Source organism: Acomys russatus, chromosome X, assembly GCF_903995435.1.
Source record: "Acomys russatus chromosome X, mAcoRus1.1, whole genome shotgun sequence".
Taxonomy (NCBI): domain Eukaryota; kingdom Metazoa; phylum Chordata; class Mammalia; order Rodentia; family Muridae; genus Acomys; species Acomys russatus.
This window is the reverse complement of record NC_067169.1, coordinates 7006835-7078923: the sequence shown is the minus strand read 5'-3', so window position 1 is coordinate 7078923 and position 72089 is coordinate 7006835. Positions and strand designations below refer to the sequence as shown.

The 72089-nt window shown below is 43.1% G+C and overlaps 1 protein-coding gene across 2 annotated transcripts; it reads left to right on the top strand.

Annotated features, from left to right (window-relative positions):
• Positions 1-43750: 43750 nt before the first annotated feature.
• Positions 43751-68283, top strand: Prkx (protein kinase cAMP-dependent X-linked catalytic subunit). Of its 2 annotated transcripts, XM_051141290.1 has the most exons (8): positions 43752-44154; positions 52220-52388; positions 58423-58686; positions 62755-62874; positions 64543-64638; positions 66901-66958; positions 67556-67633; positions 68116-68283. In XM_051141290.1, exons 1-8 carry the CDS (start codon positions 43986-43988, stop codon positions 68239-68241), a joined length of 1080 nt encoding a protein of 359 aa, XP_050997247.1. In that variant the 5' UTR covers positions 43752-43985; the 3' UTR covers positions 68242-68283. The 2 variants fall into 2 exon arrangements, with proteins under 2 accessions (XP_050997248.1, XP_050997247.1); XM_051141291.1 differs by lacking the exon at positions 64543-64638 and having other exon boundaries at positions 43751-44154.
• Positions 68284-72089: the final 3806 nt, after the last annotated feature.

The window sequence follows — 72089 nt, the reverse complement described above, 5'->3', positions numbered from 1 at the left end:
AAGAAAGGAGTAAGAGAGCAAGAGAGACAAGGTGGCTTTGTGCTTTTATATACTGGGTAGCTGGCCTTGCTAGTGTCAAGCAGGTAATGACTTCATAGGTTGTCAGGAAGATTAAGGCCAATATGTTAACCACCACCACTACCACCACCACCACCACCACCAACACCACATGACCAGCACCACCACCACCACCACCACCACCACCACATGACCACCACCACCACCACCACCACATGACCACCACCACCACATGACCACCACCACCACCACCACCACCACATGACCACCACCATCACCACCACCACCACCACCACCACATGACCACCACCACCACATGACCACCACCACCACATGACCACCACCATCACCACCACCACCACCACCACCACATGACCACCACCACCACCACCACCACCACATGACCACCACCACCACCACCACCACCACATGACCACCACCACCACCACCACCACCACCACCACCATCACATGACCACCACCACCACCACCACCACCACCACCACCACCACCACATGACCACCACCATCACCACCACCACCACCACCACCACATGACCACCACCACCACATGACCACCACCACCACATGACCACCACCATCACCACCACCACCACCACCACCACATGACCACCACCACCACCACCACCACCACATGACCACCACCACCACCACCACCACCACCACCACCACCACCACCACCACATGACCAGCACCACCAGAAGCAGCAGCAGCAGTAACAACAACACCTTCATCTCCACCTCCTCTGCCAAATTTTGTCTTTTCCTGGATGCTCAGTTGTCAACATGACAGCCGGCTCTTCTGGGAGAGGACACTCTAGAACATTTCCTTACAAGTAGAGGCTATGTTTACTCAGCTCGAACTGTTCATGGTCACTGTCCAGAAAATGTTGTTGGGGAAAGAATTAGGGACCGTGGTCTTCCGACTCTAGTTTCTATTTCCTTCCATTACTCAACACACATCTAGAGATGGAATAACACCAGTATCTTCTTTGCTAAACCAACCTATGTCAACACAATCTTCTGAGACTTCTTTCTGAGGGAGGGGACTGTGTGGGCTAATTTGACAGGGACTGAGTGAAAGACCTAAGAACTAAATAGAATGAGATGCTGAGTGAGGCCAGTGGCTCAAGTTAATCCCCTGATCCTAGGCCAGCTCTCCACTTCAGTTAGGTGGTGCTGTGGCCAAGGACAAGGAGAAAATGCCATGTAAGATCGAAGGCTTCTTATTATTACTTCTCTGTGGCTATGAAGGCATGTGCTGTTCTGACATTGGTGTTTATTGTATAGTTGAAAATGTGATTTAATAAAGAGAATAGTTTTAAAAATATGTCTCACACATAAAAAATAAAGAAAATAGTTGATAAATTGAAATACAACCTGAATGATAAAAACTGTTGGATAACAGCATATTAATTAGTTGACAGATTATTAATTTAAAAAGTCATTTTGTGTGGCTTTTTGTCACTGTCTTGCTAATGGCTTCTTGATTTTATGAGGAGCCTTCTAAAGTTCAGATGATGTTTAAAATGCCACAGAGAGAAAGAAGGGCCTCAACATTTGTATACAACAACTGTAAATTGCAACAATTAATGAGAAAACATGTTTGCTGGCGATCTTAGGAGGCAAAGTTCTATAGGCCAGGCTGGCTTCAAACTCACTGAGCACTACCTGTTTCTGTCTCCCTGAGTGCTGATACTCAAGGCATGTGCCATCAGGCCCAGCTCATTTTCCTATTTTATTTATTTATTTATTTGTTCATTTATTTATTTATTGGTTTGCTTTTTCGAGACAAGGTTTCTCTGTATAGCCTTGGCTGTCCTGGGCTTGCTTTGTAGACCAGGCTGGCCTCAAAATCACAGCGATCCACCTGTCTTTGCCTTCTGAGTGCTGGAAGTAAAGGCATGTGCCACCACTGCCCAGTGGGACAGCTTGTTCCTACTCAGGAGAAAGGGCTGATGGGTGGAGCTCCTGGTGAAGCTTCTCTGAGGGGGAGAAAACAGCAGCCCCCAGGCAACTTTGTATTTGGTGAAGGAGAGGTGTCTGTCATTTCAGGTAAGAGGCTGAAAGTTGTTAGAAAAAATTATCGGTACGATGGGAAAAACCGGTCCCAAGTTTTATCTAGGGTACACTCAAAAGGGTGAGTCCGTTGCTGAACTACCGTTCCTCTATGACTTGAATCCCGGTCCTCCTTCTTGCAAAGAAGACAGATAACTATTACACTCTAGAACCTCTGAGGGAAAGAGTCTGATAAGTAGCCTTTTCAGAGAGTGTAGCCAGTCTCAGAGCTGCCAAAGGAATGCCTGCGTTCAGCTTTAGCTCTGCCCATTCTGATAGGTGAGACGTTTTAAGGTGAATTTTGATCCTGGGCTCAGGAATTCCAGTAGCAGGGCCACCTTGTAGCCTGAGAGTCGGGACCACCTGAAACCGGGCTTGAGCCCAGGCTTGGGTCCCTCTAACATCCTGACTCCAAATTTCCCTCAGCAGCACAGGCCAGTGGGTGTTTACCCAATTTAGGCACAGCTGCATCTGGCGCCTTTCCTCAGCCATGCCTTGCTTTCCCACTCTCAGGGACTGGACTGACTTGTTCTATGGGAAGTCAGCAAAAAGTCACTGCCCGTGGCTCTTAGCTCTGGGTGTGGAGGACCAGAACGCTACTGCCAGTGCTGAGTACTCTGGCACTTCAGAGTGGGGCTTGGGGGAGGTGTCATGTGTATAATGGTATCTGTCTCGCCAGGACTGGAAAAGGTCTAAGGCTGCAGCGGTCTTACTCTCCTCACACGTTTCTGGACATTATTCCCTTCCCAGAGTCACCAAGAGGATACAATTCTCAGGGCATCCCTTCAGTCCCGTTTGTGTAGGGCCAGATGAGAAATGGTTGTGTACAGGTCAACTCTTCCTGGTTGTTACAGAGGAAATAGCATCAGGCACATCACATGACGCACCTGGCGCAAAATGAAAGGGCTTGTCCTATGTTTGTTAGGTTATGAAGAATTCTAATGGCGGCCATAGAGCTTTACACCCACTGCTCTGAGCCTCCTTCAAGGAAGGTAAGGTTTTCAGACTCTCCATCACCAAGGGTTCTCAGGTGGGTTTCTTGCTTTTGATTATCTCGTTTTACCTACTCTGAGGCTCCTGGGCGAATCGTTCTCACCATCTGAGGATTGCTTCCTACCCTCAAGCTTACACACCTACTAAATACCATCTGGGGGTGTCTTTAACTACTCTGGTGGACAAGACCACTCTCCTTTTTCCTGGCATCTTCCTCTGAGGATGGTAGGATAAGGGGGATACTGATTATCCTCAACACTGCTCCACAAAACGCTGCTTTTCTGATAATGATGAGGAAAGAAATGGGTTGGGGTGGGAGTGGAAAGAGCCGAAATGCGGAGGTGAGTGGAATTTTAATCTCACTGTGGCTAATCACCAGATGTGCACTCAGGCTAGTGAATTCAACAAGCTAACTCCCATCTCCTTTATAAACTATAAGGGTTAGACTAGACATCTCTACGTCCACTCTGTGTCTAAATATCAGGTTCATAGAAAAGTGAAGGCAGTTGTTATTTAGTTTTTGTTTGTGTCATTACCAACCTACTGAAAGCTTACTGGGAGTAATATCTCAGGGAGTTTGTTGTTGTTCTCTTTGCTTTATAAGACCAGATGTCCTACCTTTCACACCACCTTCAACCTGGCGGTGTAGCCAAGGATGACTTGAATCCTCCTGCCTCTACTTCCTGAGAGCTGGGATTAATGATTTTGTATTTGTGTGTGTATGCTGTGTGTGAAGATGTCAGCAGGGGTCAGAAGAGGGTGTCAGGTCCCATGGAGCTGGACTACTTGCAGTTGTGAGGTGCCTAATGTGGGTGCTGACAACAGAGCCCAAGTTCCTCTGTCATGCCTGTGCTGTGTGCTGTGGCCCTCACATGCTTGCATGTTCTCCTTCTCCCTACACCACACACACATGAAAGAAATTAATAAAAAGTCTGTCAGGTGTTTAGAAACTGTCTTCAAAATAATATCTTGTTGCGCAAGGAGTGCAGTCCTCTCCAGGCATAGGTCAGTGCACTAGACACTCCTGTGACTGCAAATGCAATCCCTTTTAGCTAAGTCCAGTGGAGATGTGTTCCAGGTAGGCCTAAGTTGGTACTTCTCTCAAATTTGGGTGTGCTGGTGGGGGTCTGTACAACACCCAATACAGCAGTGTAAGTTTTGTGAGTAATAGTTGGCATGCCACGTGTATATTTAGAAAAAACCACCTATCTTCTTTCTTCTCTCTTCTTTTTTTGTCTCTCTGTCTATGTTCCTCCATTCCATTTTCTTCATCTTCTTTCTCCTTCTCCTCCTCCTCCTCTTTTTCAGACAAGGTTTCTCTATGAAATTCTGGCTCTCCTGGAGCTAGATCAGGCTGATAGAGTAGACCAGCAAAGAAAATCCTCCATGCCACATAATAATAAAAACACTAGTTGTACATTATAAAGAAAAAGGTCAAAAGCAGGCGAAGGGAGAGAGGTCAAGTAACTTACAATGACAAACCTATCAGAATCAGACCCAACTTTTCAGCAGAAACCAAAAGAGCCAGAAGGGCCTGGGCAGTTGTCTTGCAAACCCTAAGAGACCACATATGCCAGTCCAAACTATACTCGGCAAAACCGTCAATAAGCATGAATGGAGAAAACAAGATATTCCACAACAAAAGAAATTCACACAGTATCTACATATGAATCCAGCCTTACAGAAGCAGCTAGAAGGAAAACTCCAACTCAAGGAGGCTAACTACGCCCAGGAAAACACAGAAAATAGGCAACTTCACCTTTGCAAAATAAAACTTAGACAGGCACACAAAACACATTGCTACAATCAAAGTCTAAATAGAAGACATAACAGTCATTGGTCATTAATCTGTCTCAACATCAATGGTCTCAACTCTCCAATAAAGAGACACACATTAACAGAATCATTGCATAACAGGATCAAAGAGTCTACTGCTTACAGGAAACACACCACAGCCACAAAGGTAGACATTTCCTGAGAATGAAGGGCTGGAAGAAGGTCTTCCAAGCAAATGGACACAAGGAGCAAGCTGGAGTAGACATCCTAACATCTAATAAAATAGACTTTCATCCTAAATTAATCAAAAGAATTAAGGAAGGGCGCTTCATACTCATCAAAGGAAAACTCAACCAAGATGACATCATAATTCTGAACGTCTATGACCCAAATACAAGGGCATCCACATTTATTTAAAAAAAAAAAAAAGCATTAATAAAGCCGAAACCACACATTGATCCCCATACATTAATAGTGGGAGACTTCACTTCCCAGGTCTCATCAAAGCATAGGTCAATGAAACAAAAGATGAACTGAGAAATAATGACACAAACAGATGTCTTGAATCAAATGGACCTAACAGATATCTACAGAATTTCCCACCCAAACACAAAAGATTATACCTTCTTATCAGCACCTCATGGAACATTCTCCAAAATTGACCATACAGTAGGTCATAAACCAAGCCTCAACAGATACAAGAAGATTGAAATAATATGTTGTATTGTCTCAGACCACCATGGACTAAAGCTGGACCTCAACAACAACAGAAACAAAAGCCTACACACACATAGAAACCTAACAACTCTATACTCAGTGACAGCAGAGGCAGGGATGAAATAAAGAAAGAAATTAGGGGCTTCCTATAATTCAATGAAAGTGATGGAACAACATACACAGACTTATGGGATACAATGAAAACAGTGCTAAGATGAAAGTTCATAGCACTAAGTGCTTTCATAACAAGATTGTAAACATCGCATACAAGCAACTTAGTGACACATCTGGTAGCTCTAGGGGAAAAAACAGAAATACCCGAGAGGAGTAGATGGCTGGAAATAATCAAACTCAGGGCTGAAGACAATAAATTAGAAACAAATAAACAATCCGAAGAATCAATGACACCAAGAGCTTGTTCTTTGAGACAATCAACAAGATTGACAAACACTTAGCCAAACTAACTAAAAAGCAGGTAGACACTATCCTAATCGACAAAATCCAAAATGAAAAGAGAAACGTGACAACTGACACAGAGGAAATAAAAAAACAAAAACTCATTAGGTTTTACTTCAAAAGCCTAATGCTACAAAATTTGAAATTCTAAACCAAAGTTGAATCAGGATCAAGTAAAGAAATTAAGTAGTCCTATGTACCCTGAAGAAGTAGAAGCAGCCATCAAAAGTCCCGAAACCAAAAGAAGCCCAGGACCAGATGGATTCAGCACAGAACTCTATCAGACCTCAAAGAAGAGCTAATATCAATTCTCTTCAAACTATTCCACAAAGTAGAAATAGAAGGAACATTACCAAACTCACTCCATGAAGCCACAGTCACCTTGATAGCTAAACCACACAAAGACCCAACAAAGAAAGGGAATTTCAGATCAATTTCTCTTATGAACATTGATGCAAAAAGACTAAATAAAATACTCACAAGCCAAATCCAAGAACACATCAAAAGTATCATCCACCATGACCAAGTAGGCTTCAGCCCAGGCATGCAGGGATGGTTCAACATACAGAAATCCATCAATGCAATCCACCAAATAAATAAAAGCAAAGAAAAAGAGCCACATGATCCTCTCCTTATATTTGGAAAAAGTATTTGACAAAACCAATACCAGTGCATGTTAAAGTCTTGGAGAGATCAGGGATACGAGTCACATACCTAAGCATAATAAAGGCTATATAAAGCAAGTTGATAGCCAACCTCAAAGTAAATGGAGAGATATTCAAGGAAATCCCACTAAAACCAGGAACTAGACAAAGCTACCCAATCTCTCCATATCTCTTCAAGATAGTTCTTGAAGTTCTAGCTAGAGCAATAAGAAAACAAATGGAGATCAAAGTGATACACGTCGGAAAGGAAGACATCGAACTATTGCTATTTACAGATGATAGGATAGTATACATACATATGTGACACCCAAAATTCCACGAGAGAACTCCTACAGCTGATAAACCTTCAGCAAAATGTCAGGATACAAGATTAATGCAAAAAAAAAAAATCAGTAGCCCTCTTGTACACAAAGAACAAATGGGCTGAAAAAGAAATCATCAAAACTATACCCTTTACAATAATCACAAATGATAGAAAGTATCTTGGTGTGTAACTATAACGAAGCAAGTGAAAGGCTTGCACGAAAAACTTCAAATCTCTGAAGAAAAAAGTTGAAGAAGATATCAGAAGATGAAAAGATCTCACATGCTCATGGATGAGGAGGATCAACAAAGCCAAAATGACCATATAACCAAAAACAATTGCTGTACCCAGATCAGGAGACCCCCCCAAAAAAGGCCACAGACTTGATACTGGTGAAATATACATGAGGACCTTTAACCGACTCAGAGCCGGGCTCTGACTGGACACCAACACAATGATATCCAGAAAGAGCCCTGATCTCTGGGCTGAGGGTAAATTTATAGGTTCCTATCCCTCCCAGCACCCCAAAGTGGAGGAGTTCCAACCTGGCAAGCATCTGTTGGTTGAATAACAAAGAGGTCTAATGTCTAAAGGTGAAAGGCAACAACAGAAAAAGGCTCCAAGAGCACCCATGCCTTAGCTTTCTTTGTCCAGGGAAGTGTCTGGCTTCTTAGTAACCTTATCTTTGGTGGGCAGGAAGGAATGTGGCTATAATACTGGGTCTCTTATTAGCTCTATTTCTGGTGGGAGTCCAGTCACTAGGCAATGCTATCTCTAGTGGGGGCTGCTCTTTTCAACTGGCCAGATTATCTCCTGTAGGCCGATTTCTTAAACTTTGCCCGAGGAACCCTGAAATCCAATTTTAGTTCTTCTGGCATCTCACAATGTACAGATTCAATGCAATCCTTATCTAAATACTACACAATTATTTATAGACCTTGAAAGAACAATTCTCAACTTCATATGGAAAAACCCAGAATAGCCCAAACAATCCTATACAATAAAAGATATTCTGAAGGAATCTCTATCCCAGATCTCAAGATGTATTATAGAGCACCACTAATAAAAACAGCATGGTACTGGGATAGAAATATGCTGGTTGATCAGTGGAATTGCATCAAAGACCCAGAAAGAAACCAAGACACCTATGTACCCTTGATTTTTTAACAAAGAAGCCAAAAGCACACAGTAGAAAAAAGATAGCGTCTTCAACAAATGGTGCTGATCTAACTGATGTCTACATGGAGAAAAATACAAATGGGTGCATATTTATCACAATGCATAAAACTAGCATCCAAGTGGATTGAAGATCTCAACTTAAAACCACACACACTAAATCTGTTAGAAGAAAAACTGGGGAAGAGCCTTGAACTCATTGGCACAGGAAACAACTTCCTGAACAGAACACCAGTAGCTCAAGCCCTAAGATCAACAGTTAATAAACATGACCTCAAGAGACTAAAAAGCTTCTGTAAGGCAAAGAACACTGTCAACAGAAAAAAGTGACAGCCTATAGACTGGGAAAAGATCATCACCAACCCTACATCTGACAGAGGGCTAATATACAAAATATATAAAGAACTCAAGAAATTAAACACCATGAGAGAAGCATGGGAGAATAGCAAAGTAGAAGGATCCAGAGGGTCCTAGAAACCTACAAGAAGAACATTATGATAGGCAGATTTGGGCCCAGGGGTCCTACTCAAAGTATGGCTCCAGCCAAGGACAATACAGGCCGTAAACTCCAAACCCCTACCCAGATCTAGCCAATGGACAGTGCATTCTCCACAGTTGAGTGGAGAGTGGGGTATGACTTTCACACACTCTGGTGCCTCATATTTGACCATGTCCCCTGGATGGGGAGACCTGGTAGCACTCAGAGGAAGGATAGCAGGCTACCAAGAAGAGACTTGATACCCTATGAGCATATACAGGGGGAGGAAGTCCCCCTCAGTCAGTCATAGGAGAGGGGAGTAAGGGGAAAATGGGAGGGAGGGAGGAATGGGAGGATACAAGGGATGGGATAACCATTGAGATGTAATAAGAATAAATTAATAAAAGAATAAAGAAATTAAACACCAACAAACCAAATTATCCAATTAAAAAAGGGCATACAGAGCTAAGCAGAACTCAAAACAGGAACATCAAATGGCCAAGAAACAGTAAAAGAAATGCTCAAGGTCCTTAGGTAGCAGGGAAATGCACATCAAATCAACTCTGAGATTCCATCTTACACCTACCAGAATGACTAAGATCAAAAACTCAAGCAACACCACGTGCTGTCAAGGATGTGGAGAAAGGGGTACCCTCCTCCATTGCTGGTGAGAGCGCAAACTTGTACAGCCACTTTGGAAATCATCTGGTGCTTTGCCAGAAACTGGAAATAGTGCTACCACAAGACCCAGCTATATCACTCCTGGTCATATACCCAAAAAAATGGTCCACCATTCACCAATGGCATTTGCTCGACTACATTCATAGCAGCGTTATTCATTATAGCCGGAACCTAGAAACAATCTAGATGTCCCTCCACCGAAAAATGGATAAGTAAATTGTTGTACATTTACACAGTGGAATACTACTCCACCATTCAAAACAAGGAAATCTTGAAAACTGCCAGCAAATGGATGGAATTAGAAATGATCATCCTGAGTGAGGTAACCCATACCCAGAAAGAAATGCATGGTATATACTTACTTATAAGTGGATATTATTAGCCCAATATAGATGTCCTCTCAGAGACTCCATCCAGCAGGGCATTGGGACAGATGCTGGACTCTAGGCAGAGCACTGAGAATCCTATGGAAGAATAGGGACATGGAAGTCTCCGAAGGGCTCAGGAGCCCCACAGGGTGATCTGGACCAAGGGGGACCTGCACAAACTGTTGCACCAACCAAGGGCAATGCATACATTAAACCTAGACCCCTGTTCAGATATAGCCAATGGACAGCTCATTCTCCATGGTTGTATGGGGAGCGGGGACTGCATCTGGCATGAACTGTGGTGCTCCCGGTTTGATCAAGTCCTCTTGGCAGGGAGACCATGTGGCACACGGAGGAAGGGGATGCAGGGTATTCAAATGAGACCTGATAAGCTGAGTTTAGATAGTGGGGGAGGAGAGCCCCCCTGTCAGGGGTGTAGGGCAAGGGAATATGTTGGAAGAGGGAAGGAGGGTTGGAATGGGAGGATACAAGTGACAGGATAGCAATTGGTATGTAATATGAATAAATTATAACAAATAAATAAAAATTAAGTGGGCATTGGTGGCTTATACATTTAATGCCAGCACTCAGGAGACAGAGGCAGGTGGATCTCTGTGAGATCAAGCCATCCTGGTGCACAGAGAGAGTTCAGGGACAAGCCAATGCTACACAGAGAAACACTGTCTTGAAAATCCAAAAAATATTTTTTTTTGGTTTTTTGAGATAGGGTTTCTCTGTGCAGCCTTGACTGTCCTGGACTCACCTTGTAGACCAGGCCGACCTCAAACTCACAGTCATCTGCCTACCTCTGCCTCCCAAGTGCTAGAATTGAAGGCGTGGGCCACCACACCTGGCTAAAATTCCAAAAAAAAAAAAAATTTATAATTGTATTTTATTTTCTAAAATATTTATCCACTTTACAGGCCAATTGTAGTCCCCTTCCTTGTTTCCTCCCAGTCCCACCTTCCCTCCATCCTCCACCCATCCCCTCCCCTAGTCCTCCAAGAAAGAGAGCCCTTCTCGCCTACCAACTGACCTCAGCCTATCCAGTCTCACCAGGACTGTCTGCTTCTCTCCTCTTTGGCATGGCAAGGCACTCCACCAGGGGTAAGTGGTCAAAGAGCAAGTGACAGAGTCCATGACAGGACAGCCCCTGCTTCCTTTAGTAGGTGACTCATATGGAGACTGAGCTGCCTATTGACTATATCTGAGTGGGTAGTGGCTAGGTCCTCTACATGCATGGTCCTTGTTTGCTGCATCAGTAACCACCTCCCGACTGGGGCCAGATTTGTTGGTTTTCTTTTGGAGCTCCTGTCCTCTCTGGGTACTTCTATCCCCCCACACATCCACAGGATCTCCTGTGCTCTGCCCAAACTTTGGCTTCGAGACTCAGCTTCTACTTTGATCCCATGCTGGGTGGAGTCTTTCAGAGGACAACTCTGGTAGGCTCCCATCCTATTCCCTCTCTTCAACACCTTCCAATGTCTAATCTATCTACCCTTCTGAATGAGAATTAAGCATCCTCCCTAGGGTCCTCCTTGCTATTTAGCTTCTTTAGGTCTGTTGATTGGAATATGTTTATCCTGTATTAGATAGCTAATATCTGATTATAAGTCAGTATATACAATACGTGTCCTTGTGGGTTTGGGTTACTTTGCTCAGCATGATCTTTTCCAGCTCCATACATTTGCCTGAAAATTTCATGATGCCCTTGTTCTTGATAGCTGAATAGCATTCCATTGTGTAAATGTACCACCGTTTCCTTATCCATTCATTCTTCAATTGACGCACATCTGGGTTGTTTCCAGTTTCAGACTGCTATATAAGAATTACGCTGCTGAGCCGGGCTTGGTGGCGCACGCCTTTAATCCCAGCACTCGGGAGGCAGAGGCAGGCGGATCGCTGTGAGTTCGAGGCCAGCCTGGTCTACAAAGTGAGTCCAGGATGGCCAAGGCTACACAGAGAAACCCTTTCTCGAAAAACAAAACAAAACAAACAAACAGAAAAAGAATTACGCTGCTATGAACATAGTTGAACAAATGTCCTTGTTGCATGGTGGAGCATCTTTTCAGTATATGCCCAGGAGTTATATAGCTGGGTCTTGAGGTAGAATTTTTCTCAATTTTCCATGAATGGCCAGATTTATTTCCAATGTGGTTGTACAAGTTTTCACTCCCACCAGCAATGGAAGAGTGTTCTCCTTCCTCTACATCCTCACCAGCATGCGCTGTCACCTGAGTTTTTGATCTTAGCCATTCTGATAGGTGTATGATGGAATCTCAGTGCTGTTTTGATTTGCATTCCCCTGATGGCTAATGATGTTGATTATTTCTTTAAGTGATTCTTGGCCATTCAGTATTCTTCCACTGAAATTTCTGTTTAGCCCTGTACCCCATTTTTAAGTGGATTATTTGCTTTTTTTGTGTTCAGTTTCTTAAATTCTTTATACATTTTGGATATTAGCCCTCTCTCAGATATATGTTTGGTGAAGATCTTTTCCTAGTCTATAGGCTGTGGTTTTGCTTTATTGAGGTTGTCCTTTAATTTACAGAAGATTTATGTTAAGGTCCTTGATCTACTTGGAATTGAATTTTGGGCAGGGTGATAAATATGCATCTATTGGCATTTTTCTACAAGTAGACAGCAAGTTAGACCAGAGCCATTTGATGAAGATGCTATCTTTTTTCTATTGTTTTCTTTTGGCTTCTTTGTCAAAAATCAAGGGTCCATAGGTGTCTTGGTTTCTTTCTGGCTTTTCCACTCCATTCCATTGATCAACCAGTCTGTTTCTAGGCCAGTCCCATGCTGTTTTTATTACTGTTGCTCTATAGTACAGCTTGAGATCAGCGATTGTTTTAGCTATTCTGGGTTTTTTTTCCATATGAGGCTGAGAATTGTTCTTCCACGGTCTGTAAAAAAATTGTGTTGGTATTTTGATGGGAACTGCATTGAATCTATAGATTGCTTTTGGTAAGATGTTCACTTTTAATATGTTAATCTTACCTATCCAGGAACATAGGAGATCTTTTCATCTTCTAACATGTTCTTCAATTTCTTTCTTCAGAGACTTGAAGTTTTTTCATTCAAGTCTTCCACTTGCTTGGCTAGAGTTACACCAAGATACTTTGTTTTTCTTGTGGCTATTGTGAAGCGTTTTGTTTCCCTAATTTCTTTCTCAGCCCATTTGTCTTTTGTATACAGGATGGCTACTGATGTTTTTTAAATTTAATTTTGTATCCAGCCACTTTATTGAAGGTATTTATCAGCCATAGGAGTTATATTTGAGGATTTTTGCAGTCACTTATGTATACTATCATATCATCAAAAAATAGTGATACTTTCATTTCTTCCTTTCTACTTTGTATCCCCTTGATCTCCTTTAGTAGTCTTATTGCTCTAGCTGGGCCTTCAAGTACTATATACAAAGATATGGAGAGAGTAGACAGCCTTGTCATGTTCCTGATTTCAGTGGGATTGCTTTAAGTCTCTCTCCATTTAGTTTGATGTTGTCTATATGCTTCCTGTATATTGTCTTTACCATGTTTAAGTATGTGCCCTGAAAACCTCATCTCTCCCAGACATCTAACAGGTAGGGGTGTTGGATTTTTCTCAAATGCTTTTTTAGCATCTAAGGGGATAATCATATGTGGTTTTTTTTAATATTCTTTCAGTTTATGATGCAAAGCGTTGATGGATTTCTATATATTGAACCACCCTGCATGCCTGGGCTGAAGCCTATTTGGTCATGGTGGATGATATTTTTGATGTGTTCTTGGATTTAGTTTGTGAGTATTTTATTGAGTAATTTTTCATTGATGTTCATAAACGAAATTGGTTTGAAATTCTCTTTCTTTGTTGGGTCTTTGTGTGGTTTAAGTACCAGGGTGACTGTGGCCTCATAGAATGAGTTTGGTAATGGTCCTTCTGTTTCTGTTTTGTGCAATAATTTGAAGTATATTGGTACTCGCTCCTCCTTGTAGGACTGGTAGAATTCTGCACTGACCGTGAGCTTTTTTGGTTGGGAGAATTTGATGACTGCTTCTATTTACTCAGGGGATATAAGACTATTTAAATTGGTTACCTGATCTTGATTCAATGCTGGTAAGTGGAATCTATTAAGAAAGCTGTCCATTTCATGTAGATTTTCAAGTTTTGTGGCATATAGGATTTTCAAGTGAGACCTAATGATTCTTTGAATTTCCTTAATATCTGTTGTTATGTCCCCCTTTTCATTTCTGATTTTGGCAATTTGGATAGTGTCTCTCTGACTTCTAGTTAGTTTGGCTAAGGGTTTACCTATCTAGTTGATTTTCTCAAAGAACCAGCTTTTGGTTTTGTTTATTCTGTGAATTGTTCTCTTTGTTTCTAATTTGTTGCTTTCAGCCCTGAGTTTGATTGTTCCAGTCATTTAACCCTCTTTGGTGTGTCTGAATCTTTCTTTCCCAGGGACTTCAGGTATTCCGTTAAGTTGCTTGTATGCGATGTCTCCAGAGACAGGATCTCTCTATGTGGCCATGACTGTCCTAGAACTGACTATGTGGACCAGTCTGGATTAGAACTCTGGGAGATATGCCTCTTTCAGGCTCCCAAGTACTGAGATTAAAGGCATGTGCTACCATGCCTGGATGGCAGTCCTCTTCTTACTACTTGAAATGCAATTACAGTGTAACTACCATTTAAGCTTGGGATAGACTCCTCTTTTTTTCCTGTGATGTTAGGATTTTGAGCCTGGGCCTTGGGCATACTAGGAAAAAGTTCTGCCCTCAATTACTCACCCAAGATCCTGGTAATCTTAACCAATGCAAGAAACTGAGAAATCAAAATGGAAGATAATAGGAAATTCATCATTTCCAGCTGAGATTGTAACAGGGCCCACAGTTTAGCATAGCTGACTCTACGATGGAAGTACCACCCAGGATATAAAACGCAACACATAAATGGTACCACCTGCCAGAACTAAAACAAAGGCCCATTCCATCAAAGTCCCTGGTTCTGCAAACTCTCTAAATGTACTAACCTTGCTTTTTGGCTTCTGTAATTCTGTGTCTGGCTAACTGTTCTTGTTGGCTAAGGTATACCAACCCAAAATATGACTTTTGAGTTTACAGGCTCACCCCAAGAAAGGCTCAGTGCTACAGTGGGATCCTGAGCACCCAGTGTAGTTGCTGGCCAGCCAATAAAGAATTTCTTGTTGCTTAAACCCATGTCCCAGCAGTCTTCTCTGGCAGACACCCCCACAATCAGGTGGAAATCCAAAACAACCAACTTAACCGCTTCATTAAACAAAGGAAGCATTTCTATGCAAGATGACCACTTGTAAATTATACCTGTATCCTGAGGACTAGAGAGATGGTTCAGCTCTTAAGAGCACTTACAGAAATAAGTTCCACTCATATCAGTAACAAAAGTTATCAAGTGATAAAAGCAAAAAAGTGAGGACACCAACAGCACACATGGTAACGTGGATAGGGGAAAGTCCACAAGGCTTCAGCCCTACATGAAGAAAGAGAGGAAACTAAGGAACACTGAGCATGAGAGAAAGTGTTTTTCCCAGGGAAGAGCACACCAATTGGTCATCCAACACCTAATGGTCAGCTCTGAAAACATATGTACATGTAACATTATACAGACTTAGCAGGTTGTACTTAGGAATATATATGTATACACATATGTGTATATAGCAACAATCAAAGGAAAACAGAGGCCAAAGATAACAAGGAGGAGTATGTGAGGGGAGGTAGATAAGGGAGAAATTAGGTAACTATATTATAATCTCAAAAAAATAAAAGAAATAATTTTTAAAAAGAATATGCTGGGCTGTGGTAGCCAGGCCTTTAATCCTAGGGCTCAGGAGGCACAAGCAGGCAGATCTCTGTGGAATCTGAGGACAGCCTGATCTACAAGAGTGAGTTCTAGGACAGCCAGGGCTACACAGAGACACCCTGTGTCAAAAACAAGAACAAAAGAATATAGGCAATGCTGAGAGTAGGAGAAATAGTCTCCCCCCTCCCCCCGGGAAAGCACAACACATGAGTGGATTGAAATGCAGAAAAAATTATTAGACTTCAAGGTTAAGAATGTCTGCTAGATTTACTTAAGAAAATGAAAGGCAAGCACAGACTTACAGAAAACACCTACAACACAATCCTGTAACAAAGGCTTTGCATCTAAAATACTCAAAGAAATTTATAACTCAAAATCAGAAAGCAGCCCCACAGCACAAAGACCAGAGGCCAGAGTATGGGGCACCAATGCTGCAGTTTTAGTGACCTGAGAGGCAGAACAGTTAATGCTTAAGCAACATAACCAGACCCAATCTCAAGAAAAAAATTTATTTATAAAGCAAGCTGGAAGCTGGGAATGGTAGTACACACCTTTAATGCCAGCACTGAGGAAACAGAGGTAGGTGGATCTTTGTGAGTTCCAGGCCAGCCTGATCTATGTAGTAATTTCCAGAACAGCCAAGGCTATATAATGACCCTCTCTAAATCCAAACAAACAAACAACAGCAAAAACCAAAAAGTACCTGGAGGGCTGAGTGTGTTTGTGTCAACTTTAATCCCAGCACTCAGGCAGCAGAGGCAGGTGGATCTCTGTGAGGTCCAGGCCAGCCAAGGCTGCAAAGTGAGATCTTGCTAGGAAAAAATTAAAAGGATTTAACACCACCCCCCCACAAAGTTTATGGGCAGTGGGGAGCTGGAGAGAAAGCTCAGTGGTTAAGAGCATTGACTTCTGTTCCATAAGATTTAGATTCAATACCCAGCATTCACATGGTGAATTAAAACAGGCTGGAACTCTAGGTCCAGGAAATCTGATGTCCTCTTATGTCTTCCCAGCCACTGAAGGAGCTTGCTGCATAGACATACATGCAGGCAATATACCCGTACACACACAGTTATAAAATTTAAAACAAAACAAAACAAAAAGATAGTAAAAGAAAACAAGCATTTTAAAGGGCAGCTGAGAATGGTGGTATGCACCTATAACTTCAGCATTTGGTGGCTAGAAAGAAGAGGATCACCACAAGTTCAAGACCTGCCTGGTCTGCACTGCAAGCTCAGGGCAAGCCAAGGCAACATGAGCTTCAACAACAGCTACAGCTACAACAACAACCACCAGGACAATGCCAGGCTTCCAGGTGAAGTTTCTCAAGTCTCCAAGCACACAAGAGGTTGAGGCAGGAAGGTTAATAGGAGTTTGAGGCTAGCCTGGCTCTCATGGTGAGACCGTCTCAAAAACAAGTGACAAAAAGTATAAAAGGGAGCACACCACAGAGGAACACATAGAAATAACTACAGCTCAATGAGAAAGTGCTCAAGTCATTAGCTATCAGGTAATGCAAATAAGAACTGCAGTGCACTATGACTATGTGTCCACCGGAACAGCGGAAATAAAGGCCACTGGCAATACTAAATAATGGGGAGGAGTTGGAGGCCCTGGGGTTTTCATGTCAGAGGGTGAAACAATAGCTTTATAATGTTAAATAGGCAAATGGATGCCTAACCAACGTCTGGTGTTCACGATAAAAGCAGCACAGATCACAAGAGACACACATTCATAAGAGCTTTCCAGTGGCTGAAGCAGAAACAGTTTTTCATGTGACTGATGACTACCAGGCCACTAAAAAGAACGAAATATTGATGTTCCCAATATGACGCAAAAGTCTCATAATCATACTGAGGAAAATTAGTAAACAAGGGGCTGGAGAGTTGGCTCAGTGGTTAAGAGTCTATAATGGTATCCAGGTGTGGTTCCAGGCACCCACACTGGGCAGTTCACATCTTCTTGTAACTCCAGCTCCAAAATATCAGATACCTTCTTCTTCTCTGAAAAGCCATCACACACCAATGACATGCTCTCTCCCCCGCCTCTGTGTATGTGTGTGTCTGTGTGTGTGTGTGTCTCTCTCTCTCTCACACACACACACACACACGTATACACACATAAGTGTACAATACATGTTTTTAAAACCAATAAACATAAATACAAATACATGTTTTTAAAACCAATAAACATAAATACAAATAAGTCACCAAAAAATGAAGAGCAACAAATTAAAAGAAAAATAAACAAAAAGGAACATTCAAGATGAAGGGAAAATGAAACACAAAAGAAGGGACATGAGAGGTGGCTCAGCAGGTAAGAGCACTGGCTGCTCTCCCACGCCCAAATTCGATTTCCAGACCCAATTTTAGGTGGTTCAAAACCATCTGTAACTCCAGCTGCCAGGAACCCTTAGGCTCTAACACCTATGTGCACATATTCCCACATACAGACATGCACACCCGCACATAATTGAAAGTAATAAAATCAATTTTTTAATTTTTATTTATTTATTTATTTATTTATTTATTTTTGTTACATCTCAACGGTTATCCCTTCCCTTGTATCCTCCCATTCTTCCCTCCCTCCCCTTTTCCGCTTCTTCCCCTCCCCTATGACTGTTCCTGAGGGGGATTATCTCCCCCTGTATATGCTTATAGGGTTTCAAGTCTCTTCTTGGTAACCTGCTGTCCTTCCTCTGAGTGCCACCAGGTCTCCCCCTCCAGGGGACATGGTCAAGTGTGAGGCACCAGAGTACGTGAGGAAGTCATATCCCACTCTCCACTCAACTGTGGAGAATATTCTGACCATTGGCTAGATCTGGGTAGGGGTTTAAAGTTTACCGCCTGTATTGTCCTTGGCTGGTGCCTTAGTTTGAGCAGGACCCCTGGGCCCAAATCTGCCTATCATAATGTTCTACTTGTAGGTTTCTAGGGCCCTCTGGATCCTTCTACTTTGCTATTCTCCCATGTTTCTCTCATCTAGAGTCCCAATTGGATGTCCTCCCCTCTGTCCCAGTTTCATGGTAAGTGAGGCTTTCGTGGGACATGCCCCTTGGGCTAGTATGCAGATATAAGTGAGTATATACCATTTGAGTCTTTCTGCTTCTGGGTTAACTCACTCATTATGATAATTTTTAGCTCAATCCATTTATCCACAAATTTTGGGAATTCCTTGTTTTTAATAGCTGAGCAGTATTCCATAGTGTATATGTACCACAGTTTCTTTATCCATTCTTCTACTGATGGACACTTAGGCTGTTTCCATGTTCTGGCTATTATGAATAAGGCTGCTATGAACATGGTTGAGCAAATTTTCTTGTTGTGTGCTGGAGCATCTTCTGGGTATATTCCAAGGAGTGGAATAGCTGGGTCTTGAGGAAGCCCTATTCCCAGTTTTCTGAGATAGCACCAGATAGATTTCCAAAGTGGCAGTACTAGTTTGCATTCCCACCAGCAATGAAGGAGTGTTCTTCTCTCCCCACATCCTTGCCAGCATGTGGTGTCGCTTGAATTTTTGATCTTAGCCATTCTGATGGGTGTATGATGGAATCTCAGAGTTGTTTTGATTTGCATTTCCCTGATGACTAAGGAGGTTGAGCATTTCTTTAAGTGTTTCGCAGCCATTTGATATTCCTCTGTTGAGAATTCTCGTTTAGTTCCAAGCCCCATTTCTCAATTGGGTTATTTGGTTTGGTGGTATTTAATTTCTTGAGTTCTTTATATATTTTGGATATTAGACCTTTGTCAGATGTAGGGTTGGTGAAGATCTTTTCCCAGTCTGTAGGCTGTCGCTTTGTTCTCTTGACAGTGTCTCCTGCCTTACAGAAGCTTCTCAGCCTCATGAGGTCCCATTTATTAATGGTTGACATTAAGGCCTGGGCTGTTGGTGTTCTGTTCAGGAAGTTGTCTCCTGTGCCAATATGTTCCAGGTTCTTCCCCACTTTTTCCTCTAAGTGACTTAGTGTCTCTGGTTTTATGTTGAGGTCTTTAATCCACTTGGATTTGAGTTTTGTGCAAGGTGACAAATATGGGTCCGGTTGCATTTTTTTACACATAGACCTCCAGTTAGACCAGCACCATTTGTTGAAGATGCTATCCTTTTTCCATTGAATGGACTTGGCTTCTTTGTCAAAAATCAAGTGACCATATGTGTGTGCATTCATATCTGGGTCTTCGATTCGATTCCACTGATCAACCAGCCTGTTGCTATGCCAGTACCATGCTGTTTTAATTACTATTGCTTTATAGTACAGTTTGAGATCAGGTATGGAGATTCCTCTGGAGCACCTTTTATTGTACAAGATTGTTTTAGCTATTCAGGGTTTTTTGTTTTTCCATATGAAGTTCAGAATTGAACTTTCAATGTCTTTAAAAAATTGTGTAGGTATTTTGATAGGGATTGCATTGAATCTGTAGATTGCTTTTGGTAGGATGGCCATTTTTACTATGTTAATTCTCCCGATCCATGAGCAAGGAAGATCATTCCATCTTCTCATATCATCTTCAATCTCTTTCTTCAGAGTTCTGAAATTTTTTTTCAAACAAATCCTTCACTTGCTTAGTTAGGGTAACTCCTAGATATTTTATATTGCTTGTGGCTACTGTGAAGGGTGTGGCTTTCCTAATTTCTTCCTCTGCAAGCTTGTCATTTGTGTATAGGAAGGCTACAGACTTTTTTGAGTTAATTTTGTATCCAGCCAATTTGCTGAAGGTGTTTATCAGATTTAGGAGTTCTCTGGTGGAATTTTGAGGGTCACTTATGTACACTATCATATCATCTGCAAATAGGGATAATTTGATTTCCTCCTTTCCCATTTGGATACCCTTGATCTCCTTTTGTTGTCTTATTGCTCTGGCTAGAACTTCGAGTACTATATTGAAAAGATGTGGAGAGAGTGGGCAGCCTTGCCTTGTTCCCAATTTTAGAGGAATTTCCTTGAGTATCTCACCATTTACTTTGATGTTGGCTATGAGCTTGCTGTATATAGCCTTTATTATGTTGAGGAAAGTGCCTTTTATCCCCGATCTCTCTAAAACTTTAAACATGAATGGGTGTTGAATTTTATCAAATGCTTTCTCTGCATCCAAGGAGATGATCATGTGGTTTTTTATTTTCAGTTTGTTTATATGGTGGATTACATTGATGGATTTCCATATATTAAACCATCCCTGCATGCCTGGAATGAAGCCTACTTGGTCATGATGAATGATATCTTTGATGTGTTCCTGTATTCGTTTTGCAAGTATTTTATTTAGTATTTTTGCATCAATGTTAATAAGAGAAATTGGTCTGAAATTCTCTTTCTTTGTTGAGTCTTTGTGAGGTTTAGGTATCAATGAGACTATGGCCTCATAGAATGAATTTGGTAATGTTCCATCCATTTCTATCTTTTGGAGTAGCTTGAATAGTATCAGTATTAGCTCGCCCTTGATTGTCTGGTAGAATCAATAACATCAATTTTTAAAAGAAGAAAAATACAATGAACACAAAAGAGTTCATGCTGATCTGGGTGTGGTGGCACAGACCCCTGTAATCCCAGCACTTGGGAGGTCCACCCAGTCTCAGGAGTTTAAAGATAGACGTGCCTCCATGCCATAAGAAGTCACCAGGTAGCCTTCGTAGGTGCCAGACTTCAGTACAGCTGCTCACAATCGGACAGTGTTTGCCGAATCTAGAGACATCCCCCATCAGGACAAAATGGGGTGGACACAAAGATAATATTCCCAGAGTCAGCTTCAAGCCTGTAGGCACGTCTGCTGTGAAACCACTAGGTGGCGCTCTAAACTCAAAACAAAACAAAACCCACAAAGAAATATAGTTAGGTATAAAATTAGACAAAATACTGTGTACGCTGTAATATGGATAACCTTAAGTGGCCACGACAAAAGATGACATACCGTTGTGAGCGTATCCCTGGGAGATGTAAATTAACACCTGACCCTACACATGATTCTAGCCAAAAGGAGGTGAAGAACCCGTATCTGGCTCTGAATTGTGATGTGTAACAACTCCTAGAACGGCGCATACCAGTGCATCCTCAATAATAGAGGCTGCGGGGCTGGACATAGAACTAAATGGTGGAATGCTTACCAAGCATTGCAAGGCCCTGGGTTAGCCCCAAAGCAGAAGAACAGTTTATTAGAAAGTCTTACAGATGGAAAGACCAATGTGGGCAGTTGCGTTTTCCCAAAGTTGTCAACCTCCAGCCTCCCAGCCTCCTATGGTTTATGACTCTAAGGCTGCAGCAGAATTAACAAACTTGAGTTTAGAGCGCCACCTAGTGGTTTCACAGCAGACGTGCCTACAGGCTTGAAGCTGACTCCGGGAATATTATCTTTGTGTCCACCCCATTTTGCCCTGATGGGGGATGTCTCTAGATTCAGCAAACACTGTCCGATTGTGAGCAGCTGTACTGAAGTCTGGCATCTACGAAGGCTACCTGGTGACTTCTTATGGCATGGAGTTACCTGCTGGCTGGTGCTGGCATATGACTTTAATCTCAGTACTAAGGAAGCAGAGACAGAAAGAGCTCTGAGTTCGAGGGAGGCCGACCTCTTCTACAGTGTGAGTTCCCGGACAGCCAGGGCTACTCAGAGAAACCCTGTAGCCAAAAACCAACCCCCCCCACATGACATTCCTCTATAACCAGAGGTATAGTCTCACTACATGTATGATCCTCTGGAGGCAGAGGCAGAAGCAGAGAAACCTATTCTAACTCTGCCCCCAAGAAAGAGTGAGCAACTATTGTGTGTGAGAATTATGTTACCTAGGCTAGCCTGGAACTCAGGGTTTTTGTTGCCACGTTATCCTCCCATCTCAACCTAAGAATATGGGAATCCAGACAACATGACATTCAGATAATATTTAAGAAACATTGTACTGTGTTTTATATGACCCCCAACCCTAAGGAAAAAAATTTAAGCTACAAATAAAGCAATCATTTTTTAAAAATCAAACAGGGTTTTCTGTAGTGTTTATAGACCAGGCTGGCCTTGAACTCACAGAGATCCACCTGCCTCTGCCTCCCTGAGTGCTGGGATTACAGGCATTCGACACTGCAAATGGTCTGTTTAAGTTTTACTTTGGACTCTCTGTATGTGAGTGTATGTGTGTGTGGGGGGGTGTCTGTGTGTCTGTCTCTGTGTATGTGAGTGTGTTGGTCTTGAACTTGGCTAATAAGAGTGAGAGATCTTTTAAAAACAGGTTTTGTGACTTAGCATCAGCAAAAATTTGCTTTGCGTAAGTATTTTACATTTTTAAAAGTTGTTCCAGTCTGATCTACAAAGTCAATTGCAGAATAGCCTGGCGCTACACAGAGAGAACTTGTCTCAAAAACCAAAACTAGAACAAAACAAAAACCAGTTGTTTATTTAATTTTTTAAAATTTTTCTTTATTTTCATGTGGCATGAGTGTTTTGCTAGCACATATGCAAGGGCATCGCATGGATGTTTGGGGCCCAGGTAGGTTTAAAGAGGGTATCGTATTCAATGGAGTTAGAGATAGATGTGAACAACCAACCCTGTGGAGGCTGGGGATTGAATCTGGCATCTATGCAAAAGCAGAAAATGCTCTTTTTAAAAATAATTTATTCAGATTACATTCTGATTGCTATCCCCTCACTTGTATATTTCCGTTCCTCCTCCCAGATATTTTATAATAGAGGACCCCTTGTGGGACTCAGAGGAACACTAGGCAGGCTACCAAGATGAGACTTGATAGGCTGTGAGCATATGGTGGGAGAGAAGGTCCCCTTCTGTCACAGACCTAGGGGAGGGGAATAGGATGAAAGAGGGAGGGAGGGGGGACTGAGAGGAGACAAGCAAAGGGATAACAATTCAGATGTAATCTGAATAAATTAATAAAAAATATGTGTAAAGCATGACATTCCAAGCCCACCTTCTTTTGCTCTCAAAGCAGAGTCTAATGAAATGTTTCTACAGCTATCAGTACCCGGCTGGGTACTGTTATATCAAGGTCTCCAAGACTTTTACCAAGAAGTGGTGTTATATTTTTGCTGTTTTAAAGGAAATCCCAAATGTTCTATTTTACTCAGGAGCCAGATGCTGGGGTGGAAACCTGCTAGCTCAGAGAGGCAGAGAAAGCACCCAGCTGACCTTCCTACTCAGCTCACATCCCAGATGGAAAAGGTCCAAACCCCTGGCTAACTCAGCTGACAGTCCAGGAGGAAAAGGCTAAAACACCCAAGGCCAAAGTCTTGGTAGCTCAAAGCTCAAAAACCAAAGGCCAAGGAGCTGAAGATCTCAAAAGCTAAAGTGTTAAAACTCTTCTTCTACTTCTACATGTCTTTAATCCCTCTCATCAGGTTTCATTCTCTGTCTTTTGACCGAGGGTTAAATTTATTGAACCCTGTTTACAGAAAGCTCTTGGTTTAAAGGTGTGTGCTAGGCTGTCTGAACCCCACCTTAATCACCTCTTTAAAATACACAGAACATTCTTGGATTAAAGGTGGGTCTCAAGGCTCAAGCACAAGAAACAGGGATTTACAGATCACAGTCTCAATGGGATCACAAGGAGACCACAATGGGATCAAAATATCCTGCAACAGATTTTTGTTTTTGTTTTTTTTTAATTTATTTTTTATTAATTTATTCTTGTTACATCTCAATGTTTATCCCATCCCTTGTATCCTCCCATTCGTCCCTCCCCCCTCTCCATTTTCCCATTATTACCCTCTCCTATGACTGTTCCTGAGGGGGGTACCTCCCTCTGTATATGCTCATAGGGTATCAAGTCTCTTCTTGGCAACCTGCTGTCCTTCCTCTGAGTGCCACCAGGTCTCCCCCTCCCGGGGATATGGTCAAATGTGAGGCACAAGAGTACGTGAGGAAGTCATATCCCACTCTCCACTCAACTGTGGAGAATGTTCTGACCATTGGCTAGATCTGGGAAGGGGTTTAAAGTTTACCACCTGTATTGTCCTTGGCTGGTGCCTTAGTTTGAGCGGGACCCCTGGGCCCAAATCTGCCTATCATAATGTTCTACTTGTAGGTTTCTAGGACCCTCTGGATCCTTTTATTTTGCTATTCTCCCATGCGTCTCTCATTTAGAGTCTCAATAGGATGTCCTCCCCTCTGTCCCAGTTTCCTGGTAAGTAAAGGCTTTCGTGGGACATGCCCCTTGGGCTAGTATGCAGATATAAATGAGTATATACCATTTGAGTCTTTCTGCTTCTGGGTTAACTCACTCATTATGATCATTTCTAGCTCAATCCATTTATCCACAAATTTTGGGAATTCCTTGTTTTTAATAGCTGAGCAGTATTCCATAGTGTATATGTACCACAGTTTCTTTATCCATTCTTCTACTTATGGACACTTAGGCTGTTTCCATGTTCTGGCTATTATGAATAAGGCTGCTATGAACATGGTTGAGCAAATTTTCTTGTTGTGTGCTGGAGCATCTTCTGGGTATATTCCAAGGAGTGGAATAGCTGGGTCTTGAGGAAGCCCTATTCCCAGTTTTCTGAGATAGCACCAGATAGATTTCCAAAGTGGCAGTACTAGTTTGCATTCCCACCAGCAATGAAGGAGTGTTCCTCTCTCCCCACATCCTCTCCAGCATGTGGTGTCACTTGAATTTTTGATCTTAGCCATTCTGATGGGTGTAAGATGGAATCTCAGAGTTGTTTTGATTTGCATTTCCCTGATGACTAAGGAGGTTGAGCATTTCTTTAAGTGTTTCGCAGCCATTTGATATTCCTCTGTTAAGAATTCTCTGTTTAGTTCCAAGCCCCATTTCTCAATTGGGTTATTTGGTTTGGTGGTGTTTAATTTCTTGAGTTCTTTATATATTTTGGATATTAGACCTTTGTCAGATGTAGGGTTGGTGAAGATCTTTTCCCAGTCTGTAGGCTGTCGCTTTGTTCTCTTGACAGTGTCTCCTGCCTTACAGAAGCTTCTCAGCCTCATGAGGTCCCATTTATTAATGGTTGACATTAAGGCTTGGGCCGTTGGTGTTCTGTTCAGGAAGTTGTCTCCTGTGCCAATATGTTCCAGGTTCTTCCCCACTTTTTCCTCTAAGTGACTTAGTGTCTCTGGTTTTATGTTGAGGTCTTTAATCCACTTGGATTTGAGTTTTGTGCAAGGTGACAAATATGGGTCCGGTTGCATTTTTTTACACATAGACCTCCAGTTAGACCAGCACCATTTGTTGAAGATGCTATCCTTTTTCCATTGAATGGACTTGGCTTCTTTGTCAAAAATCAAGTGACCATATGTGTGTGGATTCATATCTGGGTCTTCCATTCGATTCCACTGATCAACCAGCCTGTTGCTGTGCCAGTACCATGCTGTTTTAATTACTATTGCTTTATAGTACAGTTTGAGATCAGGTATGGAGATTCCTCCGGAGCACCTTTTATTGTACAAGATTGTTTTAGCTATTCAGGGTTTTTTGTTTTTCCATATGAAGTTCAGAATTGAACTTTCAATGTCTTTAAAAAATTGTGTAGTTATTTTGATAGGGATTGCATTGAATCTGTAGATTGCTTTTGGTAGGATGGCCATTTTTACTATGTTAATTCTCCCGATCCATGAGCAAGGAAGATCATTCCATCTTCTCATATCATCTTCAATCTCTTTCTTCAGAGTTTTGAAATTTTTTTCAAACAAATCCTTCACTTGCTTAGTTAGTGTAACTCCTAGATATTTTATATTGCTTGTGGCTAATGTGAAGGGTGTGGTTTTCCTAATTTCTTCCTCTGCAAGCTTGTCATTTGTGTATAGGAAGGCTACAGACTTTTTTGAGTTAATTTTGTATCCAGCCAATTTGCTGAAGGTGTTTTTCAGCTGTAGGAGTTCTCTGGTGGAATTTTGAGGGTCACTTATGTACACTATCATATCATCTGCAAATAGGGATAATTTGATTTCCTTCTTTCCCATTTGGATACCCTTGATCTCCTTTTGTTGTCTTATTGCTCTGGCTAGAACTTCGAGTACTATATTGAAAAGATGTGGAGAGAGTGGGCAGCCTTGCCTTGTTCCCGATTTTAGAGGAATTTCCTTGAGTATCTCACCATTTACTTTGATGTTGGCTATGGGCTTGCTGTATATAGCCTTTATTATGTTGAGGAAAGTGCCTTTTATCCCCGATCTCTCTAAAACTTTAAACATGAATGGGAGTTGAGTTTTATCAAATGCTTTCTCTGCATCTAAAGAGATGATCATGTGGTTTTTTATTTTCAGTTTGTTTATATGGTGGATTACATTGATGGATTTCCGTATAGTAAACCATCCCTGCATGCCTGGAATGAAGCCTACTTGGTCATGATGAATGATATCTTTGATGTGTTCCTGTATTCGTTTTGCAAGTATTTTATTTAGTATTTTAACAACAGATTTTGTCAAAGGCTTTTTCTGCTTCCAATGAGATGGTCTTTTGATTTTTTTTTCTTTCAGTTTGTTTATATGGTGGATTACGTTGATGGATTTTCCTATGTTGAACCATCTATGCCTCCTTGGAGTGAAGCCTACTTGATCAAGGTGGATGATGTATTTGATGTGTTCTTGGTTTTGGTTTATGAGTCTTTTATTGAGTCTTTTAGCATCAGTGATCATAAGGGACAGTAGTCTGAAATTTTCTTTATTTGTGGAGTCTTTGTGTTGAGCTTTGTATGCTAACCAATGCAGTAATGACTTCCATGAATAGAGCTATCCTTCTCATATAGGTTTCTTTTCTCCTGTCAAGCTGAGTGTACAGGGATGGGCATGTAGTTCAGTGGTTAATCCTGTATTCAGTAAGTGAAAGGCCAGCACACATGTATAAACCCAGACAGATAATACACATGCAAAACTCAGAGCTAGGACCTGCATGGAATTTGTGCACAATGCAAGGGGCCCAGTGTGTTTAGACTATTAGTTATTTGAATAAGGAAGGGCACAGAGGGGTGGGAAGGAAGGCAGAGCAAACATATCTTTCTGGAAATCTCCAGAGGCCATGGTGAGGAATCTGGAATTTATCTGTATCTTGCTGGATTAGGCAGAATTGTAAGAGGACGTAGGCTGCCATTAGATTTAGTTGGGTTTAGAGAGATTAACTCTGGCTTTACAGTATATGTTGAATTGTTGATAGAAAAGGGTTTAAACTTGAGGAATGAAGTTGTGTCCCTAAACTCTTGGGTTATTCCAGCTGAAAACTGCCATGGACTTCAACTGAAGTGATGGTAGTGGATTGGAGTGGATTGGAGTGGATGGGATAGGTTTGGAGAATTTGAGAGGTAGATTTACACACATGTAATGACTATTTGTTTTTGAGAGACAAGAAATAAGGAGCTGGAGCTGGAAAGATGGCTCAGTGGTTAAGAGCACTTGTTGCTTTTGCAGAGGTGCCAGGTTCAATTCCCAGCCTCCACAAGGTGGCTCACAGCTGTCTGTAACTCCATCGGATCTGATATCCTGGGCCTCAAACATTGATGTGATGTGCTTGCATATGTGCAAGCAAACCAAATGTTTATAGGTGATAATCTCTATACAAGTTCAGGTTGCCCATAAACTATGTTTAATATTATATGAGAAACTCTGTGGCATCATTCTTCCCAGAAATTGGCCAAACATAAGCCCAGCTGGCCCCAACTGCCAGACATACTTTCAAGGTCAACTAGAACTTCTTTTTAGCAAAATAACTTGGGTCAGAGCTGACTACCTGCTTATACCACCTGCCACACAGAACTGGCCACTTTCCCTAGCTCAGAAAATAAAGCTTTCATTTTAAGCATCTGAAGTTAGCTTTCTTGGCTTCTTCCCTGAACCCAACAGTTTATCCCCATTTAGTTTAATGTTGGCTATCGGCTTGCTGTATATTATGCTTAGACAAATATGGACTAGGGATGGGATTAACATTTTTAGTAAATGGGGAAGGTTAAAAATATATGAATAACTGTAGTTTTTTTTTTCAGGCCTACCAGCCCCATCATCTCAGCTCATTGCTGATATAAAAAATAAACTATATTTATGATCAGCATGCCCTATGGCCTTGTTAGTCAGCCAAAATTCCCAAACCACAGCCCAGCTGCCTCCAACTGCCAGGCACACCTTTAAGGTCTGCTAGAACTTCTTGTTAGCAAAAATAATCTGAGTCAGAGATGACCACTCTGTTCCACCTCTCGCCCCCACCCCGAGCTAATTGTGGGTTTCACCTTTAAATACGCAATACAACTCCCACTCAGGGATGCAGTTCAGATCCTGAACTAGCCGCCTCCCTGAACTCAGAAAATAAAGCTTTTATTTTATTTTATTTATTTTTATTTTTTTAATTTTTTTTGTTTTGTTTTGTTTTTTTGTTTTTCGAGACAAAGTTTCCTTGTGTAGCCTTGGCTGTCCTAGGCTCACTTTGTAGACCAGGCTGGCCTCGAACTCACAATGATCCTCCTGCCTCTGCCTCTTGAATGCTGGGATTAAAGGCATGTGCCACCACGCCCAGCCCACAAAGCTTTTATTTTAAGGTTCTGCATCTGAAGTGAGTTTTCTCGGCTTCTACCTCAAACCCAACACATGTATAAAAATAAATAAAAGGCTTTAAGCAAAACAAAGATTAGAAATTAAAGAAAAGAGCCAGGCGTGGTGGTGCACGCCTTTAATCCTGGCACCTGGGAGGCAGAGGCAGGTGGATTGCTGTGAGTTCGAGGCCAGCCTGGTCTACAAAGTGAGTCCAGGACAGCCAAGGCTACACAGAGAGACCCTGCCTCAAAAAATAAAAAAAAAAGAAAGAAAGTAAAGAAAGGAAGTAAAAATAAAGACAATCAGCTAGGCAGTGGTGGTACACATCTTTAATCCCAGAAGATTTGACTCAGGAGGCAGCTATAGATAAATCTCTGAGTTTTAAGCAAACCTGGTCTACAGAGTGAGTTCCAGGACAGGCAAGGCTACACAGAGAAACCAAAATAAATAAATAAACAACCAAACAAACAAAGGAATGAATGAATAAATAAGGCAATCATCAGTGGGTTGAGTGCTTGCTGAGTCAGTGGACCTACATCGTTTTACTTTCTGAGCCCTATCTCCAGCCTCAAATTAAGGTTTACTTTCTACTCATTGGCAGCATAAAAGAAGCCCTAGGCCTTTTGTAAAAGGCTCTGGGGAGAGAAGAGCAACCTCGGGCTTCTTTATTGCTTTCTTCAGCACTCTTGGAAAAGAAAGGGAGTGGGGCAAAGCCAGTAGGCAAATAAAAATTTACAATATAAAATTAAAGCCTGAATGGGGACCCATTGCCCCACCAAGTGTTTTGGGGAGGAGGCCAGGGATGATTTTCAGTGTCAGGAGTCCACAAAGAGACAGAAGCCAGAGCAGTGTAGTGTGGGCAGAGGATGGTGGGAAAACCCTCTGATGTCTGATGGTCTCTCCTCCTTCTACCCACTTCTTTCTGTTTTGTTGTGTTGTGTTGTGTTTTTTGATCCAGCTCCTGTCTTCCACCCCACCCCCACCTCTGCCATGCTCCAGCATGCTTTCTGAATTGGCGCTCCTAAAACACTTTCCTTGTGGACTATTTGTCCCCAGCAAGCAGTGCTGTTACTGTAACCAGAATCAAAGTTCCTCCAAAGTAGCCCACATTTGCAGGCCTCTTCTCACCATCTACCGCCCCTCCAGCCCCTACACAGAATGTCCACTATGGGCTTGCTGGAGCCAGAGAGCAGTTAGCCTTCTGGTGGGCTGAATAACTTATTTAGAATATCTGTAGCTGTGCAAAGTTGGCATGTTGCATGTCCAGAACCTACTTATTTTTTCTCTGGGACCATTTTCAGCCCTCTAGATAGCCATTCCTAAGCCACCTCTGTGTAGGACCTGACATCCTGTGACTAACTGATAAAAACCTCTTTTTTATCTGTTTAATTTAACCAATTTTTTCCTTTTTCACAGCAAGAGGCCAAGCCATCTTAGAACTTGTAAAAGCAACCACTTCTTGCTGTGCTTCATCCTGCCCATTTAATATTCCCATCCACTCTGATTGATGACTTTGCTCCTATAAAAACTTGATGAAACTGTGTCCATGTTCCAACATGGAAGTTTGGATGCAGTTTTACCATGCCTTCCCCAACCTGATGCATGAAACTCCAAACTGTGAGCTAAAACAAACTATTCTTTCCTTTCAATTGTTTTACTCGAATATATTGTCACAGCGATGTGTAAAGTAACTAATACGTTTGGACAGCTTAAATCAATAGGAAACACACTCTGACTCATTTGATGAGCACTTGCTTTTAGCAGGGCTCAGTGGCACACACCTTTCATCCTACAAAGCAGAGGCAGGGGGATCTCTGTGAGCTTCTGGCCAGCCTGATCTACATAATGGATTTCAGTGCCTGTCACATGCTATCAGTAGCAGTGACAGGAGAGAATTTGGTTCCCAGGAACCAGGAGATTGGGTGGAGGGAGTGAAGGGGTTGCAGGTGGTTGAGGGGGGTTGGACAGACGGCTGCCAGCCTTGGCAGAAAAATGTGAGTTCCAGGTTCAGGTCAACAGTGATAAAAGAGGGGTACTTTATGCCTTCCTCTGTCTTTCCATGTATACACATATGTGCATACAACACACACACACACACACACACACACACACACACACACACACACCTATGCAGAGAAAGAATTTAGTTCTCATCTAAGTGTGGGCCTTTTTTATCACCTACACAATTAGCCCTGTGGTCCTCCACCGTGAAAGAAGGACCCACACACTCCCATCCCCTCCTTCCCCTGAGCCCTTTTTCCCCTCTGCACAGCTATGCCAGACTGTACCAGCCCTGCTGCCTCTTGTCTTGCTGATAATAGTTTTTCCTGCTAGCAGCTTCTGCTGTTTAGATACAGTCCCAAAATCCCAAATGCAGAATATAGGGTGACCCCCTGTGGGAAGCTCAAAGCGACAAACAAAAAGTTTCTGTAGTTTGAGGCTGTTTGCCTTTGTCTAAGTGAGTCATCTTATTACTGTATGCTCCCCACTTCCCAATTTACTTCTGTCAAGACAACGTTAGAATTAAAGGCAAAAGAGAAAGCCATAAGTATTTTTTGAGTTCTTTTGCCCGTGGAAATTCTGTGTATTTATTTACTAAAACCCAAAATTGTGATTTACAATATTTGAAGGCTGCTCATAAAATTCCATGTGAAAATTTAAGCCAGATGTTCAAAGAAAAATATTCATTGAGATAGAGCAGTCCCAGTTATATTCATTTTTGCACTTTGGTTACATTTTAAGCATAGAGTCAATGCAGTTCAAGGCAACTGCAAATCTTAAAGCTTCCTGCCTCTACTTTGTGGGTGCTGTTGTTTACAGGCATGGAGCACCACACTAGATATAAACACACACACACTCTCTCTCTCTCTCTCTCTCTCTCTCTCTCTCTCTCTCTCTCTCTCTCTCTCTATGCTTTATTGGAAGAAAATAAACAAGAACAAAATGATGGTTCCTCAGCCTGCTTAGGCCCAAGTTCCAAGGCTAACTTCCTTTGCCTCACACACAACTGTGACAGGAATTTCACACACAAACACACCTGTGACAAGGTTTCACACACATACCTGTGACAGGGATTTCACGCACACCTCTGACAGGAATTTCACATACATTCACACACACACACACACACACACACACACACACACACACACACACACACTACAATGTTTCCACACAAAAAAAATCTATGACAGGAATTTTACACACAAACTTGTGACAAGAATTTCTCTTTCACATACACACCTGTGACAAGAGTTTCACACACACACACACACACACACACCAGGGATTTCACATGTATAGGTGACAAGAATTTCATACATACACATGCTTGTGACAAGGATTGCACACACATGCAGGCATACACACCCGTGAGAGTAATTTAACTCACATACCATGACAAGAATTTCACACACAGACTTATGTCACTAATTTCACACACATGCCTATAATAAAGATTTCTCACACATGCACAGACACTGTGACAAGAATTTTACACAATCTGTGACAAGAACTTTACACACACGGCATAAATTTTACACAAACCTTTGACAAGAATTATACACACACACATCTGTCACAAGAATTTCACACACACACAAACTCCTGTCACAAGAGTTTCACACATACACCTGTGAGAAGGATTTCCTACACATATATGACAAGAACATCACATACAAAACTGAAAGAAATTTCACACAAACACTTGCACATATACCTGTGACAAGACATTTACACATACACATCTGTGTCAAGAATTTCACACACAAAACTAACAAGAAATTCAAGTACACACACATCTGTAAGAAGACTTTTACAGCTTTACACAACTTTGACAAGAATTTTCAGGGATTTCACACACACGTTTGTAACAGGAATTTCACACACAATATTAAACATGCACACTCCTGTAACAAGAATTTTACATACATAACTGTGACAGGGATTTCAAACACACAACTATGACAGGAATTTCACATACACACATAGGCATTTGCCTATGATAGGAGTTTCACAAAACAACTGAGACATGAATTTTATACAAATACCTGTGACACAAACTTCACACACACACCCTTGTGACAAGACTTTCATACACAAAACTGTTATAGGAATTTCATACACCACTATGATAAGGAATTCACATACAAAACTGTGAAAGGAATTACACATACATACACACACCTATGCCAAGTATTTTACACACATCTATGATAGGGATTTCACACACACAAGCACACACATATATACCTGTATTAGGGATTGCACGCACACACACGCATGCATACACACACACCTGTGGCAGTAATTTTACACAGATACCTGTGACCATGATTTCATACACTTGTAACAAGAATTTTACCTACACCTGTGATAGGAACTATATACACACACTCACACACACACACCTGTGACAGGAATATTACACACAAACTTGTGACAGGATTTTTTTTCATTTTTCAAGACAGGGTTTCTCTGTCACACTGAGACTTGGCTGTCCTGGACTTGCTCTGTAGACCAGCTGGCCTCTAACTCAATGAGATCCACCTGCATCTACATCCCAAGTGTTGGGATTATAGGTGTCCAACACCATGCCTGGTGCTTTTTGTTTGTTTGTTTGTTTGTTTGGTTGGTTGGTTGGTTATGACAGGAATTTTATACACACATACACACAGGCACACAAACATACCTGTGACAAGAATTTTATACACACATGCAACAGGAATTTCACACATAAACATGTGCCATGAATAATTATTAATTTGATATTGATTTATTATTTTAATAACTCAGAGGTTACTACTTAACCAGATTTATACCCAAAAACATGCCTAGAGCACAATGCTCAGCAATAATTAATCCATCCTAAACCTCCAAGTCAGTATAATTTCCTCCCATTCAGATTTCCCACACTATGCTTGCTTTTTACTTATATCCTAGGTCTGGCTCATTCCTTCCGGTGCCTCCCTATCCTCTCCAACTACATCCCTCCTGTCCTTCCTGCTCTTTCTCCTCCCCTCACTGGGCCAAGATGTCTGTATTAGCCATTGGCTAATTGGCTTTTATTGGCAACACAGAGAACAAATGGTGGCATGTTTACATAAACTTGAGACAGGAGATACTTAGAAGAAACATCACAATGCCGTGTTTGTATTGAAACCAGAGAGTGGGATAGAGAAATCAGTATTTGAATGAACAAGGGTAAATGGTACACAGCCACAAGAACATTATGCCAACACCTGTGACAGGAATTTCTCATACAAACAAGTGATAAGGATTTCATACACACACACACACACTTATCTGTGACAGGGCTTTCATACACACACCCACACACAAACATCTGTGACAGGAGTTTCACACATACACCTGTGACATGAATTTCACACACACACACACACACACTTGTGACAAGAATTTCACACACACAATTGTGTCAAGGATTTCACACACATACAATTGTGTCCAGGATTTTATATACAAACCTGTCACAGTAATTTTACACACACATGCATGTGCAAACAAACACGCACACACACACACACACACACCTGTGATAGGATTGTTAATAGATGGCATGCTGGATACATGGTTGGATGATGGGTGGGTATGTATATGGACTGATGGAAAGATGATGGCTGCAAGAATATATGCATGAACATATAAATGGATGGATGCATGCATGAATGGGTGAACAGAGGAGGACATTGAATGAATGGGTAGATGGATGGATAAATGGCAGATGAACAGGTGGAGGGATTGATGAGTGGATGCATGGGTAGTGGGTGGGTGGATGGATGAATGAATGAGTGGGTGGATGGGTGGCTGTGTAGGTAAATGGATGGGTGGATAGGTTGATGGATTGGAGGATTGTGAGTGGATAGATGAATAGATGAATTGGATGGGTAGATGGATAGGTTGTTGGATAAATGGGTGGGTGGGTTAATGGATGGATGAATTTAGTTGTGTGGATGTGTAGTGAGTAAATGGATGGATGGATGGATGGATGGATATATAGATGTATGTTTGGATGGGTGGCTGGGTAAGTGAGTGGGTGGATGGATAGTTGGATGAATTGGTGGATTTGTGAATGTGTGAGTGGATAGGTGGATAGATTAGTGTGTTGATATGTAGATAAATGGATGAGTGGATGGATTGATGAATGAGTGTATGGGTGGGTAGATAGCTAGATGGATATATTTATGGGTGGGTGAGTGGATGTGCACGTGGATGGATGGATGTAGTGGATTTAAACATGTTTTTGCTTTGACCCCAAGTGTGGGATGTGAAACAGACTTGTGTTTTTCAGCTGAAAACTGACTTATGAGAGAACAGGTGGTGTTTGTGTGCTGGAAACGGAACCACCTGTGGTGGGGCCATGGTCTTTACCAACTGATAAACATCCTAGTACTGACTCTGGGCATATATATATGCCCAAAACAAGAGGCAGGGTTTTTGGTCTTGCCTGTTCATCACTCCACTTTGAGATGCTCCTAGAGAGAACTGCTCCAGCAAATGTTTCCAGGTTCTGGGTTCCAGCTGCTGCTCTGGGTTCCCGTGGCTGCAATTGCAGTCACTTTTGTTGAATTGCTAGTTTGCTGTTTAACGGGTCTGCTGGAATCCTGCTAACTACATCAGTGGAATCTTTCCAAGGAACTGAGTTTTAAAAAGGTCTACTTCTCCTGTTTCCATTAACCTCTTTTCTCTCCTATCTAGGGTAGATGGGTTGGAAGGGAGGTATAAGCATTAAAGAACCCCAATAAAGTAGAGTTGAAAAAGTTCAAAGCCTACAGGTGGATGGATGGATGGATGGATGGATGGATGGATGGATGGATGGAAGAAAGGACGGATGGGTGGGTGGGTGAGTGGGTGGATGGGTGGATGGATGGACGGATAGATGGGTGAGTTGATGTGTGGATGGATGGGTGGACGGATAGATAGATGGATGATGGATGTATGGATGTACGGATTGATGGGTATACCAATGGAAAGTACATTCATCAGTGTTGCTGGTTAACAACTATATCACAAGCTTTCATTCAACAATGTACTCCTGTGGTTGTTTCCAAGGTCAGGCCTAATATGAGATGTTCATAATGAGTTCACAGTCCTGTCTTAACTTGCCATGGCTGACTGTGAACACCAAGCATTTTAAGTCATATGACACCATGTTCTTCATACTTTGGATTCTAAATGTCCTGGTACAGAATAAGTGACATCAGCTCAGCCACAATCAGGACTATATGAAAGGGGACAGAGGGTAGTGCATCTGTGTAACAGAGAGATAATCTCTACATAGCCCACATGAACAAGAAAATGAAGAAAGGGGAGGGGGAAAAGGAGGAGGAAGAGGGATGAACTAGAGGAGGGGAAGGGAAGGGAGGACATAGGAGAGTGAAGGGAGACCATCTCCAGAGGTAGTTCAACTACAGAAGCACAGTACAGAAGCCTTAGCTTCAAAACTAGAATTTTTATTTTTGCAAACCCATTCCTCTTTCTCATTTCCCCAAAAGAAGGGAGGAGCCGGAATCACACCCATGGCTTAATACTAACCAGGAACAAGGGTTTAGAAGCTGCTGAAAGTGAAGGATCTGCTACAACTTCTGAGAAACTACAAGATTCTAATTAAGCACCCCAAGGTTGGCCTGAGAGCTTCTAGAAGATTCTATTTTGTACAATATCATAACTTTTCAAATTCATCTTCAATTTGAAGGTGTTATGAACAAGCAAAAGAAACGTATTCTAAGTACTACTATTTCATTTTCACAGTCCAATTAAATCATAGGGAGAAACTAAATTCAAGGTCCCAGGCCCTGGGGGACCTGGGGACTTCCTAATAGCTGCACTGCTTCTGTTGTGAGGAAACAGTTTTCTTAGTCCAGACATCTCAAGGACAACTCCATCTTACTAGAAGGTTCAAACTAAGTTCTCGTTCCCAGGCCCAGGGACCTACTTCAATCCTGATTGATGGAAACTACCTTGCTCAATCCCTTATGTCAAAATGTGATTGGACAATGCTTCAAGACACCCTGCTCCCCCTTTCTTTAAGGTTTAACCTTTAAATAATCTGTACAACTTCCCTTCAGGATCTCAGTTTAGTTCCTCAGTCAGTTTTGCAGCCCTGATCAATCAGTAGCAGCTTGATTACAATACATTTTTGTCATCTGCTTTACCTTGTATTTGAATTATGTTGGATTTAAGTGAACCCCACAATGTAGGGTTGATTTTATTTGTTTATTACTATCAATTATTTATTCATTCATTTAATTTGTTTTTGTTGTTTATTTGTTTCTGTATTTTTGAGACAAGGTTTCTTTTTTGTAGCCCTAGTTGAAGTGGAACTAACTCTGTCGACCAGGCTGGCCTCCAACTCAGAGATCTGTCTGCCTCTGCTTCCCCAGTTCTGACATTACAGGATTAAAGGCATGCATCACTGCTGCTTAGCTACTTCAATTTTTTAAAAGATTTAAAAATAATGTGTATAGGGTTTTCCCCATAATCTCTGTGGGAGGTGTATGGGGTTCAGATTTTGGGGAACACATTCAAAACTCTACCACAGGAGTTAGATAGTAGATCTTTCTACAGAAAAGTATTTCTTTTTGTATGATAGTGTGGTGGAGGTTTTCTACAGAAAAGTATTGATTTTTGTCATCCACTATCCAGCCAGACTCATTTAAAGTGGAATCAACAGGGGTCTGGCAGTAGTTGCTGCGGGGGAGGGTCACTTGAAAGGTTCTGCAAAAAGCTGAGTCAAATACCAGGAAGTGGGTCTGTGTGATTTGAGATAGCATCTGCCCTAGCCTCACAGCAGTGACAAACATTTTCTCAAAAAAGATCAATTCTGTGAGAGTGAGTCAGATTGTGTGAGAAAGCTGATATCAAAACCCACTTTTCATTATTTATTTTGTAAGACTGAACTTTTTTTTTCTTACAAGGAAACAAAAAACTGTGGAGAACTTAAAACATCCTGGCACTAAACAAACACATTTCTGGTTTTATCATTTACAATGTTGGGGCCAGCAAGGTGGCTCAGCAGGTAAGAGTCTTTGTGACCAACCCTGAGGACCGGAGTCCAATCTTATGTTCCCATCCAGAAATTGATTTTTATTTTTACTTTTATTTATTGTTATGGTGTGGCAGTCAGAGGACAACTTCATGACCTCAGCTCTGTCCATCCAGCTTTCCGTGGGTTCTGAGAATTGAACTCCACTCTTGTTGAGTGGAGTCCTAGTATGCCTAATATTATCTTTTTTTACACAGAAAAGGTGAATTTAGCTTGTGACTTTGTCCTCACACTTTCTGAGTGTGTTAAGATTGGCTGTAAATACTTTTTTTGCATATATTTTTTTCTTGCTGTGTCTGCAAGAAGCTAATTCTGGCACTTTCTGCCGCCCACAGTCAGGATCACACCAAGGTGAAGAATTTCTCCTCTGTCAGTGCAAGCACACATTTTCTGCGGTTTTATCAAAACAGTTTACAGTTACCTGAGTGAGTTTCAGCAAACTCCAACCTCCCATTCCCCTCATTTGAGGTGCTCTGAGCAGAAGTAATGTGCCTATTCCCTTATTTAGTTTGTTCAGTTGCTTTGGGTTTTGGTTTTTGGTTTTTTTATCGTTGTTTTGGTTTGGTTTTTTGTTTTGTTTTGTTTTGGTTTGGTTTTTGTTTTTGTTTTTGTTTTTTAACAGAATTAATTCACTTTATCTTTCTTGTAAAAATTCTTATGTGGTAGCCAGCTGGAGCCTGGGTCCTCTGAACAGACACTCTGGTGTCTGATCAGTGAGATGATCAGTGAATTCCTGATAAGGAGACTTGGTGAACACAGTTTCTTTCCAGAGATCGGGTGTCAGGTAGCTGTAGGCCTTGGAAATGGCATCAGAAGTGGCCTTGGCAAAATTGCCCAGGGTGGCAGTGCAGCCCCTGGCTGATGTGTAGCAGTCATCAATACCGGCCATCATCAGTACCTTCTTGGGCACAGGAGCAGAGACAACTCCAGTGCCTCAGGGGGCAGGGATGAGACGCACTAAAACAGAGCCACAGCGGCCTGTCACCTTGCACGGAACAGTGTGTGGCTTGCCAATCTTGTTCTCCCAGTAGCCTCTCCGCACAGGGACGATGGAAAGCTTGGCCAAGATGATGGCCCCTCAGATGGCAGTGGCTACCTCCTCGGAGCACTTAACACCAAGACCAACGTGACCATTGTAGTCCCCAATAGCGACAAAAGCCTTGAACCTGGTCCGCTGGCCAGCCCGTGTCTGCTTCTGCACTGGCATGATCTTGAGAACCTCATCCTTTAGGGATGCGCCCAGGAAAAAAATCAATAATCTCGTATTCCTTAATGGGCAGGGAGAACAGATAAATCTCCTCCAAGGACTTGATCTTCATATCCTTAACCAGGCGGCCCAGCTTGGTGACAGGGATCCACAAGGGTCTTCGGCTTCACCTCCACGAGCCGCGCGGCCTCGACCAAGGCCACGGCCTCGGCCACAACCGGGGCCCCTAAGACCACTGCCAAATCCTCCGTGGAAGCCTATGCGCCCCCCTAATCCTGGGCCCCAGGGTCCTCCGGGCCCTCCCACTGCACTGGCGTCCGTCATCCTTCATTTGGTGTTTCCGGAGGAAGAAGAAGCTTTTTTGTTTTGTTTGTTTGATTGTTTGTTTGTTTTTTGAGACAGGGTTTCTCTGTGTATCCCTGGCTGTCCTGGAACTCACTCTGTAGACTAGGCTGGTCTCGAACTCAGAGAGCCTCATGATTCTGCCTCCCAAGTGTTATTACTATTTTTTTAGATTCTGTAATATTATCGCAAACATGTCCCAAGTATGGAATTCAAACTTAAAATTAATTTACATTTTCCTCACAATCCACACATACATCTTGTATAGAATGTCACGCAATGGTCTTTGGGGATTTGGGTGTTTTGTTTAATTGGTTTTATGTTTCTGTTTCGAGGCCCTGGCTGGCCTAGAACTCACAGACATCGCCCTGCCTCAGTTTTCTGAGTGTCTGGCTCACAGACATCACCACACATCTTTTAGTACATTTTTAAGGTGAGGATCTACAATGTTTCCCAGCTTTTCTTAGTTTATAGTCCTTGATCCAGACTGCAGTCAGCTGAAAGAAAAGAAAAGCAAATTTGCAGGTATGTTCAAATGAAACCAAGGTGGCATCTGAAGAGATGGAGACTGAGTCATGGAGAGGAGATAAAGTCACCACAGGGGAGGCCACTGCCCAAGGGAACCTTACTCTGCCAAGCATCACGCTGTGACCCTGAATATCCAGTGCTTCAACGATGATCTGAGACTGGGGAATAAGTGAGAGTGTCCTCAAGGATTATCCCAGGTGAACACACAACAAAGCATGGGAAATCTACGGATATAACAGGAAACAATGGGTGCCCATCCAGCCATGACACAGTTAATATCCCAGCCTTGCAAAAGCAGGAAGCTCTTAGACAGTAAACATAGGAATGACTGACTGACTGACTGACTGAATATAATAAAAGCAATAAAAGTATTTGTTGGGCTAGAGAAACAACTTGGCAGTTAAGAGTGCCACCTGCCTTTGCAGAGGATCTGGGTTCAGTTCCCAGCACTCACAAGGAGGCTCACAATCTCTGCGCAACTCCAGCAGCTGGATCTCCATGGTCAAGGACTTCTGATTGTTTAAGAAAACAGATCTAACTTCCAGTGTCATGAACTCTGAAGCTTTGACCTCCCTGGCCGTTTCGGTTTCCACTGGCACCTGTGACTGTAGTAGCACCCCACTACAAATGCCCCCCAACACAACTTGACACCCCACTGAAAGAAAGTACTTTCTTTCCCCCAAACACTTGAGTTCCACCCACCTGCTTGTCAATCACATAACTGACAGCAATGAAATCCAACTGCATTTGTTGACAAGACTGACATTGACTGGCACTATACCAAACTCAGAAGCCCTTCTTAAACATAGTTTTAAGTCTACAGAAGACATGGGGCTGGAGAGATGGCTCAGAGGTTAAGAGCATTGCCTGCTATTCCAAAGGTCCTGCGTTCAATTCCCAGCAAACACTTGGTGGCTCACAACCAATAAAGCTTTTTAAAAAAATGTCTACAGAAGACACATCTCTTGCCTTTCAGAGGCTATCTGGGGCTGAGGCACTGGGTAGAGTGCTTACAGCTTAGTGCCAAAAGTGCTTATAGCTCAGTTGACACAGTGCTACCTGAGTAAGGCACTCACAGCTCAGTGGGTAGGTTGCTTGACAATTAGTGAGTAGACTGCTTGCAGCTCAGAGAGCTTACCTAGCGTGCAGGAAGTCAGCAGTTCAGTTCTCTTAGCCGTGTGTGTCCGAGGACTGAATATCAGGTATGATGCAAGTGCCTTTACACACCAAGCCATCAAACCAGGGTTTTTGTTTGTTTTTAATATTTTCAGACAGCACCCAGGTGGTTGTACTAGCACACAGCTGAAATCACAGCACTCACGAAGCTGTGGCAGAAGAACCGCAACGTTTGACATCAGCCTGAGTGATGTGGCATGTGTTTTTATTTCTTTCCTGTTGCTATGACAAATTCCCTGACCAACAAGCAAAGCAAGCAAGTTTAATTTAAAACCAAGGACCCTCTGAAGCTCACTTGCAACTTCATTGCCAAATACAGGAACTAAACAAAGGGCAGAAAACTGCTGAGAGGGAAGAGAAACTAATCCTCTCCTGAGGAGAAAAAAGGTCACCCATGAGGCACTCAGGAGCTGAAAGGGGCTGGAAGAATTGATTCTCCCTGGGGCCTGAGGAGGAAGCCACAAAGTGAACCTCACAGAGATCTGCCTGTCTCTGTCTCCCAGAGTGCTGGGATTACAGGCATGTTTCACCACATCCAGTGAGGGGTGAGCTTTTAAGCACAAAAGCTATGCTTTGAGCTGACATACTTCAGTTAACAAGAACAGTTAGCCAGAAGCAAAATTGCAGAAGCCAAAAAGCAAGGTTGGCACATTTAGAAACGTTCCCAGAACCATGGACTTTGATGGATTAGGTCTTTGTTTTCGTTTTGGCAGGTGGTGCTGTCTATGTGCTGAGTTTGACAACATGAATGGTTCTTCCGTCATGGCAGTCAGTTGTGATTGTTGGGAACAAGCAAATGAAACTTAATGTAAGTACTACCATTCCATTTTCAGAGTCCAATTCATCATAGGGAGAAACTAGGTTCAAGGTCCCCGGCCCTAGGGAAGCTGGGGACTTCCCGATAGCTGAACAGCTTCTGTTGTAAGGAAACAGTTGTCTGAGTCCAGACATTTCAGGCACCACTTGTAAGGAGACAGCTGTCTTAGTTCAGACATCTCAAAGATAACTTCTCCATCTTGCTGGCAGGGTCAAACTAAGTTCATGTTCCCAGGCCCAGGGACCTACTCCTATCCTGATTGATGGAAACTCCCTTGCTCAATCCCTTAAGTCCAAATATGTTTGGACAATGTTACAGCCCACCCCAAGCCACCTCATTTTATGGTTTCAACCTTTAAATATGCTGTACAACATCCCTTCAGGGTTGCAGTTCAGCTCCCCAGTCTGTTCTGCGGTCCTGTTCAATCAGTAGCAGCTTGATTACAATACAGTTTTGTCATCTGCATTGACCTGCTGTTTGAGTTATATTGGATTGAAGCAGACCCCACAACATACTAAAATCTGGGGGTCTACTAAGGTCTGAAATCCTGCTAAACTTTGGTCATCATGAAACCAAACCCAGGCTCTGTGAAATCTGACAAGTGGAGTATCAGGTCCTATCAGGTAGGCACTCAGCATTTTTTGAATGAGTAAATGTTGTTCTCAGTGTAAAACAACAATAATATATATATATAATTTGGTTTTTTGGTTTTTTCGAGACAGGGTTTCTCTATGCAGCCCTGGCTGTTCTGGACTCACTTTGTAGACCAGGCTGACCTCGAACTCACAGTGATCCACCTGCCTCTGCCTCCTGAGTGCTGGGATTAAAGGCATGCGCCACCAAGCCCGGCTCAACAATAATAATTTTTAAAAAGCCGGCAGACTTCCTTGTTTTTAAGGTAAGACGTACCTGCCACCTCCCACCCCCGGCACCATCAGGGCACCTGGTTCTGAGTCGATGGTCCCTACTCTGCCTCTGTCTCAGGGCTTTATTGGCGCTGTGTCCCATAGCTAAGAACAGGGCAGTGGAGTGCATTCTTTGCATTCCAGGATCAGGGAAACAACCCACACCTTTGCAGGTGGCTGCGGTCTGAAAAGCACCCAGTTCTCAGCACTCCCAGAGAGCCCAAACCTACAGCAAAACAAGTCCCTGGAAACCCTATCTACACCAGGAGTCCCTGGGCTTGGGACTAGCAGGTGCCATGGGGCCACTGTGAGACTGGGCTTTCAGGATGGTGGCGCTTGAGGACTGCAAGGCGCCCAGAATTTAATCCTGGGCAACAAAGGAGAAGCCATGCCCTACCCAAACTCCTCCCCTGTGTGTCTCCACCTCTCTACTGCTCTGGCTCTGCCCGCAACATCCACAGGATGGCAGCCGGAAGTTCCTGTACCTCTTTCTTACCGAGGCCAAGGGGCTGAACATGGGGGGAGGGCGATGAAATCCCGGTATCCCCTTGGCAGTCCCCTAGATCGCTTTTACTTTGGTGCAGGGACTTCCCGTGGGCCCAGCGGGTGAGTGACAGACAAGGCGGGGCCACAACTGGGCTCCTCCCTAGTCCGGATAGGCGAGGGGCGGAGCACGACAAGCGCACCTCCTCCATCGCGTCGTTTTGACACCCCCGCACCCGAGCTGGCGTAGACCAGTCCCCGCCCAGCCCGCTTCCGCCGGGAATGAAGAGCGTTGGGGTTGGTTTTGGTCCCGCGGACCCCACGCGCGTCCGCGGAACCCCCTGGCCGCTTCCGAGAGCCCCTCCCGCTGCTCTGAGCTCGGCTGCGCGCGCTTCCATTGTCCTTAAGTGTGCCCTCTGCTAATGCCGAGGAGGCTGCAGTTGCGCCGTTGTAGCACGGTGCTTCCCCCGCCCCATGGAGCCACCCACTGGGGCCGCAGCAACCAAAAAGGATCCTGTGGCTAGAGATGATGACCCTGGGAAAGCCAAGGTCTCAGCACCCGCCGCGGACCCCCGGTCCAGGACGTCGTCCCCTCAGAAAGAGGGGCCCGCGCTACAAGACTGGGACACCGTGGCTACCGTGGGTAAGAACTTGGGCGAGGGGATGCGGTCCCGCGCCAAGGGTTCCCTGCGACCCTCAGGCTTTTATCTCCTACACACTCATTACTAGGCCTCCGGAAACGGGGCAGCCCCACGTCACAGAGCTTTCAGGAGGGTGACTTCACCTTGGGGACTCGGTGGCTCCCTGCTGGGATGCCAGTCACCCTGGGGACACCACGCCCGGCTTCCCTAGCGCTTGCGCACCCGCTTGAGCCCTTGATTTCTCAGGTTTGAATCCGCCTTCCCCTGCCTAGGCTCGAAGGGACACCTGACCCCCGAGGTACCCCTTCGGGGACAGGTACGCTGTTGTTTTCCCAGCATCCCCTGTACGCCCAAGTCTCTGTTTTTCTTTAGTGGGCTCCGAACTTGGTGCCCCTGTGACCCGGCAGGTTGCTGGGGAACCCGGTGGATTTTCAAATGGCCTGGGGTGCTGCAAGGGGCCTAGGATCATGGGCAGCAGTTTCTCAAGTCTGATCCCCGGGAGTCCCTAGCTTCTCCGCGACCTCCGTAGCTAGGACAGTTGCGGCAGGTGTGTTGATTTTTAGGAAAGTGTTCCAAGAGGATGGAAGAGGGACAGAGAGAGGAACTGGCGTTCTCCGCTCAGCTAGGGACAGAGATTCTAGAGACTTCTTCGTACTCCTGGGTGTTGGAAGTGAGGAAGGCAAGTCGGGGTTCAGGGCCAGGACTGAGGGAGGATTAACATTTTCTCAGCAGGCCTGGTAAAATGGCTCGGTGGGTAAAGGGACTTGCGACCGAAGTTCAATCTGAGTTCCCACTCCAGGCTTTGGATTGACTTTTGAGAGAAACACCACAGATTGCCACCACAGATTGGCTATGAGGTGGTGGGAACCCAGCCCCCACCCTTGTTTTTTCAGATATTGACTGATGTGAAAGTCACTGTGAAAGCTAAGCCAGCCTGAGACTCCAGGCAATCCTCCTGTGTGCTTTCCCACTGCTGGGACCACAGGGACACACTGGTGTTCAGCACCTCAACTGGTCCTTCCCTCCCTCCCTCCCTCTCTCCCTTCCTTCCTTCCTCATTTCCTTCTTTTTCTTTTCCTTTTTTTTTTTAAACAAGAATTTTATATAGCTCTGGCTGTCCTGGAACTCACTATGTAAACCAGCTAGCCTCTGACTCCCAAGTGTTAGGATTAAATGCCTGTGCCACCACACTTGGCTCTTTCACTAATTTTTTTTTGGTTTTGTTTTGGTTTTGATTTTTCGTGACAGGGTTTCTCTGTGTAGCCTTGGCTGTCCTGGATCCTGGATTTGCTTTGTAGACCGGGCTGGCAAGATTCTCCTGCCTCTGCCTCTGGATTGCTGGGATTACAGGCGTGTGGCTCTTTTGCTAGTTTTAAATTTTACTTATTTTCCATGCAAACGGAGGGTGAGGGGGGCAGTACAAGCCTGTGCGTCAGAGATCAACTTTCAGAAGTCTGTTATTTTGCTTTACACTACATGGGTCCGGAGTATTGAACTCAAGTCCGTGGAGTTGACAGCAAGCCTGTTCACCTACTGAGCCTTCTTACTGGACAACTGTGTCCCCAGCATGGACCCATCGGGATCTTGGGAGCCTCCCTGGGCCGTGTCATGTCCTGAGTCCTTCATCTCCTCACCTTTCCTTCCTGTGACCCTTTCCCCTCCAAACCTTATAGAAGCACTTGAGTGTACATATTAGCCACCCTTCTCCCCCATTCATCCTTTCATTTTTTTTAATACACACAGAACTGAGCTGTAAACACTCTCCTCACTAAGCCCTCATATAAATTTAGACCATGCCTCTGACAAATAGGCAATTTGGGGGTTGTTTGAGACGGGCTTTCCATGTGTAGCCCCTAGCTGTCCTTGTACTTTCTGTGCAGACCAGACTGGCCTGTAACTGCAGGTGCCTACCACCCGAATCCACATGGAGCACCTCCCCAGCCACACGCATTCACACACTCTGCATTCCCGGTCAGTCCCCAGCACACACTCAACTCTGCGCTCTCCAGGAAATAAGTATTGGTGCTATTGCCCCTGACCTGAAACTTCTTTCTCCATTCACTAGGAGACTCTAGTAAAGAACATTCCAGGCTAGGCATGTAACTCAGTGGCTACAGTGCTTATAGCTTGTGATTTTCTGTGTACATGCATGTGACTCAATTGGTAGAGTATTTATAGTTCAGTGGGTAGAGTGCTTGTAGCTCAGTGGGTAGAGTGCTTGTAGCTCAGTTGGTATAGTGGGTACATTCAGTGGGTAGAGTATTTATAGCTCATGGGTAGAGTGCTTGCAGCACAGTGGATCTCAGATCTAAATTTGTGAACAGGCCCCCTCTGCCTGGCAGGTCTTCTCCTACCCTGGACTCAGCTGTGATCTCTTAAGTCCCGTGCCTCAGTTTACCATTCATTGCCTCCATGGCCTGATGCCTTATAGAAAGCTGGTGCTAAATCGTTGGTCCTGCAAGGACAGGAGCTCTAATGTCTGGATAAGAGCCTCCTCCTTAGAGAGAGGGTCACGTGAGTACCTATTGGAAGCTCTTGGCAGATCACCACAGTGTAGTGCCTTATACACTAGAGAGTAATTGCTGAGGGTCCTGAAGGAGAAGGGGAATTGGAGCTCTGAGAGACACTGACACCGACACCATCTGGTAGTCTATAGTGACACTAATCTGAAATTAGAACCACTTAGGAGATACTGCAGTCATGATCCTTGCTGGGGGAGGTGCCTGTGCATGGGTGGAGACCCAGAGTGCTTAAAAGGTGAAAAAAAAACAATCACCAACCAATCAATACTGCAAGTCACCAGCATTCATACCTGCTGATGTAATGAGAGCAGCTGCATCATGCTCCTGCCTCTATGACATCATCCCTTCTACAAGCCCCACTCTCACCATCACACAGCCTGGTCTGCACTAATGGAATAGGGTGTGAGAACTGCATAACATTCATGAATATGCAAATATACATTTACCCACATTGTACAGTGACAGCCTCTGCCTTTCTAGAGAAGTCCCATTGTACACAGGAGAGACTGTATTCACCCATGGTGCACCAGGCTGTTCTCTTTGCAGAGTTCCTAAAGGTAGAGCATAGTGCCCCTCACTACATCTCATCTCTCTGAGTGCCACCTCCTAATTCCTTGTGGTTTATGAGATGGGGCAAACCATGCATTCACCCTGATGGAAAGTGAAGGATTGTGGGTTGGATATGGCCATAGGATGTCTAGCGCACCTAGGAGCTAGAAGAGGTGGAGAGGGTCCTCCTTGAGGCCTGCAGGGGATGTGGAGTGGGTGGAAGGCTGATGTACCTACACCTCACATTCCCACTCCTGGAAGGAGGACAACAGGTGAGCCTACCCACTCTGTGCCATCTTGGATCTCTCCCATTCTGTGACATCCTGACTTGAACCTACTTGGGCCATCTTGAACCCCACCCACCCTGCGCCTCTTAAATCCCACATAACCTGTGCCATTTTGCCTTGAACCTATGTGTGCCATCTGGAATAGCACCCAACCTGTGCCATCTTGAACGCCACCCATCCTGCACCATCTTAAGTAAACCTATGTGCACCATCTAGAATCCCACCCAAGGCAGCTATCTTGAATAAATCATTGCCTTGATTTATTCTTTCAGGTTTCTTTTCTTGACTGTTTGCTCCTGAATGCTCTCCTAGGGTATAAAGTGTTTGTCCCATCCTTCTCAGCTCTTGGCTGTGTGTCCTATCCTTCTCCTCAACTCCTGGCTGTGTATCTGTCCATCTCCCTCTCAGCCCCTCATATCCTCATCCTGCATCACCAAGGGTGATAGACTCCTCTCCCTCTCTGAGAGGCACTTGTTCAGAGTCATTGTGATGGTGGTCCTGGAGTGACTTTCAGGATGATTTTCCTCCAGGAGTGAGGCCGGATTGGGGCCATCACCCAAAAGAAAAGCAGGAAGTCACAGCATCAGTCATGCAGACCACTGCTTCTTGTTTCAATCCTCCCTAAAGCCTGGATGCCCTAGACTGAGTCTAACCATACACTAAGGGTCGCACCTTTGTTATCTTGAGGACTCATGCATCCTTAGGCTTCCTCTGCATTCACTCACATTTTCATTTGATTTTACTTTTGAAGCACTGCACATTGAATACAGAGCCTCAATCACACTAAGAAAATCCCCTTCTTCATCCTCCTAAGTCTCCTCCTTCCTCCTGTTTCTTTTGGGAGTCATCTCCTGTAGTTCAGGCTTTCGGGGAACTCACCATGGACTCCAGACTGCCCTCAAACCACTGTTAGTCCTTCTGCCTTTACTTGAGAAGTACTAGGATTAAAGCCTACCTCACCACACTGAGTTGATGCAAAACCAGGCATTGAGTCTGGCTCCATTCATACTATACTCAATAGCTTACTTTTAGTTTTATTTCCTATCTGAAATAACTGCCATGCCATCACACTTCCTTTATTTTAAAAAAGATTTCTCCCTGAGGTTGAGGGTGTAACTTTGTTGATACAGTGCTTGGAATTCTGTGGGTAGAGTGCTGTGGCTTAGTAAATTGGCTCTTCCTATGGGAGGCCATCTGTGCTAATGACACACTGGCATACCTGATACATGGCTCCTTCAGGAATATTCTGGTTTGTGCTTCCAGTCCACTCTTCTGTTTAGAGTTTTCTTTGTGAGGCTGGGGATGGAATGTGGGGAGATGTTGTTATTCTTACTTTTGGGGAAGTGGAACCCAGGGCCTTGTGCATGGTAGGCAAGCACTCTACCGCCCGGCCCAAGAGAAAACTTTATTAGTAATAGTATCATTACCATTATTAGTATTGCTCTTGTTGTTGTGTGAGCTGCTGGGAATGTACCCAAAAGGGAATCATTTGTGCCAGGCATGAGCACTGAGTTGTAACCCCAGCCCATGCCTCCTGACCCTAAATCACATGCTGTATTGACCTCAGACAGAAAAAAAAAACCACCATTTTCCAATATGATAGAGAGAAAGAAAGAACCTGCATCTCTCTGTACCACCTATTGGGATTGTTCCTGCTTGCGCCCCATTGGCTCTTGAAAACCAGTCCTGGCACTTCTATGTTACATCTTTCTCAGCTATCCCAGGAACCTTGTTACCCATGTAAATTGTTATATTTCCCCCTTACCATGTCGGACATGCAGAAAATTACTTCAGGAAGGTTCCAGGTATCCATGGATGGGGCACTTGACTATCATTTGTAGAGCATGTGTGGGCAGCACCTTCCTCCTCTGAAGTCGTCATTTGTTTTTGTTTTAATTGGCAAGACCACTCATCCATGTAGCGTGGAAGGCAACCTCAGAGTCTATGAGGACTATAAAATTATTTACAGTTAATTTGGGTGGTGGTGTTTGTTACCTTGCTGACCTGTGACCTAGGAGTAACTTTCCAGGTCAAAGGACTGTGCTGAAATGACTGGTGTGAATGGCTAAGGCTTAAGTATCACAAATGGACTGATTTTCCATCACAGGGATGCTGGAACATTCTGGGATGGGCAGATATAACATGCATTTGAGTGATTGTGGGTGTGTTTGGGGATGGAGGTGGGGTAAGGACAGGCAACTTATGTTTGGGCCCAATGACAACACAGGTCATTCTACAGACTTTGAAAATTGGTGTGAAATGTGTATTAGGTAGCTTTCCATTACTGCGACAAAACCCCTCACATTATAGAATTATAAAGAAGAATGATTTGTGTTGGTTTCTGGTGTCAGAGGCATCTGTCCATGACTCTGTTGCTTTGGACCTATGGTGATGCAGAGCATCATGGGAACTTCTGGTAGATCAGAGCTGCTCACTACACATTAGCCAGGAAGCATAGGAAGAAAATAGAAGACTGAGGTCCCAGTGTCCCCTTCAATGACAGCCCCAGTGAGCTAAGTTTCTCCCACTAGGCAATAAATAGCACCTTGCCCTGGGAGTTTCTGGTACTTTCTGGTTGGCTTTGTTCTGACAGGTTCTGGCAGTTGGTGCTCTGCTGCACTGTGCTTTTCCACGGTGTTATGTTTCTTTCTCATCCTGCGCTTTGGCTCTACCGCTCTGCTGCTAAGTGTAATCAACACCACCAGCTGCCTCTGCACCCATAAGCCGCAGGCACAAGTGTGAAGAAAACAGGTCGGTAGCCATCTGATGCAGAAGCCATCCTGTGGACTGCGCATCGCCGCAGTACAGCTGTCACAGGCTCTGCCCATGGGGTGTACTTTGGGCACAAAGGTGGCATGTGGTCCGCCAATCAGAAGCACTTGCTTTCTCATTTTTCTGTGACAAAATGCCTGATAATAGGAATTTAAAGGAAGAGGGATTTATTTTTTTATTAATTTATTCATATTACATCTCAATTGTTATCCCATCCCTTGTATCCTCCCATTCCTCCCTCCCTCCCGCTTCCCCCCTACTCCCCTCCCCTATGTCTGTGACTGAAGGGGACCTCCTCCTCTGGTATACGCTCATAGGGTATTGAATCTGGAAGAGGGATTTATTTTTGGCTTAGACTGCTGCAGGTCCACCATGGAGGCAGGAGGATGCTGCAGATGACACATAATATCCAGTTAGGAGCAAAGAGAGTGAACACACAGGGCTCAGCTCACTTTATTCCTTTTTATTTAGTCCAGGAGCCCAGCAAGGGGGTGGTGACGCCCACATTCATGGTAAGATTTCCTTCCTCCATGAAGCGCACACTCAGGGGTAGCCTGGAGCAGACTTGAGGTTAGTCTAAGCATTTTCAGCTTATTGAAATGTCTATAAACATCCTCACCCATACTTTCTACCCATCTGATCCACTCTTGCCAGTCCTGACTTCCACTCTGGGCCACTTGTGACTCTCTGTGCCTATTCCAGTCCTGTATGTTCTGTGGCAGGTGTCTCCTGATTGATTGACATCACCTTTTCTAAATAACAAAGCCACCAAGACCAATTTCTTCCTTGTGAGCTAAGATAGCAGAAGTCCAAAAAAAAAAAATATATAGTTGAGGCTGGGTGTGACAGAACCTGCCTGTCACCCGTTTTACACAACTTTAGTACTGAACCCAGTTTTTGTGGTCCGTGGGCTGCTCAGCCTGCTGTCTAGTTGTGGATGTGTCCTTCTTGATCCTGTGCCTGGCTCTAGCTCGTTGTGGGAAACATCCTGCATGTTTGTAATGGTGGGAGAAGAATGAAATGTTATGACGTTTGTTTTTTCTGAGTACATAGCTTTCCTACACCATAAGGGAGAATGCTGCACGTTGAATTGTCATAAAGCAGAAAGCAACTGTGTTTAAACCCTGGGATGGAGGAGGGTAGGTGGATAATGGATGGGGGATGGATGGGGTGGGCAGGTGAATGAGTGTATAGATTGAAATGGAAAAGAAAGAGGAAGAGAAGGAGGAAGAAGAGATGGATGTAGAGCTGGAAGAGAAGAGGAACAAAGGGGCATAGGGAAAGATGAAGATGGAGGAAGAATTAGGAGGGAGATAAGGGAGGAGGAGAACGTGAGGAGATGAAAGAGCAGAGGCTGCTGAGCTAAGTGCAGGAAGAAAGGGCAAGAGGAGCAGAGATTCAAGAAGAGAAGAAGCAGGAAGTCCAGGAGGAGCTAAAGAAAGAGGAGGAGACAGGAGGCAAATAGAGATGGAAAAGGAAGAGGTGGCAAATAGAGAAAGCTAGGATTAAAAGGACCCTACTAGAAGTTACCGAGTCCAGTATCTGGGCTCTTCCCATGCCTGTGTTTTAATCATGGCTGATTTTGAAATCCTACCTCCAATACACATAGCAGGCAATTTACTTTTTAAAGTTTTAGTCATTATTATCACTATGTGTGTGTGTGGTTGTATGCAGTAGCATGCTTGTGGACAGCACAGGAAACTTTGCTGAGTGGGATGTCCATCCATCCGTTCCCCAAGGCAAGCTCTTTGCCTTCAGAGCCATCTTCCTGGCCCCTTGGTTGACAGTTGTGTGTGTAAACAAATCCACAAAGTCCTCAGTGCTCAACTAGATTTCTTTCCCTGTGTTCAGCTTTAAGGCCCCAGGTTGGCACAGTGTCCATTCCTCAGGTATGTTTCCTTTTCCTCCTCCCTGACTGGCTGCATTGTCTTCATCAGGCACTGGAACCTTTGGCCGAGTGAACCTGGTGAAGGAGAAGACAGGCAGACGGTACTATGCCTTGAAGATTATGAGCATCCCAGATGTCATCCGCCTGAAACAGGAACAGCATGTGCAGAATGAGAAGGCAGTCCTGAAGGAAATCAACCATCCCTTCCTCATTAAGCTGTAAGTTCCTGACTCCTTCCTCCTCACCTTCCCAACTTCCTTAGGTTATTCTCTCAAGAACTCATTGTGGGGGAGGTGCTGGGGCTATAGCTCAGTGGGTAGACTGCTTGTAGCTCAGCTAGTACAATGTTTGTAGCTCAGTGGGTAGAATGCTTGTGGTTCAGTGGGTAGAATGCTTGGAATTTGACTAATACAGTAGGGAGAGTGCTTTAGCTCAGTTGATTGAGTGCTTATAGCTCAGTGGGTAGAGAGCTTATCACTCCAGTGGATAGAGTGCTTGCAGCTCAGCTAACACAGTGCTTGTAGCTCAGTGGGAAGAGTGGTTGCAGTTCACCTAATAGAGAGCTTGCAGCTCACTTGGTAGAGTGCTTGTAGCTCAGTGGGTCAAGTACTTGTAGCTCAGCGGGAAGAGTGCTTTCAGCTTAGTTGGTAGAGTACTTGCGGATCAGTGGGTAGAGAGATTGCAGTCAGTGGGTAGAGACCTGTAGCTTAGTGGTTGAGGTAGGAGATGCTACCAAATTTTGTCTTGGTTTCATTTTTTAATTATTTATTTTTATATGTACATTGGTGTTTTCACTGCATACATGTCTGTGTGAGGGTGTCAGATCCCCTGGAACAGGAGTAATAGACAATTGTGAGCTGCCATGTGGGTGCTGGGAATTGAACGCGGGTCCTCTAGAAGAACAGCCAGTGCTCTTGACTGCTGAGGCATCTCTCCAGCCCCCTTCTTGATTTAGTTTTGTGTGTGACTATGCACATGAGCACAGTACCTATAGAGGTCAGAAGAGGGGGCTATATTTCCCTTGAAACTGTAGTACCAGGTGGTTGTACATGGCCCAAATAGGTGCTGGGATTCAAACGCACATTCTCAAGAGCAGCAGGTGCTCTTAACCTCTGATCTATCCCTCCAGCCTCAACTCGTGAGGGGTTTTTTTTGTATTAACCATAACATTTTAAACTAACAAGTAGTGAACATGACACTTTACGATACTGTTTACTACACACTGAAATAAACAACTGTTGTAAATTGAGAAACCCAAAACATTTATAGTAAGATGTGCTTACACATAAATGTGACCAAATTTATTTTAAGCTCCTGATAGGTCCTAAATACATGTAGTTACCATGTAAAAACAAGATCATGAGTTGATCAAAAAAAAAAAAGACAAAAAAATCATTGTCACTAAAACTAGAAAAGAAACAATGAAATGGAAACAAAAAAGACAGTTACTAAAGTATAAGGAGCCTAAGAAAGCAGCTTTAAAAATCGGACACTAATCTTGCCACTGTCTAGAGCTGCATTGTTATTGTCCAAACTGCCATTTATAAAATGACATTCTAAAAATCTGTGCTTAGAATTTCAAAACATCCCAATTCAGAAGCTGGCTCTCCCCAAGCCCACACTTCAAATGCAGGAAAAGCACCGATGTTAAGAAAACCTTCCAGGCTGGAGAGATGGCTCGGTGGTTAAGAGCACTGACTGCTCTTCCAGAGGTCATGAGTTCAATTCCCAGCAACCACATGGTGGCTCATAACCATCAAAAATGTGATATGATGCCCTCTTCTGGCCTGCAAGTGTACATGCAGGCAGAGCACTGTATATACAATAATAAATAAGTCTTTAAAAAAAAAAAAAGAAAAGAAAACCTTCCACAGATATGGTATAATTTTTACGAAAACAAACTTACTGCTTCCAGAACCTTTTGATTAAGATCATAGTCTGCATTAACAACCCACTACTTTTCAATGTCATGTTAGAGATGAATAAATTCCTAGAGTCCACAACTAAAAGACCATCAATCCTGATTTTATTATGACACCATATTTTTGTCATTAGTACTGCACAAAATTTTATACAAAGAAATATATACAAAAATGTTCAAGTATTAAATTTCAATTCAAGGCTTCTGTTTCAAAAGCTACATTTAACATACCTCAGAAAGAACACAAATTAGTAATTTCAAATAATTTTTCAACTACTTTTGGTATATATATATTTTCAGTAGGCACTAAAATCCATGTAGCTGCATTGTGGGAGCTTGTTCCTGCCCTTATAAAAGCAGGTCCATCACTCCAAGTTGTGAGTTTGGCTACTACCCAGTCATGCTCAAGTGCTCTAGGTAATTTTACAAAATGTGATATACTGAAAACCAGAGACTAATTTAGGTCTCAACTCATTATGTAGCAACAAAACATTTACAGTTAGTTGTGCAAGAACAAGATTCCATTTCCAAAACCAAATAACAAAATAAAACATCTTACACGTAAGGTAACTTACATTTTTGGACTGCTGGAAAATACTTAATTATGAACATTTTAAAAATAAAAGACATGGACAGGACATTCTCCACAGTTGAGTGGAGAGTGGGGTCTGACTTTCACAAGAATTCTGATGCCTCATATTTGACCCTGTCCCCTGGATGGGGAGACCTGGTGGCACTCAGAGGAAGGACAGCAGGCTACCAAGAAGAGACTTGATACCCTATGAGCATATACAGGGGAAATAATCCCCCTCAGGCACAGTCATAGGGGAGGGGAGTAAGGGGAAAAGGGGAGGGAGGGAGGAATGGGAGGATACAAGGGATGGGATAACCATTGAGATGTAATATGAATAAATTAATTTAAAAATTTGAAAATTTAAAAATAAAAATAAAAGACAGCAGAAGCCCTGATATTACATCTGTTTCCTTATTTCTTATACTACCTTTTAAAATAAAGCAGGAAATGTGGCCAGAGCTGGTCCTGTATCTTCTGCCCCAACAGCTGTATCCACTTTAGCACAAAGAATAACAAGAATGCTAAATATGTATATCCTTTATCCAACTCGTGAGTTTTTATAACAACTCCTTTTTGTGTGACGTGATCAGGACCCATGTTGCTAACATTAGTCTCTTCAATGTTGATGCCTCTGTAAAAGTCTAAGACCTGGGTGTTTTGTTACGGCCTGTAATCAAAGTGACAGAGTAAGCTAATTATATATTCATGATTTTCATATAAACCCCAACTGGTGGTTTTTTCAATATTAAATCCATGTTTTTGCATTTTAGAAATACATATATCTATATAAAATATGTATATGCATATATAATGTATGAAGGTTCATGTGTGCACATGCATGTGGAGGTCAGAGAACATCTGCTCTGTTCCTTAGTTTACATTAAGTGTTTGAGACAAGGTCTGGCCTAGGTCTCAGAAAGTACCATTGTCTCTCTGCCCAGCAAGCCCCAGGGAGGGTAAATTACCCAGCATGATGTCATTGAAACACCACTGCACAATACCCATGGTATTCTAGAATATTCTATGCTGTCAGAACATGATATAGGTATGATACAGTCAAAAATCATTAGAATAGTATAGAAATTAGAATCTCAGGGGCTAGAGAAAGGGTCCAATGTTTAAGAGCATGTGTTCCTCTTGCAGAAGACCTGGGTTTAGTTCCCAGCACTCACCTCTCTGTACACAGTCATCTATAATTCTAGTTCCAAGAGATCTGATGCTCTCTGCTGGTCTCAGCACACTCACACGCGTGCGCACACACACACACACACACACACACACACTAAAATAAAAGTAATTTTCTTTTAATTTGAAACATGGGGACCTTAAATTTCACACAGAATTAAATATTAGCCAAAAATGGGTTGCTCTCAGCCACAGGACCAACTGAGGCTCATCCCACTGTGAATGTTTGTTTTCCGTTCACCTCTCCCAGTCCCATTAGCTCAGGTCTACACCAGAGACCTCCCTCTACTCCAGTTTCCCCATTTAAAGACCCATCTCCACACAGATCTGTCCCAAGGCCCTAGGTGTGCAAACTTTTACCACAGGAATTGTGGAAGAATGAATTCTGAGGGCTTAAACTAAGTCAGGCTAGACAATTGCACCCACTACTGTCTCACCACACATTCTTTATAAGAATCTTTTCTTTCATTGCTTTCTTTCTTTCTTTGGCATTAACAGGATTCAACAGGTGGGTTAAGAACTAGGTCAAAGTTGACTTAGTGCTGTAGAGACTTGCCGTTGACCTGCATGCTGTACTCACAGCATGATAGAGCACACTGTGTATCTGCCCAGCTGTGAGAACACAACTTAATGGGTTGCCGAACGTCATATGTTGATATGCATGTTACTAAAGATCCTTAGAGTCTTATAATTTATCATTTAACTGAACTCTTGTGAGATCATCCATCCCAACTAGTGCATGGTGTCTATGAACATGGAATAGTATATTTTTCTTGAAGAGATGTAGGATGCCCAGCATAGTGGGAATGGCTTCAAACAGCTGATAGGAATCTCTGTGTATATTGCTACCAGGGATCTGAGTTTATTTGCAAATGGCTTTACCAAGAGTCAATATTAGGTTCAGCCCACTATGGGTGGCACCATTCCCAGAGCAGGGGGAAAATGTTCAGTGAGCTTCAACTGTCAAGTGACACAACCCAGAATCCTCTGGGAAGGTTCTTACTGAGGGATTTCCTACATCAGACCAGCCTGCAGGCATATCTGTTAGAGCGTTCTAATTGATTGACATAGGACTCCGCCCACCTCTGCGGGACAAGGATGTGCTGTCAAGTTGACACAGAAAGTTTGTGCTCTGGATGGATATCATGATTTCTCACCTTGTGCACTCATTCCTTTATGTCAGAGGGATATGCATACAGAGATCTAGCCAGGAATGAAATCTGGGGTGGGATGTGTCTTTGGAGAGGTTTGTGCTATGCACTCTTGAAAGGTCCATTGTCTCTAGGTGTCATACTGCAGGTACTGCAAGGAGCCTCCCATCGTAGGGTCTGGTAGTCTATAGAGTGCTCTGCGGACATTGCTGTGTGCCCCTGTAAAGCAGTGATGTTTGTGGATGAAAACCTTGTGGTAGTTGGGTGGGAGTTACTTGCGGGATAGATGACTGACAGGCAGACAGATAATATATAATGCATGTAGATGATAGTAGATAGGTGTAAATAGATTATATATAATAGATAAAGACAGATGTTGGATGATAGATGTTAGAAAAGTGATGGGTGGTTGGATGGATAGGTTAAATAACTAGATAATAGATGATTGATGGATAGATGGTAATGCATACATACATAGTCTTGGTTAAGGTCATGGTGTTGGTGAAGGTACCGCTTAGGGAAATACCTTTTAACACATAATCTCCTGGCGAATTCCTTCCTTGGGTTGTCCTCACAGTTTTAGCATTCTGTAATGTCCTAACGTCAACCTACATCCACAGTCCATCTAAGCACAACCTTACCATCTGGGTGACCTGATATTGGACATTTTATCAAACATCTTCATTACTTGCTGGTCAGCTTTGACTCTGTTGCTGTGAGAAAACAATGACCCAAAGGGACTGAGGGTAGGGAAGGGTTAACTTGGCTTTCACTTCCCTGTCACAGGCCATCTGGGAGAGAACTCAGAGTAGGAACCAGAAGCAGAAAGCTTTCATCCAGTCCAATAAGCCCAGTCCACAGTGGGAGGGGTTCTCCCATGTCAATTAGCAAAGAGGGTACTCTCCACAGGCACTCACAGGCCAATCTGATGTGGGAAATGCCTCACTGAGACCGTACCTAGTTGACTTCAGGCTGAATTAAAGTTGGCAGCACATCTTCCCCCTGCTAAGGAATGGTGCCACCCACAGTGGACATGATCTTCATATGGTAATTAAGTAATTAGCTGAATGATGACCCTCCCTACAGAAGTGCCCATGGGCCAGTCTGATATGGGAAATTCTTTGCTGCATTTCTTCCCAAGTGACTCTGTGTTGTAGAAGTGATGATTAAATAAATATAACCAGGACACATGCAGATGTTTGCATCTGTTTGTGTATTTACCTTGATATCTGTATTTGTATTTTCATATTTGTATATAAGCATCTGTCAGGGTCTGTGTATGTCAGTATATTAATGGGAACATCTACCTCTATATATCTGGAGTCTGTGCACACATCTTGTCATCAGTGTCTGTCAATCACCAACATCCATATCTGAGCACCCAGCTCAACACCCATCATATACTCTTTTATGTCTCACAGGTTCTGGACTGGCCATGACAACCGCTTTCTATACATGCTGATGGAGTTTGTGCCTGGCGGTGAGCTGTTCACCTACCTGCGGAACCGTGGCCGCTTCTCCTCCATCGCTGGAATCTTCTATGCCACAGAGATTGTGTGTGCCATTGAGTATCTGCATTCCAAGGAAATTGTCTACAGAGACCTGAAGCCTGAAAACATCCTTCTAGATCGGGAAGGACATATCAAACTCACCGACTTTGGCTTTGCCAAGAAGCTGGTGGATAGGTGAGGGGAAGCAGTCATGGAGTCATCAGAGGTTAATTGAAAATTGAAGGTTTGATTTAGATGAGTGGACAGACATGGCAGAAGATGCCTGGTGGGCTCTTGTGTAATATACCCCTCCCTCCATATGTTTAAATGGGTCTCCCATTCCTTTTCCCGTTGATGTCATAAAACACTCCTAAAAAAGCAACTTAAGAACAAACAGATTTATGTTAGAGTTCCCAGTTCCACTGTGGAATCACATGCCAACAGGAACATGTGTAAAGGGCAGTGGCTCACATTGTAGTTACATATAGGAAGAGCAACCAGGAAGTAGGGCAGGATTTTCACACTTTCAACCCTGACCCTGGTGACCTACTTCTTCCAATAAGGCTCTGCCTTCCTTAAAGCTTGTGCAGAGTCTTTCCAAACAGCACCACCTGCTGGACACCAACTATTAAAATACCTGAGCCTGTGGGGGACGGTCTACCCCTAGTATACAACCATGGAACTGGGGGGCCCCTTCAGGCTGTGAGCAGAGGAGAAAAGTATTCTGTCATCAAGATGGTTGAATTTTGTTCTAGAAAATTCAAATACTGTCTGTGTGAATGACTTCATATAGGCAAATATATGTATGTATTTAGATGTACAAGTATATATATATATATATATATATTTTTTTTTTTACACACACAACCATATATCCAGGGATAGCAGTAGATGTATTTATTTTATGTCTGTGGTGTGTGTGTACATGTGTGTGGTGTATGTGTGTGTGTGTGAGAGAGAGGGGGGGGACAGGGGGAAGGAGGGACTGAGACCCACAGAGGCCATAAAAGAGTATTGGATACCCTAGAACTACAGTTACAAGTAAGCAACTGTCATATTGGTGCTGGGTACTGAACCCAGGTTCTCTGCAAGAGTAGCCAGAGGTCTGAAGGCTGAAAGGCTGAGCCACCTCTCCAGTCTCCATCTTAGTGTTTTCTTTTCTATTTATAGAACTCTGTCCTTAGGGTCCCTTGCCCATGGCTCCTTTTCCCACTCATAGGTATGGGAGCTCCTTGCAGATAAGAAGAAGGTAGTGTCATGTTCCTGTTAACCCATAGCCAGGCGGTGGGGAGAGAGAAGGCTCGGTATTGAGGGACTTGGGTACTTTCCAGCCTCAGTAGGGTGTCTGTGCTTGGGACAGGTTCTCCATGACCCCAGTACTGCTGGAGTGTGCAAAGTACCATTGATCAGGCAGACAGTCGTTGGGTCCGTTTGTAAAAATGAATATGCAGAGAGGTTCAAGGTTGTAGAAACAAGTCATAACCAGAAAGTTCCACAGCCTGAGACATGCAAGCCTCCAACCTGAGGTAGACACAGGAAGACTCAGCTTTCGGTATCGTAATTGGAGCTATCTCTGCTACAGTTACCTGTGGCCTCACCAGGTATGATGCTCTATCTGCCCTGATCTTGTTCTAACCGAGTCAGGCTACAAAGATCGAAATCTAAGTTAATGGGCTTAGACCACACGGAGTGTTGGAAGCCTAAGACTGACTGATTCTAGTTGATTCCATTGGGGTGGGACAAGAGGCAGAGGGTATATGTGTATCCCAAGCTATCCTGACACTCACTAGGCAGCCAAGGATGACCTTGAACTCCTGATGCTCTAACCTGGATCTCTGGAGTGCTAGGATGACAGGTGAGCATTTCCACATTTTGTTTATGCTCGGGGTGGAACCTGGCCTCTCTGTCTGCAAGGTAAGCACTCTATACCCACAGAAGTGTCTGAGTTGAACTATATGCTATCCCTTGCCCCACGGTTGCATCAGTTCTTTACAGATTCTGAACTTGAATCCCCTGCTGTGCATTTAACTTGCAGAACTTTTCTCTTCATCTCTTCCCTGCACTATCTGGTTTGCTGCTACCCAAAAGCCTTTAAATTTTGTGCCCTTCCTTCTGTCAATTTCTTCCTGAGCCACTAGAGCCCTTATTAGAAAGTCCTCATGCTGTGACTTGAAATATCTTCCTGATAGCTCACTCTGTAGGTTTCAGGGTTGGAGCAAAATGGGTGGAACCAAGCAAGGAGTAAATTCAAGGGCACATACGGGCTTAAGGATATCTTAATAAAATCAGTTACTCCTTTATCTTCCTCCTTCCATTCCTATTCCTATTCTTACTCTTTTGCTTTTTACTTGCAGACATCTTGCCATGTAGCCCAGGCTACCCCATGCCTCATGATCCTTTTGCCTCAGCTTTGCCATCAGTTGGATGGCCAGTGGGAGCCCCAGGCCCAGCATAGAACCTTTCCTTTTGAAAAAAAAATCACTTTATTATTTTATGTGTGTGAGTGTTGGTGGCATGTATATCTGCATAACACATGCATTCCTGGTGCCCCAGAGGGCTGAAGAGGTTAGCAGGTCCTCCTGAAACTGGAGTTATGGGTGGTTGTGTCATCACCATGTGGATGAGAGGAATCGAATTCAGGTTCCCACAAGATCAAGTGTTCTTATTCACTGAGTCATCTCTTGAGCCTCCCTTTAAAAAAAATCCATATCTTTATTTTGGATGGGGGAATAAACAGTTCAGAGGACAACTTGCAGGCATCAGTGCCCTGCTGCCTCCACGTGGGTCCCAGGAATTGAACTCAGGGCATCAGGCTTAATACAAGTGCCTTGATCTGCTGAGTGTCTCCACTTCAAGCACACCAGACCAGCACTCTATCAACTTTACCATGGTCCTTGTTTTCATCATATGTAAACATGAATCATGGAGCAGTCACTTCCTACTCTCCTGTTTTGCCCCTCACAACCCCCTGTGTGTCTCTCTGTGTCTTCCTAGCTTATGCACGTCACACTCGCAGCATCATTACAATATTTTATTTTTTCTTTTTTATGTCCAACTTAAGATAGTGGCCTCTGTGTGTATCTATGTGGTGCCATCTGTTAGACTTACCATCCTTTTCATGGCTGAATAATATTTCTATACCAACTGAACCACATTCCTAGCCCTGTCAGTGTTAAAAATAATAATGCTTATTGATTTCTCCACTTCTCACTCTCTCCTTTACTAGTATTCTTTCTACTACTTTCAGTTTGTTTACATTTTAATTTTTTTAAATTGTGTGTGTGTGTGTGAATGCATGTACAGTACTAGCAGAGGCCGAAAAATTATTATGCGAACATTAACTAAATTATATGCAAGTTAATACTTGTAAGAAATTCAGCAAAGAACATGTTATTTACAGGGTCAGTTTACATTAGCAAAATAGATGGAACAGCTGGGTGTGGTGGTCCGTGCTTGTAATTTAAAAGGTGGGCACGTTGGAGGCTAGCCAGGGCTAAAAACAAGGCAAAGAGCTTAGAATTAGGTAGTGTTCATGCTGTTGTTGTTATATGTATGCCGAATATTTGGACACGTATCTGTCATGGCCCATTGTGAGACGTGCTGGACAACCTTTTGTAGTCTGTTCTCTCCGACCTCCCCCCTCCCCTCCGAAACAGGATTTCTCTCTCTAGCTCTGTCTGTCCTAGATAGAACTCACTCTATAGATTACTCTGGTCTCCAACTAAGAGATCCATATAACCTCTGCCTCCTGAGTGCTGGCATTAAAGATATGTGCCCCCACTGCCTGACCCCTTCTTTCTGTTCTGTGGATCAATCTTAGGCTTGTGTGACACTTTACCAGCTGAGCCATATTGAACACCCAAAGCTTGCATTTCTTTAGTTTTATGGAACAGGTTTGTGAACCTAGGCCCACAGGCCAATCCTTCATTGAGACCCTTCTTAGGGGATTCTGGGTTGTGCCAGTTGACAGTTAAAGCTCACAGCACAGCTTCCTTGTGCCTAGGGAATAGGTCTGCCCACAGTTGAATATGACATGTATCTCTAATACTTTCACATTATGAAATACTATACTGTCATATCAGTTGATGCACAGAAAGTTTGATTTAGGAGCATTTTTGGTTTCTTTCACTTAGAAATGTTAAATATATGTGACCATACATTAATTTTTTTTCCACAGTGGCCACACTTGTAATGTGGTCTTCATCACTGTATGTTACGGCACCTTACAAGTTTCACATGTTCATGCTTCTGTCACCCCCACAGGACATGGACCCTCTGTGGGACACCAGAATACCTTGCTCCGGAAGTCATCCAGAGCAAAGGCCATGGAAGGGCTGTGGACTGGTGGGCACTGGGCATTCTTATATTCGAGATGCTGTCTGGGTGAGTGATCTTCTTGACATATGTGGTTCCATGCACATGGTGTCTCCTTCACACTTCATACAGAACCTTGGCATCTCCTTTCTCCTTAGTCTGCAAACACTTGGCATGTGGATGCACTCACATACCCCACTGTCAGGATTTGGAGGGTGACTGGGTATTTAGTTTGCTCAAACAAGACTTTAAATTTTTATAGACATTTATGGTTCCTTATGTGTAACATCCATCTTATTCATGGGATGACCCACTGATGCTGAGCAGTACCCAAGGTGAACAAATGACAATAACCAAAAACAGCTTAGTAAGTAGTAATGGAAAAGCAGATGAGGAAGACAAAATTGTGTTATGTTTTTTCGGCCTAATTTCTCTTTCTTGGCAAGGAAATGCACAAGACAAAGTAATGGGCTCTGTGTCTGTCTCCCAGTTGACAGGTTCCTGAGGGTTACTGGTACCTCTAGAATCTGGCATATCTGAGAAAATTGTGAAAACATTGAAAGCAAGATTCCATAGATTTAGGTGTGGCTGGGGGAATTGGAGGCCAATACCATGGCAATGTTCACCTGTATATACCTAAAGAGTCACTGGCTTCTCTGGGGAGGTGACAATTTTCCTGGACCTATGCACTTTTCTCTGGTGCCTAGATAAAAGAAAGTTCATCTTCTGTGGATCAAACCAGGTAGAAAAAAATCCTTGAAGGAGAATTTTACTAAAATAGTGTGAGATCTGTCAAGAGGGAACATCTACCTACCCACCCATGAATCCATCCATCTACCCACTCACCCACCCATCCATCTATTCATCCATCCATTCATCTATCCATCCATCCATCCATCCATACATCCATTTGTTCCCCACCCACCCATCCATCCATCTACTCTTCAAGTTCCTGGAGGTGCCAGGTGTGCTTAGCTTTTGTGGCCCTATCAATCCCACTCCCATCTCACATGGCTTCTCCTGTGGGTCTGAATCTCCTTTTTTTGTCTGTCATGAGGTCACTGCCATTGCATTTAGGGTCATCCTCACCCAGCGAGGGCTCATGTCAAGATCTGCCACTCATTCTCTAGGCAGAGGCCCTATATGCAAATAATGTCCCAGGCATGTGTTCTAGAAAATTTGTACATATTGTGTGTGTATGAATAATCCATGAAGTATATTTTCTTTAAAATTCACATATATAAAATCACATTTATTTATATAAACACAATTATAATATATAACACAATTGATAAGACATACACACATATACATATATGTATGTATGTATGAGAAAATGCTTTAGAATCAACAGAAAGTGAGTTTTTCACATTGAAGTGATTCTGAAGAAGAGCCTGCAGTCCCAGTGTCTTTTTGAAGAGCACATATCCAGTAACCTATCTTCCTCCCACTAAGCCCTGCCTCTTGAAGATTTATAACTGTCACTTCTACTCCTGCTGGGGAGGAAGCCATCAACTGAAGTTCTTTGGGGAGCATCAGGACCCTCTATGCCCTCCCTGTCTTCCTGTGGCTGTACTATCTCCCAAGACCATCTGTTTCCCATCTGTTGCCAGTTAGAGAGCAGTGGGTCCATTTGACATGAATTTTTTTGCCTCTATTAAGCAAAAATAATAATTGTCACAAAACAGACAATGTATTTAACACTCTACTGAAAATACATACTTCTCTCTGTGACAGGTTTCCCCCATTTTTCGATGACAACCCATTTGGGATTTACCAGAAAATTCTTGCATGCAAAATAGAATTCCCCAGACACTTGGATTTCACCTCTAAGTAAGTGCACTCCTGGTTTCCTGCCCTGTCCCCATGCTGTTTTCAAAGCTTTGTGAAATCACAACACAAGCACATACTCCTGGCCAACTCTCTTATTCATTAAAAATATGTTGGCCATTTTTTACTACCAGGGAGGGAAAGCATTTAAGTCATTCTCATTTTACTGAAATTTAATATTCAAAAGGCCTGTTACATATCTCATTGCTTTTGAGATAGATAGTGTTGAAATTAATGAAGCTTTGGAGCCGATTGTGTAAGTGATCACTTCATCCATCCATTTATTTCATTTATAGTTATTAATTCACTGTGACATCGTCTCACTTTGTAGCCTTAGCTGGCCTGAATCTTGCTATGTAGACAGGCTACCCTTGAACTCATAGCTATGTGCCCCGATTACTGAGATAAAAGGTGCATACTACCACACCCGACTATTTATTAACTTTTTAAATTGTTTACATTTTTTTAACTTTGAACTACTAAGAGGGACTTAGTTGGAGAAGTTAAGTTCTTGGAGATAGGACCTTGAAGGAGACACTGGGACTCTAGGTTCCTCTTCATGATCATTTCCATGCCTAAATCTAGTATATTTATCAAGTTTTGAGACAATTCTATACACACTTATGGTGAATTTTGATAACATTGGAATCTCTGTGGCTCCCCAACTGTTAATTTTTCTTCATTTTTCCCTTTCTTTCCTCTTTTCACTGAAATGGCACTTATAAAGAATTCTTACATGCAAGATGGTTAAAGGTCAATACATTGCTGTTCATACTGATCATGTATTTCATGAAGATTATGGCATAAACACTGCCCACTGAGTTATAAGCTCTCAACCAATTTGGTTTCAAGCACTCTTCCTACTTAGTTACAAGCACCCTTTTCACTGAGCTATTGTCCCTAATGGATATTATCATAATTGCTATGGATTGCAGGGTATTTGAGCGGTGCACACACACACACACACACACACACACACACACACACACACACACACAGCATTCAGTATCCACCCTGTCTTAACTTCAAGTCTTTTTTTTAGTTATTTTTCTTTTCTTTTTAATTAATTAATTTATTTCCATTTTTATTAAACATTTTTATTTTTTACATATATATTTATATTAAAAACATTTTTATTTTTTACATGTATATTTATATTATTACACATATATACAATAAACTGCCTGTAGCAAGAAGAACCATGACACAATCAGGAATTACATAAATGTTACATTCTTAGTGTTTTGGCTATTTGTATTTGACAGCCTTGAAGAAGACAGCTTTCCTATCTTGGTGCATCTAAAATTCTGAATGTAAATCAATCTTTATCACCTCTTGTCATTATCAACTTAAAACATCTATTTAGACCTAAAAATATCTTAACCCTTAAACAACTAAGCTTCATTGTGAAACTAAGCGACCTGGTCTTCAACCCCATCAGAGATTTAAGAAGGAATAAACTTGGTTACCTGAGTGTGCTGGGAGTGCAGGTTAGCAGCTTCCCAAATGAGAAGATGGAGACGATGATAGAGACAGTTTGCTACTTGAATAGTCACCCAAAACTCTCTATAACGTTGGAGCAGCTTTACTGCACCTCAGTATCCTTTGCATTCTTCTGTCATTTATCCATGATAAAGACACTAGAGAGTAACAGATGTTTGGGACCTCATTCAACAAGTGTGTGCAACCTACAAACTCAGTTTTCCCATACAGATCTGTGTAAAGGAACACAGGTGTAGCCTGTAAAGCAGCCTCATCAGTTACAGAGGAGGAAACGATACTGGGATAGATACATACTAAAGTATTGCAGTTGAAATTCATTGGATGGAGTTTGTAGCTCAGTGGGTAGAATGCTTGCAGCTTAGTGGCCAGAGTGATTTATAGCTCTTCTGGTAGTGATTTTGTAACTTGTTGCATAGCATGCTTGTAGCTCAGTCAGCAATGTGCTTGTAGCTCAATGGGTAGAGTGCTGGTGGCCCAGTGGCACTAGCATGCCCCAAGGCCTAGGCTCCATCCTTCATGGTGTAACTGGAATGCCAGTCGGCAATCCTGGCTTGTAGGAGGCAGAGGCTAGAGGTCAAGGGTTGAAGGTCATTGTTAGCTGTTGGAGCCCAGAGTGCAAGCTGCCTACCTGCCCTGATCCCCACATATCCCAAGAAATCCTTTTCCCACGATGGATAAGCTGTGTGGGGTGTGAGGGGGGTTGGCACCCACATTGATTCTGGCATTTTCTGGATCCACGTGGAATCTGCTCTGTTCATGCAGGGACCTCATCAAGAAGCTGCTGGTTGTGGACAGGACCCGGCGCCTAGGCAGCATGAAGGTGAGTCATGCTAGAATGTTCCACTACCATGCACACTGACGGTGATGTCTTCCACTCAGAGGATCCTGGACCATGCTCTCTCTATATATTTTTTGGTTTAGTTATTTCCATTAATTCCATGTATATACTATGTGGGTAAAAATAATGTACCCACATAATACAAGGGCTCCAGGTGCCCTGGAGCTGCAGTTACAAGAGGTTGTCTGCCACCATATGGGTACTGTGGAACCAAACCTGGATCCTCTGAAAGAGCAGCCATCTCTCTCACCCCTGTTTTGCTGTTTTCATGTAGCCTAGACTGGAATCAAAGTCACTATGTAGCTAAGGATAACTTTTAGATTTTTCATTTATTTTTGGGACCGGCTCTCACTATATAGATCTGGCTGTCCTGGAAATCTGTTATGTAGACCAAGCTGGCCTCAAACTTATAAACATCCACTTCCCTACATCTCTAGAGTGCTATAATTAAAGACATGCAACATCCTTGGCCACTTATATTTTTTTAACTGCTTTATTAGAGGGAGATTTTTACACATGCTACACACACACAGTGTCTTTTCAAATGGTTTTTACTGAGCATGTATGTTTCTTCTCAAGAATGGGGCAGAAGACATCAAGCGTCACCGGTGGTTCCGAGGTGTGGACTGGGAGTCAGTGCCACAGAGGAAACTGAAGGTGGGAATATTATATACCTGTGAACTAAATGGACAGCTTCATATCTGGTCCTAAACACCCAGGGAGCTCCCGCTGCTATGTCTCAGTCTTGCAAATTAATTTACTGGAGATTTGTTTTTATTTATTTAGTGCTTTATGTACATGCACTGTGTTTGTGCTTATGTACACAATGTGTCTGCCATACTGGAGTGCTTTCAGCCACTCAAAAAAATTTACATTCCAAGTGATAGGCACTACACATTCCGACTCGGCTGCCCGGTGTCACCTCATTCCCTATGAACCATGAAAACATTATTGTCAATTAATGGAAGTGTCCAACTCACATGTCTTTCTTTTTTTTTTTAATTTATGTACATTGGTGTGAGGTTGTCAGATCTTGGAGTTACAGTTGTGAACTGCCATCACTTGCCTTTCTAATGGAGTTTCACATGTTTGTTTGTGTGTGTGTGTCTGTGTGTGTGTGTGTTTTGCGTGACCCTCAGCCACCCATTGTGCCCAAGTTATCGGGTGACGGTGACACTTCCAACTTTGAGACTTATCCAGAGAGTGAATGGGACAATGCCCCTTCTGTATCTGACAAAGACCTGGAAACATTCAAAAATTTCTGAGGACAAGGACCCACGCCTACAAGGTGAGCCATTTATTTTTCTGGTTTTTTTTTTTTCTGAATTTCAAGGTAGAGTGTCATATAGCCAAGGCTAGCCTTGAACTTAACCGTGTAATTGAGGAAAATACAGTCAGTGCAGCCGAGGATGGTGAGTTAGCCAGTCTGCAGGATTTCTTATTATGTATGGTTGACAGACAGATAAATCAGTAGTAAGTGTTGCTGGTCACTTACCCACCTTCCCACTCCACCTTTTTTTTTTCTTTGCCAGGATCGTGAAGAATTCCATGCAGCACCAAGGACCAGAACTGTTTCTGTTGTTAGTTTGTTTTGTTTTGTTTTGTTTTGTTTTGTTTTTGCTGTGAAACTAGAAGAACTTGGTATTTGTATCCACAGTTCCTGCAAGGATAACGGATTGAAGCTGTCGGGACCTCATGACAACTGGAAACATACCCAGTGGGAAGTTTAACACTGTTGAATTGTAGATACTTTTTCCTTCTTTGTGAGTCTTGTGTTTGTGCTGTGGATTTGGTGTTTGTTTGGTTGTTGTTTCCCTACTCTACTTTGTGAGTTTGAATTTGACCCTTTTGATAATAGCTGTCAGAGTGTATGTGTACAGAAATTGTGTAAACTGAACATTTTGGTACTTTGATGTGCCTGTGACAAGTTCATTTTTCAAAGCTTTCTGAAAAGTCTGTCTCCCTGCAGGCAAAAAAAAAGGGGGGTTGTGATATATGCATTTTTAAAATGCCTTTCTATGCATTTTTGCTCATGTGTTTATTGAGTTACTGTTTGGTTATTTAGTTCCTCTCTGGTCACTTTAACCTCAGAAGTCAGGAAACCACATGCCCTGCAGACCCTCATTCAGATATAGCACAAATGTGTGTGTGGCTTTCCTCATCTTTCAGTTCAGACTTTTTCTGTAAAATATCCCTTCTGGAAGTAAAGCCAGAGCTCTGCATCCAGCATTAGCCGCTTGGCAGCTTGGGTGCGAAATTGCCTTTTTCTGCTAATACAAAATGACCCACATCCCCAAAGTGAGACTTAAGGATCCACCCCACAACCTACCCCCACCTCCAGTGATAAATGACATTTTCTTCCCACCAAACTCAACTCTGGTCTCCCAGCCACATCCGTCCATGAAAACTCAGGTTCCACTCCGAGAACTTTTATGAAAGTTTGTACAGAGCTGTATTTTTAGTGAGCTTTCTCAGCCCTTCCCAATATGAAAATAACTGGGTTATGTACCTCAAACAGACACCCACTGGAGATAGAATTAAGGATTATAATCAAGTCCTGTGAGTAGATGTTTGCTATTAAAGTAGGAAATAATGTAAAATTAGCATAGGAAACATTGCCTTAATTCTAAACACACATGGGGAGATCACACATGCGCACATGCATCCACTGTGTGCTCCTAAAACACTTTACAATCTGCCTCCAATCCTAAAACTTAAGTTAAAAGCTCTTAATTGGGCTGTAAGCTATACCATGTGATGTCATTGAATGACATCAAGGCAGCACATAGGAATAATATTTTTTTATTTTAATATGCTTATTTTTAATTATGTGTGTACATGTGGCTGCAGTACACGCAGGGGCCAGCAAAACCATGCCAGAAACCCTGCAGCTGGATTTACAGGTGGTTGGGTGTGCCACTCGGTGGATACTTTGATCCCAACCTGGGTCCTCTGCAGTCCACATAGTTAACATGGAAAAAAAATATTAAATTAGGAAAGAGTGGTGGAACAAACCCAACCAGGAACAGGGATGATGGAAATGTGTCCTGTTCCTGACTCTGAATCCAGTGAGAACTGTTTACCCAGAACCTTCTCCTGAAGCAATGGGGCAGTTAATACAATTGCAGATTCCTCAGGTGGTGGTTTGATTCAAACCGAGTACAAAAGACGACATGATCAGTAACCGATCCTAATTTAAAAGCAAAACCCCCACGCTGTTCAACCAAGGCTTATTATTTTTTTAATGTTTAGTAGAGATAAAGTACTAAGTGCTGTGGAATGGTGCTTGTCTTGCCTAATAAGCTGTTACATGTTACACTGCAAAGTGCAATTTGATGGCTAAATACTGTTCACAGGACCTTCAGGCTGTGCAAATATCCCAACATCGGACCAAAACATACCAGTCACCACTGTGTTGTTTGGTAAGCCCTAGCCAAGATTCAGCATTGTGTGGGGACTTGATGTTGGCGTGAAAAAAAAAATGCAGACACTGTCTATCACTCCTGACTGTAGATTTTTATTTCCTGGGATTGTATGTTTCTGTTGTTATTGTTATTTTTGGTGAAGCTCCCTAGGGAGCATTTGATGAACATCTGACACCTGTCCTTATTTCACACACACACTGCAATCCACCTGAAAATTATGATGCAAAATCAAGGTTTATGTGCGTAGGGGGTCCCCCATCAGGGTGTGTTTCTGGGTCCCCCCATCAGGTTGTGTGTGTGTGTCCATATTAGTTTGTGTAAGTCGGGGGGAGAGGGATTCTGCCCTCAAACCGTTACATGTTCCCATCAATTCTGTCTTGCGAACCTCACAGCCTTGCATCCAGCTGTACATGGGGGTGGGCGTGGGGGCTTCCTCCAGTTGGTTATGTAATAGACATCATTACCTTTGTGACTTATGGGAAGTGAGCAGGAGCCTCTCTAACCCTCCTGACCCTCACAGGTGAGACTCAAACCCCCTTGGCAACCTCAGCTCTTCTCAGTGTGGGGATTCACCACTCGATCGCCTGCTGTAATAGGTATCACATGCACTGTGCAGGTGTAACCCCTGCTGCCAATGCCCTGTCAGCTCACCTGAAATTATCATGAATACAAAAGCCTGGGTTTTTTTCTTACTTTCTAATCCTGTTGCACAATTAAAAAAATCACTGTGGTTTGTGTATATATCTATATCTATATATATTTGCCCCAGGAAAATTTTTTCTGCTGTCTAATTTATAAAATAATACTATTGGTTCCAGGTTTGTCTAATAAAAAGTTTGTATGTTTTAAGAAATCTGTGTCAGGTCTTTCCTTGGCTTTTCCTGTAGCCCAAGGTAACACCATAAAATGACCACAGTGATCCAATCACCAACAGTAGTTGGTGCACAGTTTTCAGAGGCAGAACTGCAAAGGCTCAAATCAAGTTGGTTTGGTCGAGGAAATGAATATACACCCCTTTAATTGGGCCAACGATTGTTTCAAGGAGTATTAGCCCCGAGGATTTTGGAAGTGTTATAAACTGCAGACAACGTGAAGGGGCCATGACCTACTCAGATGAATGAGCCAGGAAGTGGTAGGGTCGCATTAGGCAAATGCTGTTATAGGTCGATTGCCCCCTGGCGGGGTACAGCCTGCAGGAGGCTAAAGGCAAGTGCTACCAGGGCAGCCGTACTCCTCATCTCCGAGGCGTCAGTGCTTCGTCCATCAGCAATTAAATCAATGAAGCATTCCCATCCCCACATAGGAATTCCTCTTCCTAGCCAGCCTCAACTTGGCGAGATAACACACAGCACCTGGGACGCTGAGACAAGAGGATGTTGGCAGCCAGTCAAAACTACACAGCAAGCCACAGTTTTAAAGAACAGCAAACAAGTCATACCTCAGTTGGAGGCCTCCAAAACTACACACCTAGAGAGGCTCTAAAGTCTTTGATTTTTTTTCATGTGTCCTTTTAAAAATGCATCATACATTTATTTATTAGTGAATATGCATCTGAAATCAGCAAGCATTAAAAAGAAATGATGATTGCACTACTTGGTCAGGCAGAACTAACAACTTTCATTTTTAGAAAAGTACAAAACTATTCAAATTTTCTATCAATATGCACATACATAATACAGCATAGTAGT

Bases quoted from the DNA above. Each gene is read 5' to 3' on its own strand.
- Prkx (XM_051141290.1), top strand. From the start codon at position 43,986: ATGGAGCCACCCACTGGGGCCGCAGCAACCAAAAAGGATCCTGTGGCT. The intron at 44,155-52,219 runs GTAAGAACTTGG...TGTCTTCATCAG, and splicing joins GGACACCGTGGCTACCGTGG to GCACTGGAACCTTTGGCCGA. The intron at 52,389-58,422 runs GTAAGTTCCTGA...TATGTCTCACAG, and splicing joins CATCCCTTCCTCATTAAGCT to GTTCTGGACTGGCCATGACA.